The 72,089-nt window shown below is 39.4% G+C and overlaps 3 protein-coding genes and 1 non-coding gene across 4 annotated transcripts; all 4 read right to left on the bottom strand.

The window, feature by feature from the left end:
* Positions 1 to 31,790: 31,790 nt before the first annotated feature.
* Positions 31,791 to 31,945, bottom strand: LOC120296511. Its single transcript, XR_005553463.1, has one exon. It is a non-coding gene; the product is annotated as a 5.8S ribosomal RNA (ribosomal RNA).
* Positions 31,946 to 46,032: 14,087 nt separating this feature from the next.
* LOC104455613 lies at positions 46,033 to 46,461 on the bottom strand. Its single transcript, XM_010070377.2, has one exon. The coding sequence runs from the start codon at positions 46,459 to 46,461 to the stop codon at positions 46,033 to 46,035; it is 429 nt and encodes a 142-aa protein (XP_010068679.2).
* Positions 46,462 to 58,954: 12,493 nt separating this feature from the next.
* LOC120286137 lies at positions 58,955 to 59,311 on the bottom strand. The gene has a single exon (XM_039317836.1). It carries the CDS (start codon positions 59,309 to 59,311, stop codon positions 58,955 to 58,957), a length of 357 nt encoding a protein of 118 aa, XP_039173770.1.
* Positions 59,312 to 68,279: 8,968 nt separating this feature from the next.
* On the bottom strand, positions 68,280 to 70,518 carry LOC104453617 (non-specific lipid transfer protein GPI-anchored 19). The gene is made up of 2 exons (XM_039316362.1): positions 70,245 to 70,518; positions 68,280 to 68,954 (listed from the first exon to the last, which is right to left on the bottom strand). The coding sequence occupies exons 1-2, from the start codon at positions 70,374 to 70,376 to the stop codon at positions 68,547 to 68,549; spliced, it is 540 nt and encodes a 179-aa protein (XP_039172296.1). The 5' UTR covers positions 70,377 to 70,518; the 3' UTR covers positions 68,280 to 68,546.
* Between the last annotated feature and the right edge of the window lie 1,571 nt (positions 70,519 to 72,089).

The following is a 72,089-nucleotide window of genomic DNA, read 5'->3' as shown; positions in this document are numbered from 1 at the left end:
GCAGTATTAGATCGGCTATGGGAGGTCAACGTGGTCCCGGATTATAGGAATCTAGTGGATGCTTTTGTAAGAGAGTACTATAGGATTGAATTGGCCAAAACTTCAACCCTTAGATTGAGCGCCACATGGTGCAGAGTAAATGTGCATTGGTGGCGACATGAAAGCTCTCCAAAAGTTTTTCCATGGTTAGCAAATGTGCCTTCGATTTTCTCGGATGTTTTGACTAATAGATTAGAAGGGACATTCCCTAATTATTTCTTAGATTAATTGTGAGATTTTTATGGATGTAAATATCCCTTTCCATGTTGATATTTTTCTTTGTATATATTGCTTAGTGTAATGTATAGTTGTATTATGTGAAAGCACTTCATTATTCTATTGGATGTTAGATAATATTTGTTTTCTCATTGCTGCACGATTCTTGTGGGTAGTTAGTCAGGTAGTTATAAAAGTTTTTGTAACTTCATAGAATTGATTTTGCATATGACAATCATATTAATGATAGTTTTAAGTTAGGATTTTTGGAGGATGATTGGAAACGTAGTGACCTTTTTGATTCTGAAGCCTTACTTAAAATTATTCATTAATATGATGGGTCTATGTAAAAGTGGATGCATAAATGATAGGCATTAATAATTCGTGCATGTATGTCCGATGTGTTCAAATCGATGTTTTCAAGCAACTAAGAACGTTATTGCCGATATGAACGGCAACAATTGTGAAATATTGAATATGAAGATTCAATATGTGCTGGAAAAGCAAGAAGCACTAGAAGCTCTTGACCATATTATGGAAGATCTTAAGGGTGTCGTGCGCCACCTTGAGCTAGTAGAAGACCGCCTAACGGCATTTGAGCCGAAAACAGACATTTGCAATGCTGGTTCTAGCTCAGAAAGGGCTTTGAGCTCTAAGCGCAAGCGTATTGATTCGTTCAATATGTGGGAATGCAAAGGATCAAGTCCTTATTGCAAGAGATCAATAGTTAACCAACACAAGAGAGGAAAACGTCCTCAAGTGAAGAAAATGTCAAGGGTGAGATGTTACAACTGTGACAAGAAGGGTCACTATGCTCGCGACTATCGTGAGCCAAAGTAGCTAAACACCTCTTGCACATTTGAGAACTTTGCTTATGTGTCGAGTTCTGCATCATTGGCTTAATCCAATCCTTTTGGACTGTAGATTCAGGAACGACAGACCATGTAGCGAAGGATAGAGGATCCTTCGTGGAATTCCGACGAGAACTAAATGGAACTAAGTGGATCTATGTGGGAAACAACTCCAGAGATGAAGTTAAAGGGATTGGCACCTGCCAATTGAACATGCGTGGTGGACGCAACTTGTTCCTACATGATGCTCTATATGCTCCGGAGATTCGTCGAAATTTTGTGTCTATTTTGGCGTTGGTTAAGCTTGGTTTTTAGTATGAACTTCCATAATAGATGTGTAGATTTGTATTTGGATACAAACTACTATGATTTTGGTCACTTTCTGGATGGTTTTATTGTACTAAATGTTGACTGTGGTGATGTCAATATGTTATTCCCTTGTTTCACGTCTTCTACTTTATATGATAATGATGTGAATATGGTGGCATGCTAGACTTGGTCATATGGGCCAACAACATATGAAAAGACTAGCCAAAGAGGGCTTGTTGGGCAATATTGAAAAGACGATTTGCTTATATGTAAGCATTGCCTAGAAGGGAAAACGACAAGGAAACCATTTGGAAAAGGTAAAAGAGCTGAATTTCCTCCGCATTTAATCCATTCTGATGTCTGTGGTTCAATGAATGTGAGAGGAAGGCATAGGGCTGTTTATTTCATCACTTTTATAGATGATTATACTCGATTCGGATATGTCTATTTGATTTCTCATAAATCTGAAGCAATAAGTTGTTTTCAAAAGGTTTATGAACTTGGTAGAAAATCAATTAGATAAGAAAATAAAAGCATTAAGATCCGATCAAGGTCGAGAATATTTATCTGATGAGTTCAGAAAATTATGTGGTGAAAAGGAATAGAAATACAGTTGTCTATTCCATATACTCATCAACAAGATGGTGTTGCAGAGAGAAGAAACAGAACCCTACTGGAAATGGTTAGGCCCATGATGGCACATGCTAACTTACATATTACTTTTTGGAGTGATGCGTTGTTAACTGCTGCCTATATACTTAACCGGGTGCCTTCCAAATCAGTTAGTTCCACTCCATATGAGTCATGGACAGGTAGAAAATCGGACTTAAGTTTACTTAAGCCATGGGGTTATGCTGCCTATACTCATGAATCCTCTCACAAGTTTGGGAAATTGAGTCCCAGATAAAGGAATAGCATTTTAATGAGATACTTCGAACACTCGAAAGGGTATGTGTTCGTAGGTGAGCAGGAAAGTGGGAGTATAACTGAATATGAATCACGGGATGTCACATTCTTAGTGAATGAATTTCCTAAGAAGGGCGAAATATGAGAAGATTACTCCCTATTTGAGACCTTGGATCAGGATAATGATGTTAGTGGAGTTCATCCAAGTGGGAGTAATATGAGAAGTGATGAATTGAATTCAACTCATTCTCAATTGCAATCACATGATGAGACGACATCATCATTACCTAATCCAAGTGGGAGCATGATGGGAAATGATGTGCAAAGTGTTCAATCTCCCATACGACGAACAAGTTGCCAAAGTATTCCCCGTCGACATTTTGACATTGAAGGGGAAACTTTTATGGTTGCTCCACAAGATGAGGATGAGCCAAGAAATATTAATGAGGCTCTGAATAGCCCTAATAAGAAAAAAATGGATTCATGCAATAGAAGAGGAAATGGAGTCAATGAAATCAAACCAAGTTTGAGAACTGGTTGATCTTCCAAAAAGGACGCAAAACTATAGGGAACAAGTGGGTTCTCAAAATAAACCGAAAGGCTGATGGCTCGATAGAAAGGCATAAGGCTCACCTTGTGGCGAAGGGGTATAATCAACAGGAAGGAATTGATTATGAAAGTACATTTTCTCTTGTAGTGTGATTTACCTTGATTCGCATAATTCTGGCAATAGTGGTTAGTATGGATCTTGAGTTACATCAAATGGATGTAAAGACTGCTTTCCTCAATGGAGAATTAGAGGAAGAAATATATATGGAACAACCTGCTGGTTTCATAGTGAAAGGCCAAGAAGAAAAGGTATGTCGACTTTGGGGTCGATATATGGCCTTAAGCAAATCGTCAAGACAATGGTATATACGTTTTCATAATGCCATAATGGCATATGATTTTACAATGATTGATGAGGATCATTGTGTATATATCAAAAGATCCAATGATCAATTTGTGATCATATCATTATATGTTGATGATATACTAATTATTGGAAGTAATATGGAGTTTGTTAATACTGTGAAGAATTCGTTGTCTTCCAACTTTGATATAAAAGGCATGGGTGATGTTGCATACATTCTTGGAGTTAAGATTTCAATATTGTAAACCCATAGATACTCCTATTGCAAAAAGGTAAAGGATTGAGCTATAGGCTGTGTCCAAGGACTCCACAAGAGAAGGAACAAATGAAACATGTTCCTTATGCTAGTGCTGTTGGAAGCTTTATGTACGCTATGATATGTACAAGACCTGACATATGTTTTGTAGTTGGAATGGTGAGTAAATACCAATCCAATCCAGGTCAAGCACATTGGAAAGCCGTTAAGAGTATAATGAGGTATCTAAAGGGGACTGCTGATTATATGCTGAGTCATTGAGGAAAGGATATGCGACTCTAAGGCTATTATGATGCTGATTGGGGAGGAGATTTAGATAAAAGGAAATCTGCCTCTGGGTTTGTTTTCTTACCAAATAATGGCACCATGTGTTGGAGCAGTAAGAAACAAAAGTATATAGCCTTGTCCACGATGGGAATTGAGTTCGTGGCATTATCAGCAGTAGTATAAGAAGATGTTTGGCTTAAAAGATTTTTTGGATCATTTAGGTGTTATTGGAAGTGCTGCAGATTAATTGTTGGTTAATTATGATAGCCAAGCAGTAAAAGCGTACACCAAAGATCCAAAATATCATGGCAAGACCAAACATATAGATACCAAGTATAATTTTGTCATGGATATGATTGCACAAAAAGATGTGAACTTAGAGTACATACTACGCATAGAATGGTAGCAGATCCTATGACAAAGCCAGTACCTAGAGATGTGTTTTGTGGCCATATAAAATCTCTAGGACTGCGTAGAGGCTAATGTACTGAATATTATAATTTTCCTAAGTGTTCACATATGATGAATTTATGTTTTTCATCATTAATGCCTATGAATCTTTGTTTGATCTTTATGCATCTTAATGCTCGCGCATTACTTTAAGTTAGGAAAGTATGTCGAACAGATATGAGATTAGCCCACTCACACGGGTAATCGCCTCTATTTACTGTGTGATAAATAGAGATGAGATTGTTTTTAAGCTTATTATCTAGGTGATAATCGAGAGCTCAAGCTTAAAACACGTATGTCGCCTTAACTGGGTGTTAAGATGAGGACATAATACTTACTATGTCCGAGAGTAAAATACCCCACATATTTTACTTTATCTGTCTATGATGCCAGATGTGAGTTCTGATAAATTTAGTGAATGAGTAGATACGTGAACTCAAGTTAGACATTGGGTATGTCCGAACTATCATCCGTACGGTATTGAAAGGTGTAGACATACGCTCCATGGGAAAGGAGTTGATACCGTAATACGTATTTCATACTACGTATGCATGAGACGACCAATAAGAGTGGTAAAAGTTTGATCTCAACCTTTTTATGTCGTGTGAGACTCTTGAGGAAAAGAGTTCCTCAATTTTTTAGTCCCCTCATGACTCTTCCTTATTCTCAAGATTTCTATTTAGTGTTTGCTATCTTAGGATGTTGCGAATGGTCATGAGTTTGATTCGATCTAATGGGGCATTTCTAGAAAAGCAAGCTGAACTGAAATTGAGAGTTTGAAGGAAAGAGGAAGATCGATTTTGGAGAATCACATTGTAGTTTTGTATTCACCGGTTAACCAATTATGACTGTCTTTGGGATATCATAATTGTGAATACAATATATATATCATTGTTTGAAAGAGATCAAGAGAGATATAAATGTGATCGATCGATCTAGGGTACTGCATACTAAATCTACTCAGGATGTGATGCCCATTATGAGCTGCTATATATTCCTAACAGATGTATAGCAACGAGCTCTCAAAGTATGCCGGTCGCACGGATTATTCACCGGTATGAATGTTGAAGAGAGGAAAAGAGGATTCTGTTCGGCCCATCATGTTAAGTGAGAGTCTATGATGGATTTTTCTCTGATGGGGATGAGTAGGGCCTATCCGCCCATGTTGGTTTTGGACCACCATGTGCGAGTGGGAGATGATGGATTTATGAGATGGGCTTAAGGCCCGTCCACCCAAGTTGGGCCCAAAAAGCCCGGCCCACGGGAATAAGGCCCGTGGATGGGGGAAGGTATAAAAGGGAGGAGAGAGAGAGAGAAGACACCCTTTGGCATAAGAACGTACGCACGTTCCTCTCCCTCTCTCCCTCCAAGAAAAAGAAGAAAAACGCTTACGGCGACACGGTCTTCCCTTCAAGACAAATTGGCATTCATCGGATCAGAATTTCTTCCTCTATCTTCGACATTGGTGTTTAATCTGTGGCTAACAAGGTACGCTCGACTCCGTGGTGTGCTTTACGATCAGTGATACGTGTTTTCCCGGGTTTCGTCTTCCGCATTGATTTAGAAGTTCGATTTAGTGTCGAATCCGGTTTTCGGAGATCCGTTATTCCCAACAGACCCAAAAACCACCAACGCCAGCAGTCGCCACTACCTAAGTCGATGTTACCACTGTCAGTAGTACTTAGTCCTGCCGATGTGAACAAATCGAGCCTTACCACCACCAACCACACTGCCTCACCATCACAACAAGAAGAAACGAAGAAACGAAAACAAAATGCGAAAGAAATTTCAATGTGTTGAGTTGGAAAAATTGAATGACATGACCGTCCACATCATCAGCTTGACCTAATTAGTCAGTCCACCTCAGCAAAAATCAAGTAACATGCGCTTCAGAAGCCTAACATTAGCCTAATTTTGAAAGTTGAGGTACTTAGTTGAATAAAGTTAAAACTTAAGTTCTTGATTATACAAAGATGAAAAGTTTAGGCCCTCATAGGATCATACACGTACATAATATAATTATATTCCACTTTCCAAACACCAATCACATATCATAGAAATTTAAGCATTGCAATTCATTCGTGTAACAAGTACCCTTTTAGCACTTTTTAACAAAACCTACATCTTTTCCCGGGAGGTATTTGAAAATTTGGGCTCAACTAAACCCAAGGTTGTACATAAATCACCTTGATCATGTGTATCACATATGGGTTATCGTGATGGAGTGGCTTTTAAGTTATTCTGGATGAAAGCCACTATACTTTAAATATAAAATCTCTCGTGTCCAAATCAAGCACTTAACACTTAACCACATGAAGTAACAAGATCCACAATCATAAGAAAATCCCAAGAAAAAGTGTCGGAAAAATTCTAAACCCATTGTATTGGCAGGAACCCAAATGTGTGCCTGGGTTATATGAATTCCTTTTATAAATTACAGTTCCCCACATAAATTTAGGACTTCGATTTTACACCCAGCAATGGACTAGAGCCCGTTCGTGTTTATATGAATTCCTTCTACTTATATGAATTCCTTCTATCAATAAAATAATTAGATAACTAATTTTTTCTTCTTCTTTTTTCATGTATACATACAAAAACTATTGTGCTTGCTGTTATTGGGCTCTCATATAAGAATGCATTTAAGGAAAAACAGCTCTTGTCATCTTGGTGGTATTGGCCGCAATATGCGACCTGATTTCCTTGAATTTTCAGAAGGTAAGATCGGTTTCATGGGATCAAATATGACACTCAAATTCAAGATTTTCCCCTCGAGTCTCCTTTCCCAGTGCCTTCTTGAAGAGTGTTGCGACATCCCAAAGCCCTACATCTGGGCACACAAGCTAATGACTTGCTAAGATCACAAATGATAATCATTCTGGCCAAAAACAAATATTTTTATTTCTATTTATGGATGAGTTTATGAACAAAATTACACGTTTCATTACAATACAGAATTTCCGTACCTTGAATAAAAATTCTCTTTTTAGCGACATAAAATTTCTTCCTTCCGATAGTGGCAAATGGAGACGGACGGTGACCGGTGGCGAATGGCAACGGACGGTGACCAGGGCGAATGGCAACGGACGGTGACCAGTGGCAAACAACGGCAAATAACAATAGATAGCTGCGGTGGTGGTCGAAGACCAACAAAGTGGCAAACGACGGGTAGTGGCGAGTGGGCGGTCGGCTAATAGCAAGGATGAGTGATAATAAGAATTTTTATTTTTCATTTATGTTTTAAAAATAGAGAAGTAGAAATTTTTATTTCTCATTTATGTTTCAAATATATTTTTGGACTAAAAATTTATTCCATAAATAGAAAAAAATGAAATTACATTATCAAATGGATTTTTGTTTTAGAAACAAGTCTGAAACAGAAAAATAATTCAGAAACAGAAACAAAACGTTTATCATGCGTGACCTAAGTCTAAACTTAGTTTGGTTTCTCCCAAGCTCATCAATTTGTGACTTAAAGTCCAAGTTTTTAACCTACAAGTTATTTTCATTTAACAATCACCACTAATTGCTTTGTGGTAAGTTCATTAGGTACCCAAGTAAATATTGGAAGAAAATTTTTACTTCTACGGATCAAGGACATCGAAAACTTGATTACATTAGTTAATTGGCTAATGCCATTTTGGTACTTAATCTTTCAAACATCAAGCAAAGAATTTATGTAACATTTTTGATCCAATCACGAGTCATAAGTATGTAATTGAAATAAAGGAATGTGTGGATATCAATCCGATATTTTCTTTCTTAAACACAATTGTTTTTTTTTTTTCTTCTAAAGATTTTATCATTCTTTAAGGAAAAGCACCTAGGGCGCATTTGATAACATTTCTGTTTAAAATTTGTTCTAGAGAACGAAATAGAAAAAATGTTTCATTCCGAGAAACAATTTTTGAATAAAAACGCATTTAGTAAACTTGTTCCAAGAATAAAAAAATGAACAAAAACACGTTTGATAAATTTATGTTATTTTTTTGTTTCTTTTAATTTTTTAATATTTTTCTTTTATTTTTCTTTTTATTTTTCTTTTTTCTTTTTCTTTTTTTCTTCTTTTGGCCGATCATCGTTCGGCCGACGAGGGCCGACGGCCTTGTCGAGGGCCGACGCTCCGGCGAGGTCGCCGCCCTCGATGGCCGGTCGCCGGCTATGGCCAAGGCCGGTTGCCAAAAGAAAAAAGAAAAAGAAAAGAAGAAAAGAAAAAAAGAGAAGAAAAAGAGAGGAAAGAGAAAATTTGTTCTTAAAAATTGTTCCAGAAATAAGAAACACATTTTTCTTGTTTCTTGTTTCTTGTTCCAAATGTGTTCCTAGGAACAAAAAATAGATTTAAACAAAGACGCAAACAAACGCATTTCTATTCTTTTTTTTGTTCCCCTGAACAAAAAACAGAAATTTTATTCATAAACAAAAAGAACATTAACAAACAGGCCCCTAAAGACTATTTTTAAGCTTTTTCTCATTTTTTTTGGAAAATATGAAGTGTTTTCGGATTTTTTATCATGTATAATTTTAAATAATTTTTATTCCGAAATTAGGATTCGGGCTGGGCCTTTTAGCCCAGTCCAAATGTGGGCTGTCCGGCCTTAGGGTTGGACCAAGGCTACAAAGACAAATGGGCTCCACAGTAGGTAAGTTTTAACTAAAACGAATTAGGTTCAACCATATAATTTAGCCCAATCCTTTCTAGGATTTGATCAAAGCCCACCTTAATGGACCAGATTCAGCCTAAACCTGATATAATAGCCAGAGCAAGCCTAAGCCGACGTCCCAAATATTGAACCAAAAATCACACGAGTTCATTGCAACTTCGGCCACCGAACACCTGAACACCAAAACGCGGCCCCCGCGGACAACCAGGACGAGCGGCCGCTAACCGTGCCTCTAACCACCCCCTCGACCCTCTCATCCACATTGTCACCTCTCGGGTGACCTAATCAATGTTGGAGGTTTGTTTGTTAAAACAAATAGAATGTTTTTTCTTTATCCCACATAAGAAAAGTGGGAGGGAGTATGCTAATTTAAACGTGCGGATTTTTCTTTATTTACTTAAATAATGATTGGGTGGGGTTAGACCTCACCATACCCGCGTGCGGGTGCGCGATTATTTGACGCACTTAGCGCGCCCGCGGTTTAATTAACAAGAATCCATTTATTATTTATTCTAATTTTTATTTCTTTGTTATTAATTTTTTAGTAAATTCAAAGGTTGTCTTTTATTTTGAGAATTTCGAAAATAAAATATACAAAATGAAAATTCGAAATTCTATTTTAAAAAAATTATTATTATTCCGAATTTTGTTTGTGTATTTTCAAGACAACATTTGAAAATTACTTATTCGGTTTCTTTCGAAAAACGCAATCAATTTTTCATCTCTTTCCAAAATACTTTGCAGCCAATTTTTCAATTGTTTCTTATAGAGACCCTAAAGAAATACTTGAATTCTATCCAAAAGATTCTCATCCGAGATTTTATTATATCTTGGAGGATTTTTCTTTGGTGACCATTAGCAAGGCAAATAATTCTTTAAAAAAGTAATATCACGCCTTAAAATCCGATTTTACTCGATCCGATTTCATTGTTCTACCCATTCGAAATCATATTTTCCAACAACAACACCGGTCATGAGTCACCCTCTCCGGCCACCAACAAACGCGGCCTGGGCAAAACGAAGGCGAAGCAAAGATGCAAGCCCGACCGGTACCCAGAACAACGACGGCCATGAAATTCCATAAAGAAATATGCGTAACGACTTGCGAATGCCCAGATCAAACCAAAAGTCAAAAACCAAGAAAACCAATGCAAATATAGTTTGGGCATTCCATCAAACATATGGGGTGCATCGGCGGTGGGGGAAACATCAGCTCATTCAGGACCAAATTAGCACTTGGGTTTGCAACAATTAACTAGCCAAGACCAGGAAGAACCGACCACAGATCAGGCGTGGCGAAATCACGTGAGCCGGATAAAGACGAATCTCGGTCCGGCGAGCCCAAGACGGGATAAAACAGAGCAACGAAAGGGGGAGGTGGTCCGAAACAGGTTTGTTCGGTCGTGGTCCCTACCAGGCTCGGCGGCATCGGACGGCAGACGAACTCGATAGATCGGGCTACGTCCGCCCGCCTCGCGCATCTGCGAGCTCGGATCCTCAGGAAATCGACCCAAACCGACGCCAAAGCGGGATGAACCCGAACGGAGGACGACGGGGTCTTACCGTGTACTAGTCGAGGGGAGAGGAGAAACGCCGACCACCTTCTCACTCTCGGATCTCTTACCCGAACCTCTCTCTCGCACCGGGTCTCTCTCTCTCTCTATCTCCGATTTCCCTCTTCCCTCGGATCTCTCTTCTCTCCCTTTTTCTCCTTTTTTGTGTATCCCGAAACGTTCTCACGGCCCTGGTATCCAATCGAGGAGGCCGGTCGACGGAGGAGCTTCGGCCGCCGGTTCTTGGCGCACCGACCGGCCTCCCCTTGGCCGAACCGGCATCCAATCGGCCACCCCATCCGCGGTAGGTCAGGCCCTACCTTGGCCAGGCCTGCTCTGCGCCGTTCGGCGGCATTGATGGCGCCTGCGAGACGTCCCATCCGTCGCCGGCTACCGACTCTGCCTCGGCAGCAGCCTTTGCGCGTGAGGGTTGAAGGAAGGAAGGAAGAAGAGGAAGGAGAAAGAGGGAGAGGGGGCCGGGCCGAGGGGGAGAGCTGGGGCGAGCTGGGCCCGAGCCCGCCCGGGGGGGGGTGAAAAAGAGAAGGGGCTGGCCCGGCTGGAGCAAAAGCCCAGCCCCTGAGCTCCCTTTTTATATTAAAATAATATTTTTATTTTTTTAATGTCTATTTATCCGAAATAAAGGAAAATGAAATAAAAAAATAAAAAAGTTAATATTAACACCTATGTGCTGTGCTATTTAATGAAAATGTTTTTGTTAGGGCCAAATAGATCTTTAATTTTCGGTGTGATCAAGTCATTTTGCCACCTACTATTACTATCATAAAGAACATGTAAATTTGGTATTGCTTATGTGACAAAACTTTTATATGCATTATTGACATGGTACCCGAAGCTATATCAGTAAAATAACATAAATTGAGCGTGTTTGTATCTTGAAAAATCAAAACTTTGGAGATGTTTTTTATGAGAATTATTTGTGTCACTTAAAAAAATTAGTCAATAGAAAATTTCATCAACAGCAACATTCAATCCCTAAATGTATCCATTATTGAGTTAAAAATATTTTTTTGTTAATTCACTCTTATGCATAATATAAGCGGTTATTTTAAAAGATGTTTTCTAGATCATTACTTTTTCGTGAAATAAACACATCCATAAGTCACAGAAAACTTTTGTGTATGTTAGAAAGAGATATTTAGGTTGCCATGCAATCTTTTTCCTTTTCTTTTTCTTTTTTGCTAAATGTGACAGCATCTCGATAAAACTAAGGTTAAAATGGTAATATGACTTGATCTTAGTCCTCTATTATTTGGTTGCCTATATGTTGATCATTTGAGGAAAATGAGATTAAGCTATAAATTAACCCCTTAATCACTCAAATCCTCGTTATTTTGATTTTTATTTTCAATCTCGATCTCCTTTCTTCATTCCAAAAAAAGAAAAAAAAAATCAAGAATCTTATTATGTACAATTACTATTTTGAAAATCAGAATTATCTTAAATTAAATATATCCGATAAGTGTCACACCAAGATACATTCAAAATAAAAATTTGGGAGCAGCAAAGAAATTCATAGTAAGTTCTCGCTCATAGTGGCTTCAGACATCAATTTTATCGATGTTAGGTTCAGGCCGGTCCTCGATACGGACATATCGTGTTGACTATCGTTGGATTCTCTTGGCGTGTCACGGCCCGATCTCGATCCAACGGTCTTTTGTTAATCATTTGCGAGTTACATGCTTATATATGCTTTGAAGGTGAATCTGGACTGTATGTTTCTAAATTGCATTCTTTTTTTTTCTTTCTTTCTTTTTTGTGTCAGAAAGTGCGTTTTAATGATGAGTATGTAAGTTTTTGGATGCATGTCTTCGTTTTAAACATTGTTCAGTGATTTTTTTTTTTTAATAGCTCTCTTTAGTCAGACGTAAATTTTACTTTGATTTGGAATTTAGCTCACGGGGGTTCGTAATTCGAGGTTCAATAATGTGGTTTTGTATATCTTTTACTTGACTAGTATTGGATTTACTTTCTCGTATAGTCGTACTATACCTCCAACTTGCATAAATTGTGATTGTTTACTTTCTCAGCTTTGTATATTCTTTACTCAAATTAAAGGACCCCCGTCACTCCATACTTGGACGCAAAATATGTGAATGAGGCTTAGATGGAGTGATGAATCTATGAATCCAAGTTCGAAGAAATGTAAATGATATGAAATTAAAGAGTATTGGAACACAACTTCCCCAGTTATTTTTCAGGCTATAAATTCATTGCCTCGACCTCGACTTAATCCCCCATTCACTTTCCTTCGGTTCATCCTAGCTTTGCATTTTTTAAGTGCAACCTTGCTTTGCTTCTTCTTTGATTTATTGCACTTTAATATAAAGTTGTGAGTTATATAAAAAATGCATATAATAAATTTTACTCACATTTATGTTAAACACGGGAAAAGTATTAAAAAAATTAAAAAAAAAACTATTGTACCAATGCCAATTCATTTTAATAAATCTTTAAATTGGGTCAAATAAGTTTTAAATATATTTACATTGGTACTAATTTAATCCATCCGGTCAATTTAGGCCAAAAACCATTAATGTAGATGCAAGCCATCTTAAATAGCACAAATGGCACTAATGTGGATATTTTTTGATAATTATTTTAATTTTTTTGGTTTTTTATTTTCTTTTATTTTTATTGTTTTTCTTTCTTTCTATTTTTTTCCTTCACTTTGTCCGACAAGGGCTAGCAAACCCTCCTAGCCCTCACTGAGCGTTGGCAAGGGTCACCTTGGCCTTACTACTTGTAGGTGAGGTTGCGAAGGCCTTCACCGATTTGGGTGAGGGCCGCCTTGCTAGTGGTGGCAAAGGCAACTAGCAAGAGTTTGCTGGCCCTTGCTAGTGAGGGCTTGTTAGCTTTTGCCCAGTGGCTGACAAGGGTCGCTAACCAAGACCAAAATGAAGGGGGCAAATAATAATAATAATAATAATAATAATAATAATAATAATAATAATAATAATAATAAACAAAAATGATAAAAATTCAAAAATTACTAAAATATTATTAAAAAAATATCTACGTCAATGTTGGCTACACCACATAGGACAATTGGAGTTTATGTCAATGGTTTCCAGCCTAAATTAACCAAATGGACTGAATCGCATTTATGTTAAAAGATTTATAACTATATTGACCAAATTGAAAAGTTTTAGACTGAGCAATGGGCGACGGTGGCAAACATCAGCGGATGACAAAGGCGGCGAGGAAGAAGAAGAAGAAGAAGAAGAAAAGAAAAGAAGAAAAGAAAGAAAATGATGTATTTCTAGAAATTAAAACCTAAGAACAAGAAGGTAGTTTTTTCTACTTTTTGTTTTAATTTCAAATCTATTTCTTGGCCACTTTTTTATTATGGAGAATAAAAAAAAAATAACTAGTGTTATTGAAAGGATTTTATGTTATTTTTCTATTCCGAGGAGTAAAAGAACTTATATATATATATATATATATATATATGTTACCATGCGGAGCCCTAATTGATGATTTGCTTGATCATCACCTTAGTTTTTTCTAGATTTTAGTCAAGTAAATGATACATATTGCACCTTCATCGCAAAGTTCACGGCTCACTTTTATTAAAAATAGGATAAAGTAACGTACAACATACGACTAATAATCTACTTATAAATTAAAATTTCATGGTAAATATGATTTGACTCGGCTTCACGATGGAAACCTCCTATGGATAATTTTACCCATATAAACATGCTTAGCCGGAGCTATTGTAGTGTTGGCTCCATTTTTTTTTCTTTTTTCTTTTTTTTGGTGCTGGAGGAACCGTCTCAGCCGGTAGCCGAAGCATAAACCCCCAAGTGCTACGTAAGCGGAAGGACCCACCACCCCCGGCAGCACACTTAAGTCACCAAGCAACTCCCCCAGAACCCCCATTAGGGGTTTCGAACTCCTCACCTTCCTCGCAAAGGTTCATTGGAGCCTACCTAGCTAAGCCACCACGGCCGATGGTTAGTGTTGGCTCCATTGAGTGGTCCTAGATAGTAGATTTCGCATAACCTTTATATGTCTGGTTGAAGATGCCTGGAAGAGAGAAATAAACACACTAGTAAGGCTGGGTAAGTCTTTTTAAATAAATAAATTATAGATTTTTTCTTAACTAAAATTGTTCAAAACAAAATGAAACTATATTTTTCAAATAGTAAAAAAAATTAATTGAAAAAAACTAATCAAAACTTTTCACTAGACTAAACCAAATTGAAATACAAGTTTAACTTCACATAATTAAAAGAAATTATTCGTAAGGTGCTCTGATAATGATTACACAAAAACTGCACTAAAAGAGAATGTCCAATAAATTTGATATCTTCGGTCCCATGTCCCTTATATGGACTTGGACGATACAATGTCATTGTTGTCCTCTTGTTCGTGTTGAGAACGTTCCCCTCGAGTCAATTATTAGAAAAAAAAATCATGTCCTATGACAGCCCTTTCTAAATGTTTGGCAGAAGTTGGATCTATTGTCCGCCCAAATTCATTGGCTAGTACTGAACATGGAATTTGATGGTATCATAAACACTTATAGGCTCATTAAGTCAAAATTCATGGTGGAAAGAATAGGAAAATTGGTGGCTCCCCTTTCTTATTATTTTAGAACGTCAACCCCGTTGTCTCCGCCAACTTTATTTATTTGAAGTAGTCTATTTCCAAGCACGCATCCAACTCATTAGTAGATGAAAATGAAGACTATCAAAAGATTGTGGGGTATTCTTTTTATTACGAAACAAAGACCATATAGGTTGTCGTCCATGAGAATGGAACTCATGGCAGTGAATCGACTGGCATATATCCCAGACCAACTCATTGCCATCGCCAATATATTTTCCACTTGGACCTCCTCATCCAGTCCTAGCTTCATAACGTGGAACAAGGAGAGTTTCCCACCCCTCCAACTGGAATCTCATATACAAAACAGGGGATTTCTAAGAAACAGAAAATTGTCTTCTTTATATATATTGAGGAATTTCGCCTTTATAGCTGCTACTAGTCTGATACCGGTGCTACTTGGATAGCATATATTTTCTTAGCTATTCTCTTCGTTATGTGGTCAATGACAGTCAGTTGCCCATTTAGTTGATATATTTGAATGCACATGCCTAAGCATATCTCTATTATATGTGAGGCAAATTCAATGGGGAATTTCAACAATAACCTTTTGCACAAGAATCTCAAGAACACCAATGCTCTCTGTATGTCTTTTAATAGATATTATTACATTAGCGACAAAATTTTTGAATTGAATATATCAAGATAATTTACGTGCAATCTATATAGTCTTCACATTCCAAATTAATATATCATTAATATTTTACGTCCAGTAATAATTTCTATTTAATTCTCTAGTTGTCTTGCTTACGGCAATGATCAAGAGTAAATCTTCTTTTATTCTATTACGTTAATTAATCATTTTTTTACTTTCTGGACTGAATCTGGCATTTGTCCAACATCTCAGACTTTAGAGTTGATAGTGGTTCCAAACAAGGTGGGAGGATAGAGATTTCTTCGGTTCTTTTTGGTCTTTTCTATTATACTTTAAGGGAAAGATCAAACCGGGACTCGATGAACTATATTGGTTAGATTATTCTCTTCCCTTGCTTTATAGTTATATGAACGAACAGTTTCTGATTTGAAATTTCACTAAAGTACGCGTAAGATAAAAAAAAAAAATTACAAATAGAACATATTGATTATACTAAAGTACATATCGTATGCACATTACATGGTGTCGTGTTTTTCTAACATATCGTAAACATCATTCACCTCATTCCTGACATCACATACAGTTGCCAAAAGTGCATATTTACATCTCATGACCCTACTTCGAGGCAACACAATAGCTAATGTAATATGGTTGGTCTTCCACGTTCTCATCCTCCGACGAACTGATTTTGATGGCCCGGTTTCTCCGAAGTTTGCCATACATAGCTTGTAAGTTTCAGTCAGCAGTAAGACGATGAAAGTTGTCTCGGTACAGTTGCATTTCACTGTAATTGACATCATAAATGGCAACACCTTACTGCCATTTCAGTTGCTCAACACCATTTTAGCCGCTTCTTTAGCTTCTGATTTTTTTTTCCCGTAAGCTAGATAACCTAGAGGGGGATAATTGCATAATCATCATTAGGACATTTGATTTGTGAAAAAACATGGAGCTTTACTAGCATAATAGTCTTTGGGTTATTGTGAAAATAACAATTTTTTGTAAACTATAAATTCTTAAAAGAGTGAGCCCTGCAACTATTTATAATTTTTTTATCGTTTCATTTTTTTGTGATTTAGAGTAGACTTTTATTCTAACAGTAGATTAAACTTTCATGTAATCATTTTTCAGAAAATGATACCATTCATCTTCGAGATGTTAGTCATATAAGGGCTATGGTAAATTAAGCTTTTTGGTAATTTTTTTTCAGAGTTTGTTAAAATCAACTTCAATCACTGTCACTTCATTGCTCATCTCTGGAAGCAAGAAAAATAAATCGTTAACATGCCATATAGTTTATAGTAAATAGCCCTTGTTTATAAGTGAGATAACTTATCTTTACATAAGATGCTAATTTTGATAGATATTAGCAACTCAGAGACGTATTTTGAATTTGCGGAAGTGACTTAGTAGGAAAAACAGGACGCCTTAAAGTATGCATTAGTTTCCTGGGAAGAGAACTGACTAGAAGCAGCTTCAACGTTTTTTTTTTTTTTTTTTTTTTAATAAGTAGAAGCAGCTTAAATTTGCATCTGAAAGTTCTATGTATAGCTGATTATTAATAAGGAAACGCATAATTTCATTTGCTGTGAAATTTGTTGGGTGGGAACTTTTTAACATCTTTAGTCTCTTAGAAGACAATACAGCATACTTCTCAATGATTGCTGAAAATTTTTGGCTATTTTCATTCACCCTTTTGTTGGCATTGTTGCAAATGTAAATTTTTTAAGGTCATCATCTTTTAATAATATTCAAAATTGATTAGGGTTATTAACTTCTCCGTTGTTTGAAGAAGTACGTAATTAGATTTTTTTAGATAGAGCAAAGGAATATTTGTGTTCTTCACGTCTAGTTTTCCATGCAATGCGCCATGTAGATTCTACAGCATCTTTTGCACCTATCAAAATGGCTTTTCTTCTTTTATAATTTCCCCAACGTGAATGCCTCCACGTGCTTCTCATAGTCTCTCGTGAGACCTTCGCCAATTATCATGTAGGCTTCTAAATTTGTGGCCTCGTCCTCGGCTTACTCCTCTGTTTTCACTTTCCTTTGTGTTCGACCTATCTTTGCCATTTTTAAGTGCAACTTTGCTTTGCTCCATCTTTGATTTATTGTACTTTAATATAAAGTCATGAGTTATATAAAAATAATAATATATCAAATGTTACTCTCATTTAAAATGAACGCCTCTTAAAACTACATTTGATAAAAATGGATATTGACACTCTTATGAAATTGTAGTTCCTCCTTTCTTCTTGATGATGGAAGATTGGTACTGAAGCTTCAAGTAATAAAGAAGTTGTGCTCGTTAATCTCCCACTTTTTTTTTCATAGTTTTTATTTGGTTATCAAAAAAAAAAAAAAATTTCTCTTGCTCTTCTCCCTTTCATTAACGCCAGTAAATTTTGTGGATCACCTCTTCCATCATTTTAGAACGTTAACATTATTTTGGCTAACTCTATCAATGTATTTGGAATAATCTGTTGCCAGATATTCGTCCAACTCATTGTTAGATGAAGATGAAGATCTATAGAAAGGGCAGAGTCTTCTTATTCTTATGAAATAAAGACCAAATATGCTTCTAGACACTACTCGATGAAGGCGTGATCTCTGTCCGTTGGTAAAACTCATGGTATCGAATCGACCAACGGGTGACACATACATATTCCGAAGCCAACTCATCACCATTGCCAACATCTACTCCACTTCGACCTCCTCACCCAGTCTCAGATTTTCTTAATGTGGAATAAGGAGAGTTTTGAGCCTCTCCCACTTGAACCTCAAATCCAACACAATGGACGTTAAAAGAACAGGCGGAATAGTCTATCAATATTTGATGAATTTCATCTTCATGGCCACTATTGCTGTGACACCAGTGCTACTTGCGTAACATATATTTTCTGCTGTTCTTTATGTTACATGATAAATGACAGTCAATTGGCCTTTTAATTACTTACATATGTGTATTTTAAGCAAAGATGTGACTTTAATTTACTAACAGAGACTTAAAGTAGTTATATAAACTAAAAATAGAGAAGTTGGAATCATTTTCTTCCGCAATGAACTGAATAAATTAGCCAACCCACTAGGATAGTTTTTACATTATACTTAAGGGACAGGATTTACGGAAGTAAAGGCATTATATATGATTCAATGGAGTTACTATTTACGGATGACTATTATCGTGAAAATTACATTGTCGTTAACAGATGTGATGAAACTATAGGTTATGGTGTGAATTATATTATTTAAATGGTCTCTGGTTATCAGAACTAATGTGGAAGGAGTAAGGAATGCTTGGGTGTTTGTTGCAGTAAAAATGATTTTGTATTAGTACATTGATATAGGGAACTTTCCGAGGCCTATTCACTTCCAAAGGCTTTCTTTCTTGTTGGAAAGAATCTCCAACGTATTAACTAAATAATCTTGTCACCATCCAGGTTAGAATTTTTTGAAGTCTCGAAGTAAGTTTCCCTAATAAATTCATATGATGCTCCTAACCATTTAATTAATCAATGGTTTGCTTGATCATTACGTTAATATTTCCAGCCTTTTACTCCAGTAAATGAAACATGTCGCCCCTCCATCATGAAGTTCACGGCTCTCTTTCATTGAAAATAGAATAAATTACGTGCAACGTACAACTAATAATCTACTTATAAAGTAATGATTCATGGTAGATATGATTTGATTTAGGTTCATGATCAAAACCTCCTATAGATAATTTTACCCATATGAACATCCTTGGTCAGAACTGCCGTAGTATTGGCGCCGTTGAGCAGTCCTAAAATTCGCATAAGCTTTATAAATCTTGAAGACGCTTCCTACTTATGATTCATTTATGAAAAGATAAAATTGGAAGAGAGAGAAATAAACATACTAGTAAGGCTGGGTAAGTCTTTTTAAATAAATTAATTATAAATTTTTCTTAACTAGAATTATTCAAAACAAAATGAAAATATATTTTCCAAATATAAAATAATAAAACGAAATTAATCAAGGAAAATTAATGAAAAATTCTCATTAAACTAAACCAAATCCAAATATGAGTATAACTTCACATAATTATATATATATATATATATATATATATATATATATATATTCATAATGGTGCTCTAATAATGATTATACAAAAACTACACTAAAAGAGATGTCTAATAAATTTGGTATCTTCCGTGCCCTGTCCCTTATCATGATTCAGATGATACGATGTCATCATTGTCCTCTTATTCGTGTTGAGAACGTTCTTTAAAGTCAATTCTTTTTTCTTTTCAAAGTCAATAATGTCCTATGACAGCCATTTCTAAATTTTTGCAGAAGTTGGCTCTATTGTCTTTCCAAATTCATTGGCTAGTATTGAACATGGAATTTTGATGTTACCACAAACGCTTATAGGGTCAATAGGTCAAAAGCGGTGGTCGAAAGAATGGGAAAATTGGTGGCTTTCTTCTCCCATTATTTTAGGACGTCAACCCTGTTGTCTTCGTCAACTTTATTAATGTATTTGTAGCAGTCTATTTCCAAGCACGCCTCCTACTTATTGGTAGATGAAGATAACGACCTAGCAAAAGATTGCGGATGTTCTTTTTCTTACAAAACAAAGACCACATAGGTCGCCGTTCGTGGGAATGGAACTCATCGCATCGAATCAACTAGCATATTCCCCAAAGCCAACTCATTGCCATCGTCAATAGACGGAGCTCCTCCTAGCTTTCATCATATGGAACAAGGAGAGTTTCCAACCCCTCTAACTTAAACCTCAGATACAAAACAGTGGATGTCTAAAAAACAGAAAGTTGTTCTTTTGTTTTTACATATGAGGAATTTCGCCTTTATAGCCACTACTAGTGTGATACCAATGCTACTTGTATAGCGTATATTTTCTTAGCTATTTTGTTTGTTACGTGGTCAATGACAATAAGTTACCCTTTTGGTTAACATATTTGAATGGCCCGTGCCTAAACTTATTTCTGTTATACGTGAGGTCATATTAATGGGAAATTTCAGCAACATACTTTTGCACAATAATCTCATGAATACCAATGCTTTCTATATGTATTTTAATAAATATTTTTACATTACCGACAAAACCTTTTGAATTGAAAGTGTCAAGATAATTTACGTGCAATCCATATAGTCTTCACAATCCAAATTCATTTATAATTAACATTTTACGTCCAGTAATAATTTCAATTAATTCTTTAGTTGTCGTGCTTGTGTCAACAATCAAGAATACATCTTCTTTTATTCTATTACATAAATTAATCATTTTTGTTACTTGCTGGACCGAATCTGGCATTTGTCCAACATTTCAGACTTTAGAGTTGATAGTGGGAGGATAGAAATTTCTCCGGTTCTTCCCAACGGACTGTAGGTCTTTCTCTATTATACTTTAAGGATAAGATCAAAGCGGGACTTAATGAACTATATTGATTAGATTGTTCTCTTCCCTTTTTTTAGCTATATAAAGGAACAGTTTCATTTAAAATTTCCTTAAAATTCGAATAAGAACATCATAATTGCAAATAGAACATGTTGATCATACCAAAGTACATGTCGTGAACATCATCTACCTCATTCCCGACATCACCCACAGTTGCCAAAAGTGCATATTTACATCTCATGACCCCCTTCAGAAAAACAACATTGCTATTGTGACATGTTTTGTCTTCCACGTTCTCATCCTCCGACGAACTGATTTTGATGGCCTGTTTTCTCTAAGTTCGTCCCCCATAGCTTGAAGTTTCAGTCAGCAGTAAGACGACGAAAATTGTCTCGTTGTAGTTGCATTTCACTATGATTGACGTCATATATGCCAACACCATACTTACCATTTCAGTTGCTCAACACCATATTTAGTCGCCTCTTTAGCGTCTGATTTCTTTTCCTTTTTTTCTCCGTAAGCAAGATAACTCCAGGGGTGGATGGCATATTCGTGATTAGGACATAGGACTTGTAAAAAGCATGATACTTGCCATCTTTGAGACGGTAGTCATATGGAGGCTGTGGTAAATTGAGCTTTCTGGTAATTTTCTTCAGAGTTTCTTAAAATCAACTTAAATCACTTTCACTTCACTGCTCATCGCAGGAAGCAAGGAAACTAAATCGTTAGGAGCCCTAACTAGTTTATAGTAATAGCCCTTAAACTTTATAAGTGAGATAAATTATATTTTATATAATATGCTAAGTTTGATGGAAATTAGCAACTGAGAGACTTATTTTGAGTTTGCCGAATTGACTTTAGTAGGACAAACAAGACGCCTTAAAGTGTGCATTAATTTCCTGGGAACATAATTGATTAAAGCAGCTTCAAGGTACTTTTTTTTCTAATAAGTAGAAGCAGATTCAATTTGCATCTGAAAGTTCTGTGCAATAGTTGATTATAAATAAGATAACACACAATTTCATTTGCTGTGAAATTAGTTGGTTATTTTCATTCACCCTTTTGTTGGCATTGTTGCAATTGTTAATTCATGAAGGTCATCATCTTTAACAATATTCAAATTTTTTGGGGGTTATTAACTTCTCTATTGTTTGAAGAAGTAGTAATTAAATTTCTTAGATAGAGCGAAGCAGTATTTGTGTGCTTCACGTCTAGCTTTATATTAATCTATTGAATGTTATATGTTCTACATTAGATGGAATATAATTAAATTTGAATATGACATTTACTCCTATACTTTTTTAACAATTTCCATAATAAAGCAAATAAAAGAATTGGTTTTTCTCCATAGCATTTCCTTTCTAAACGAGCAAACATGAAGCATCAAAAAAAAAAAAAAAAAAAAAAGAGCTAACGTGAAGAAAAAGAAGGTTATAAAACCAACTTCATAAACAATCTATTCGCAACAGAAATATGCGAAATATGACATGGTATATATGAAGATAGTAAGAAAGTAACACACTTGCACACTCTGATTTTCTTGGTTTCATTTTAACGTTCAGTGACTCTAGATGTCCTGCAAAGTGGAGACAATGACAGGTCGACTGCAATTGGAGCCGTAAAAAGGAAGGGCCGTTGAAAAGAGAATATTAGAGGGAGGAAGAAGAATGGGTATTTAAACCCATTGTCACGGTAAGTAGAAATGATTAATGTCCTTTTCTTGGTGATAATCAATCAAGCCTATCCATCTCACTGTCAAACCATGGAAGTAAATTTGCATTTACACTGGCCTTGTGCTCCCAAGGTGATGGATTATTGGTTACAGTTGATGTCCTTGACCATTTGATTACGGGTCTTGCAAGGCATGGCTAGAAATTTTGAGCCACTTTAGGAGGCCAGCGATCAGGACTTTGAATAGATGTTAATGTCCTCTTTTTTGTTTTTTGTTTTTTGGTTTTTTGGTTTTTTGGTTTTTTTGGTTTTTTTTTTTTTTTTTTTTTGTGAATCAAGGTCAGAGTTCGTATAACAAAAATATTTAAAAAAAAAATTGCAACTTCCTTAAGGAATAGTATTTTTTTCCAGCCATTATATAAACGGAAGTTCTCATGTTGATTTTTAACAACAATGGCATCCTATTTCTACATTAGCTTCATGCCCCTACTTTTGTGTGCACTCTTTGTCATTCAAGCCTTGGAGTTGATTCATTCCAAAGTCTTAACGAATGTAACCTGCATTGGCTCTGAGAGGGAAGCTCTTCTCAAGTTCAAGCAGGATCTCACCGATCCTTCCAAACGTCTTTGGTCGTGGACTGGTGAGGATTGTTGCAAGTGGGAAGGAGTCACATGCAACGAGAAGACCGCTCACGTCTCAAAGCTCAATCTTCGTAATCCTTGTGATGACTTAGAGAAGTGCAGTCTAGGAGGTAAGATACATATTGATCTAAACAAACTAGAGCATTTGAAGTATCTAGACCTCAGCTTCAATAATTTTTCAACCCAAAAAATTCCAGAATCTTTAGCTTCTCTTAAAAAATTGGAGTATCTTAACCTCTCAAATGGAGGTTTCCATGGAGATATTCCTCATCAGCTGAGTAACCTTTCCAAGTTACAATACTTGGATCTTCGTAGTGGGTGGTGGTTGCATTCCTTAAAAATAGGGAATCCTCAATGGCTATCCACACTTTCCAACTTGAAGTACTTGGACCTCTCTGGTACTCACGGTCTTGATACCAAAGAATGGCTAAGCCCTATCAACATGCTTTCCTCCCTAGATTTTTTAATATTGAGTCAATGTGATTTGAAAGATGTTCCAGCCTCTCTACATGTCAATTTCACTTCTCTTAGATTCCTTGATCTGAGTTACAACTCCTTGAATTCATCTATTCCTCCATGGTTTCAAAACTTCAGCAAACTCGAACATCTTGATTTAAGAGATAATGATCTCCAACATATATTCCCTACTATCATCCTTGAAAACAATCCATGGCTTAGATTCCTTGATGTCTCTAAAAATGAGTTGGAAGGTGAGCTCTTGCAAAACTTAAGCATGTTCTGCAATCTACAAGTACTAAGCTTGTGTATTAACAAATTTACTTGGGGGATTTTTGACATCAAAGAAGGTGCTTTGATTTGTGAACAAAATAACTTGAAGATCGTCGATGTTTCCAGCAACAATTTTAGTGGTCACTTGCCCAATCAATTTGAGAATTTCAAAGATCTTGAATTCCTTGATCTTTCTTGGAACTCAATTTCAGGTCCTATTCCAAAAAGTATTGGGCAACTATCCAATCTAGAGGTAATGGACATTGCTGACAATCAATTGGATGGAGTTGTCAATGAACTTCACTTTGCAAATCTCACCAACTTGACCAAGTTGTATTTTTCAAGGAACAAGCTTATTATAAATCTTAGCACATCTTGGGTTCCTCCTTTTCAAATTCAAGAAGCTTTCATGGCAAGTTGCAAAATGGGACCGGAATTCCCAAACTGGCTTCAAACACAAAGGAAAATACAGGCGTTAGACTTGTCGAATGCTAGCATCTCAGATGAAGTTCCCTATTGGCTATCTGACATTTTATCTAACATTGAAGTGTTGGATCTCTCAAGCAATATGCTCAGAGGAAACATTTCCCAAATTATAGGAAAAAAGATGCCATTTTTAATGCAAATGTCACTTTCTGGAAGTAACCTTACTGGTGGCATTCCAAATTCATTATGCATGTCAGATTTTTTGTCTTTTCTTGATCTCTCTAATAACCAACTATCTGAGAAACTTCCGCGGTGTTGGAGGAAGTCGCAAGCATATTTAAATTGGATTTTATTGGGAGGCAACAAGTTAAAAGGTCGGATTCCAAACTCTCTATGCTATCTAAAGGAACTAGGAGTTCTAAGCCTCCATGAAAATGGCTTGAATGGAGTGATTCCAAAATGTTTATCAAAGCTACATTTGGAAATCCTTGATCTTAGTGACAATCAATTTACTGGTAGGATACCTTCTTTTGGACAACACTCTCAATCAATTAGGATAATTGATCTTGAGAAAAATTACTTCATTGGGGACATTCCTTTGCAACTATGCCATCTTGCTAATCTTCAATACTTAAGCCTAGCACATAACAACCTTTCTGGAGGCATTCCTCATTGTTTCAACAATTTCTCACAAATGTGGGCTAGTTCCACTTTTGACTTGTATGGGGGATTCATGTCGGGGGTTTCTATTATGGCTACTATGAAAGGAGAAATCCTAGAATTCACCAAGACGCTCCTATATTTATTTTTCATTGACCTTTCATGCAACGCATTAGACGGACAAATACCAGAAGGGTTGACTAAGCTTGTTCGACTTCAGAATTTGAACCTCTCCCAAAATAAGTTGATTGGAAAAATCGCTCCGGATATTGGCAACTTGAGATATTTGGAATCACTTGATCTATCCAATAACATGCTATCAGGTGAAATCCCTCCTAGCATATCCAATTTAGACTTTCTAAGTTGCTTGGATCTTTCCTTCAACAATTTGTCAGGTCATGTTCCATCCGGCAATCACCTAAGAACTTTGGGCGATCAATCCATTTATCGCGGCAATGATGGACTTTGTGGAGCTCCTCTTTTGAAAGTTTGTCCAGGAGATGAGCATAATAATATGGATAGACCATATGGTCACAACTCAAGTGAAGATGAATCTAATGAAGGTGACTCTGTTGTTAATTGGTTTTACTCAGGATTGGGATTGGGTTTTGCAGTGGCATTGATAGGATTCTGTGGCATATTACATGTCAATCAGTCTTGGAGGACCTCCTATTTTCAGATAGTGGATAGGGTTGTCGAAAAATTGTCGATCGGGAGGATGATGATCATGATCTGGTTCAAGAGAGCTTTTCCATTTCAGCATCTCAAAGAAGAGGTTATTTAGTGAGTAAATTCAATCTCTCTCCCTCCCTCCCTCCCTCTCTCTCTCGCTCATGTGATTAATAGCTTCTTTTTCTCGTACTCAATTATTTTGTTGATAGATTTTGCTAATTGTTTCTACCATTTGTCCTCGTATTAATGATGCAGGGGGCACCCTGCATGAAAGTGCAAAATGATTGTCCAATTACAAACGTGCACCATTGCAACTGCCGTGGAGCTCATAGTTCCTTTCTTCATGATGGAAGATTGCTGTTGAAGTTTCAAGTTATAAAAAAGTTGTGCTCATTATTCTCCAGCATTTGTCTCTTTCTTTCCATTTGGTGATTAAAAAAACGTCTTGCTTTTGTCCTATAATATAATGTAAATGTTTAATGTTAAATGAACGGACTATGTAGAATTGGACAAGTCTACTATTCCATAATTAAAAACTCGAGCGACGTTTCGTGCTGGTAACATGTGTTAAGCATTGATAACAATCAAAACATGTTAGCGACAAATTTTTAATTTGTAACTTGTTAAAATCTAAATTTTCATAAAAAAATCAAGCATATTTTTTTGTAAGAAGAAAAAAAGTATAAAAAAAGTAGGGAAAAAAAAGAAAAGAAAGAATGAAAAGAACACAAAATCAGAAAATTGAACAAATCCAAAAAAGAAAAAGAAAAGTTAAACTATAAGTAAGGTGTTTGCCAATGCGTCAAATATAGAGGATTGAAGTAAGCGTACATCGGTATATACTTAAACTATTTTCTTACGTCAAAAACATTTGCACTTACATTTCATACTTGTCAACAAAATTCAAGCATCTTTTAACTTCGAAATGAGAGATTTCTTCCAAAGAGTAGATAGCTATTGATACCTAAATTTTTGCCCGACAAAACTTGGGCGGCCCATACCACTCAGGCCCAAATAGTTTGAGCTTTGTATTCATTCAAATGGACTTAGTCCGTTTGGTCCAAAATAATAGCTCAATTGAGTCCACAGCCTATTTGAACTCTTGACTTGGAAAAGGCCCATCCAATTGATAAACAAAGAAAGCCCATTTATCACACACAGTAACCCAATCTTTCCCTGGCTCGTTCTGTCTCGCTCTCTCGGCGCCGGGGGAGACGAACGACGACGTCGACGCCCTCCAAGATTGAGCGAGGCCATTCGAGAAAAGGGGATCTCAGCCCCCAGAACGGCTCGACGAATGAGGAGAAGAGAGAGGTGTCCGCTTTGGGCAAAGGGATCGTTCGTTTAGTGGGCAGAGGAGGTGATGACATAAAGGGGATTTTGGGGGCTCATTTTCTTCATGCACGTCAAAAAAGGTACCTAAAAATCTCCCGAGTTGCCTGGAGGCCTCTAGATCCATTATTCTCAGTTGCCATAAACGCCGTTTTGCAAGAGCTTCCTTTTGTGACTTCATTGCCATGTCAGTACAGCTCTCTTAGACTTTGTTTTTTCAATCCAAGAAGTCTGAATAGCTTGGATTTTCGCTTGAAACTTCTTCGCTGTTGTTGACCGAGAGCAACGACATTTCCGAGATCTTGTAATTACAGGCTTAATGTAGGCTTGACACGGTTAGAAGGAAAAGGGCTCAGTGTAATTAGTTTCAACAAGTTGGGGATGAGTTTTCAATTTGAGGTGGGCTTGTTTTAAGCAAGACCAATCGTGTCCATGGCCCAAACCCGTAAGACTATGTCAACCCATTATCCAGGCCGGGCCCACGGGACAAGCCCGATCCCCCACTTTCGGAATTAAAAAAACTTAATTAATGAAAAAAAATCAAATTTTCAAAAAAAAATTAAAATTTGCAGAATGGCAAGAAACAGAGACCTCTTGATTGGGTTGTTAAAGTTTTAGCGCTAGATTTAGCTTAGTTTCATATAGTTATAGTTTATGGATTTTACCAAGTACCTTTGATATAGTTTAGACTTAGTAGATTAGTCTTTTTGAAGAAAAATGGGAATCATATTAAACTTAGCTTGTGGGGTTTACTATCCTGGAGTTTAATAATAATGCCATGTTATATTTTTGCCTGACTGTATTGAGTTACTTTATCTTTTATCCAATATTTTATTACCATTCTTATTTTCTTGGTTATGATTCACTTTGCAGTATGGGGAAAGTGAATATCAGCAGTCTAATCAACCGATGAAGTGAAGATAAGACGAACAGTGCTCCGAAGTGCATAATATCGAATGACATGATAATCTATTTCAATGTACCTATGAAAAACATCCTTATGTGTTATTTAAATAACACTCTATTTGTTGCAGTAAATAACTATTCTACTATTATAGTAGACTTTCATGTCTTCCTCTTTTTCTAATTTTACCAATGCTCATGGGAATTTCTACGGCTTTAGAGTTCTCGGTCTCATACTTCCTGAGAAGTTCTTTGACATTCTAGGATTGATGAATAAGAATATCTTCTTTGTTTGTTTGATTTGTAAACCAAGAAAGTAGTTGAGTTCTCGTATTATGTTCATTTCAAATTCATTTTACATAATTTTAGCAAATTCTTCACACGTGGACTCTTTGGTAGAACAAAAAATTATGTCTATCTCCATATATTTGTACAATCGACATATCGCTATTTTTGCGTTTGACAAAGAGAGAAGTATCAACCTTCCTTGAGTAAAAACATTTTGAATGAGAAAAGAGATTAGACTGTCATACTAAACCTGGGATGTTTGTTTCAAATCATAAAGTGCCTTTTCAAGCTTGAAAATATGATTAGGAAAATTTGGAATCTCAAACTCGAGAGGTTCAACATAAACCTCTTCTTGAATACAATCATTCAAAAATACACTTTTATTATCTATTTGGTAAAATTTATAATTTTTAAAACATTCAAAACCACGCAACAAGGGAATAGCTTTAATTCTCTTGTCAAAATCAATTCCATCTTCTTGAAAGTATACCTTGGTAACTAACCCAGCCTTGTTTCTGATCACATTGCCATAATCATGTAGTTTGTTCTTATTAACCCGTTTAGATCTAACAAGACGATTTGTAGGTCTAGCAACCAATTTTCATAATTCTTTCTCTCAAATTGAAGCAGTCCTTCTTGCATGGCCATAATCCACGCATCACCAACATCTAGGGCTTCACTAACAGTTTTAGATTCTATTTCTGAAATAAAAACAATTACTGACAAACATTGAAGTAGTTACCCTATTTGATGGATCTTTTGTATGTATTTCGCATACCTCCAATCTTTAGGCAAATCTCTTGATGTAAATGGGGAATCCTTAGAGCCATGTTCCAAAAGATCTAATCATGCTTTTGTTAAATAGAAATAGATTTATCGAATATAACATTAATATATTCCTCAACAACTGAAGTTCTTTATTATGTTGCAATATGCAAAGAATAACCAAAGTACATCTCTTCATCGCTCTTCATCAAACTTGCAAAGTTTTTTCCTCATTGTTAAGAAAAAAGCAGCTACGAGTAAAAGCATGAAAATAAGCAACATCAACTTTCTTTTCTTTAAAGAGTGCATAGGGGTCTCCACAAAACAGGTCTAACTAAAACACGATCCAAAACATAACAAGCGGTGTTTACATCTTTGGGTCAAAACAATTTGGCAAAGACTTTCACAAAATATTGTCCTAAAAATTTCTTGAAGAGCGTGATTTTCCTTCTCACTACTACATTTTGTTGAGGAGTTCTAGGGGCTGAAAATTGTGATCAAGACCATGTTCTTTGCAAATATCCTACAAAAGTTGGTTTTTAAATTGACTGCCATGGTCACTTCAAATAGAAATAAATGAGATATTTTCTCTTTATGAACCTTGTTGATATGGGGCAGATTCATGAAAAGCTTCACTTTCATCAGCAAGAAAGAAAACTCGTGTATATAGAGAAATCATTTATAATAAAAGATAATAATTTTTACCATCATGATTTAAGGATTTTGATGGACCAAATAAGTCCATATGAAGCAAATGCAAAGGTCTAGAAGTGCTAACACGCTTATTTGATAACAAGGTGCAGAAAGCGAGACATCCCTTTTCTCTCTCCTTTCTTCCACAAATACGTTTCTTGATAATCTCCCTTCATGTACGGGTTCGGGAATTTTAACCCGATTCCATGTCGAAGCTCGCGCACGAGGCGCTATCGACGAGCTTCCCTGTCTCTTAGGATTGACTAACCCATGTACAAGTGCCGTTCACATGGAACCTTTCCCCTCTTCGGTCTTCAGAGTTCTCATTTGAATATTTGCTACTATCACCAAGATCTGCACTGACGGCCGCTTAGCCCGGGCTCACGCCCCAGGTTTTGCAGCGACCGCCGCGCCCTCCTACTCATCAAGGCCTGGCACTTGCCTTGACGGCCGAGTATAGGTCGCGCGCTTCAGCGCCATCCATTTTCGGGGCTAGTTGATTCGGTAGGTGAGTTGTTACACACTCCTTAGCGGATTTCGACTTCCATGACCACCGTCCTGCTGTCTTAATCGACCAACACCCTTTGTGGGTTCTAGGTTAGCGCGCAGTTGGGCACTGTAACTCGACTTCCGGTTCATCTCGCATCGCCAATTCTGCTTACCAAAAATGGCCTACTTGGAGCTCTCGATTCCGTGGCGTGGCTCAACGAAGCAGCCGCGCCGTCCTACCTATTTAAAGTTTGAGAATATGTCGAGGGTGTTGCGCCCCCGATGCCTCTAATCATTGGCTTTACCCGATAGAACTCGTTCTTGAGCTCCGGCTATCCCGAGGGAAACTTCGGAGGGAACTAGCTACTAGATGGTTCGATTAGTCTTTCGCCCTATACCCAAGTCGACGAACGATTTGCACGTCGGTATCGCCGCGGGCCTCCACCGAGTTTCCTCGGCGCTTCGCTCCGCTCGGCATAGTTCACCATCTTTCGTCCCGACAGCATGCTCTCACTCGAACCCTTCTCAAAAGATCAAGGTTGGTCGGCAAAGTGCACCCAAAGGGATCCCACCAATCAGCTTCCTTACGCCTTACGGGCTTGCCACCCATTGACTCGCACACATGTCGACTCCTTGGTCCGTGTTTCAAGACGGGCCGAATGGGAGCCCACTAGCCGATGCCTGGAGCACGCAGATGCCAAAGCACGCCGTGAGGCGCGTGCTGCATTCCACAATCGCAGTGGTGACGTTTCCACGGATGTATCGAAGGCCCGGGCTTGGGCCACCACTGCAATCCGCATCGGTCCATGCCTCGAGTCGATCCGACTGAGGCACATCGCCGGCCCCCATCCGCTTCCCTCCCGACAATTTCAAGCACTCTTTGACTCTCTTTTCAAAGTCATTTTCATCTTTCCCTCGCTGTACTTGTTTGCTATCAGTCTCTCGCCCATATTTAGCCTTGGACGGAATTTACCGCCCGATTAAGGCTGCATTCCCAAACAACCCGACTCGCCGACAGTGCCTCGTGGTGCGACAAGGTCCGGACACGTCGGGGCTCTCACCCTCTCTGGCGCCCCCTTCCAGGGAACTTGGGCCCGATCCGTCGCTGAGGACGCTTCTCCAGACTACAATTCGAACGCCGAGAGCGATCGATTCTCATGCTGGGCTCTTCTCGGTTCGCTCGCCGTTACTAGGGGAATCCTTGTTAGTTTCTTTTCCTTCGCTTATTAATATGCTTAAACTCAGCGGGTAGCCCCGCTTGACCTGGGGTCGCGTTGGTAAGGAGTAGATTCGCGAAGCGTGCGATGAGTGGCACACGCGACATTGATCATTGGGGTCTAATCAACCACCGAATGTCGTGGTGCTGATCACTCCGACGCTCAATTTTGGGCCAATCAGGACATGGTCGTCGCGGGAGGCCATCGTACGCGCCCAAGTCCCGCTCGCCCAGTTTAAAGGACGGAGGGGATTAGGGGCAACGCCATGTGTGACACCCAGGCAAACGTGCCATCGACCAAAGGTTTCGGTCGCAACTTGCGTTCAAAGACTCGATGGTTCACGGGATTCTGCAATTCACACCAAGTATCGCAGTTCGCTACGTTCTTCATCGATGCGAGAGCCAAGATATCTGTTGCCGAGAGTCATTATGAGTAATATGAGATTGCATGGCATCCCGCGCGCGCACCGTGTATGGGGCGGCGGGAGCATCGCACTCTTGTTAAAGTTCCTTGGTGCATTCCGCGCCGAGGTTCGTTGTGCCGTCGAGGACAAAGGCCGAGCGCCCTGAGGTGCCCGAGCCTTGATCCTCGGCGTCGAGAGGGACGTCGGGCTGAGCTCGCCGTCCCTATTGAGTTTGTTACCAATTCTCTGGTCATTCTGCTGGGCAGGATTCGACAATGATCCTTCCACAGGTTCACCTACGGAAACCTTGTTACGACTTCTCCTTTCTCTAAATGATAAGGTTCAGTGGACTTCTTGCGACGTCATCGGCGGCAAACCGCCCACGTCGCCGCGATCCAAACACTTCACCAGACCATTCAATCGGTAAGAGCGACGGGCGGTGTGTACAAAGGGCATGGACGTAGTCAACGCGAGCTGATGACTCGCACTTACTAGGAATTCCTCGTTGAAGACCAACAATTGCAATGATCTATCCCCATCACGATGAAATTTCAAAGATTACCCAGGCCTGTCAGCTAAGGCTATAGACTCGTTGAATACATCAGTGTAGCACGCATGCGGCCCAGAACATCTAAGGGCATCACAGACCTGTTGTTGCCTCAAACTTCCTTGGCCTAAGCGGCCATAGTCCCTCTAAGAAGCTGGCCGTGGAGATGTACATCCACATAGCTAGTTAGCAGGCTGAGGTCTCGTTCGTTATCGGAATTAACCAGACAAATCGCTCCACCAACTAAGAACGGCCATGCACCACCACCCATAGAATCAAGAAAGAGCTCTCAGTCTGTCAATCCTTACTATGTCTGGACCTGGTAAGTTTCCCCGTGTTGAGTCAAATTAAGCCGCAGGCTCCACTCCTGGTGGTGCCCTTCCGTCAATTCCTTTAAGTTTCAGCCTTGCGACCATACTCCCCCCGGAACCCAAAAACTTTGATTTCTCATAAGGTGCCGGCGGAGTCCTAAAAGCAACATCCGCCGATCCCTAGTCGGCATCATTTATGGTTGAGACTAGGACAAGATTCGATTGTCCGGAAAAGTGCCAAAAAGTCCTAAACCTTTTGTCATTATGCCGATTTAGTCCTAAACTTTTTTTTGGTGCCGATTTAGTCTTAAACCTTTTTATGTTGTGCCAATTCAGTCATTTCCGGCCAATTTTGGCCGGATTTTGCTATCGGACGCCGGCCGCCTAATGTGGCCTAATCGGCGCCGACGTGGACAATTTTTAAATAATATTTTAATATTTTAATATTTTTTATTTTTTATTTTTATTATTTAATTTAATTTTAATTTTTTTTATTCTGCTCTTCTTCCTTCAGCCGGTTCGGACCTTGGCGACCGGCCACCTCGCAAAGGGGCCGGGGCGGCGCGGCGGGCTCGACCTCGCCCGGATCCGGCGAGGGAGAGCCCGCCGCCCTCGAGGCCGCCCTCGAGGCCTGGGCGGCGAGGCTTGCCCCCGTCGGATCCGGCGAGGTCGAGCCTCGCCCATGGCCGGCGAGGCGAGCCCCGCCGCCTTGCCGGATCTCGGCGAGTGAGGGGTTCGAGCGGGGGGAGAGAGTCGGAGGGGGTAGGCCGCCACCACCCACCCGAGCCATGGCCGTCGGCCTACGGTCGCGCCTAGTTTCAAGCGCCAAAGCTCCGGTAGGCCTCGGTCCTTTTTGTGCCTTGCGTTGGTCGACTAGGCCGGAGCTCGCGATCTTCAAGGATTCGGTTCGAGATCCGAGGGCGTTTGATCCGGGCGGGACCCGAGAGAGAGAGAGAGAGAGAGAGTCCTCTCCGGCCAAGCCGAGGAAACCCTGGCCACGTGAGACCACCGTCGCAATCTTTGCTGCCCGATGCCGTCCCATCGCTGCTCGCCGACCCGCCGCCATATCCGGCGGCCGGCGCGGCTCGCCCTCGCCACCTAGGCCTCGAGGGTGGCCTCGCACGGGCGAGCGAGCTCGACCTCGCAAGATCCGGCGAGGTGAGCCTCGCCCGCCCCGCGCCACTAGTGAGGTGGCTAGCGAGGTCAACCTCGACCTCGTCGGCCATCGCTTACGGCCGGTCGCCGAAGTCCGGAGACCCTGGAGGAATAAAATAAAATAAAAATAAAAATAAAAATAAAAATAAAAATAGTAAAATATTATTAAAAAGTTGTTCACGTCAGCCGGCCGGCGTCTAGTCGAGCAAAGTCCGGCAAATTGGCCGGAAAGGACTGAATTGGCACAACTTAAAAATATTTAGGACTAAATCGGCACCAAAAAAAGGTTTAGGACTAAATCGGCACAATGACAAAAGGTTTAAGACTTTTTTGGCACTTTTCCCCTTTCATTTTGCTACAACTTAATGCGCAAGCTTGTTTCCATGCACAAAATGTACTCTGCAAGCTTGTTTCCACTATCGTTTAGCTTGTGGCTAGGGAAGGTTGTGAATGAAGGATAAAGGCATGACTACATCAAATAGTAAGTAGAGAAATTGATGAGTAGCTTGTGTTATAATGAGGGAAAGAAAGTGCCAAGAGATTCAAACATTGATTGAACTTCATATTGTTTTGCAAAATGATCGTGCACCTTATTAATAAATGTCTTTTTTTAATGTATGAATGTCGTATATTCCATAAGGGTGAGCATCGGTCCAGGGTCAACCCTAGACCGACCTTGGACCAGCCTAACCCTATTAGTCCTAGTCTGGTTCCTAGGGTGATTGGGTTAGTTTTTGGTCCTAAAATTCCTGAACCAACATTGTACGGGTTGGTCCTCGGTCCTAAGAGTTCCGAGTTGGTCCAACCCGAGCCAACCCTGACTATATATAATATTTCTTATAATTTTTTTATACAAATAAAACCTTAAAATAAACAGCGTTAACAATATTAAATAGCTATTTGTGAGGAGTTCAAGTAATTTTATATTGTTATTTAATAACTTAGATTTTTAATGTCTTTTACGTCATTAATAGTCATAACTTAGGAATGAGGAAAATGTTTTTGTGAGAAGTCCTCACGGCATCCAAAAAGGCATATATAGCTCTTTATGGCATCATCTTCTAGTATTCGTTTTCTTCTGTCTTATTTGTCTTCTTAGTCTTCAATTTGTCAAAATCGAAAGAAATAATTTCTCCGCTCACCACTTGACACTCGCCTTGCTTGCTTTGGGTCACTCGTTCCGCTCACCACTCGATGCTCGCTTGACTTGTTGCTTCCTGCTCAACATTCGATGCTCATTCTGTTTGATACTCACCCCACTTGACCCTCACTGCTTACCTTTCTTAGCTGACCTCACTCATTATCGAACCCATTGGGTTGGCATGATCCTCGATTACCCTTTTAAGGAGTACAAAAAATGAAATAAAAAATTATTGGTTGGTATTGGGTTGACCCTGAAATCGGACCGAACCCATTGGGTCAGTTCGGTCCTCAATCGCTTTTTTAAGGAGTACAAAAAAATGAAATACAAAATTATTGGTTGGTCATAGGTTGACCTTAAAACCAAACCGAACCCATTGGGTCAGTTCGGTCATCAATCTTTTTTAAGGATTACAAAAAATGAAATAAAAAATTATCGATTAGTCTCGGGTTGACCCTAGAATCGGACTAAATCCATTAGGTCAGTCCGGTCCTCAATCCCAAGCTCAATAGGGTTGGTCCTCGGTTTCAAAAGTTGATGACCAGTACTGTGCGAGTTGGTCATAGGGTTAGGGGGCAGACTGGCCCAACCCAAACCATTCTCACCCCTAATATTCCTTATGTGATTTTCCCATTTACTTGTTTGAAAAGTTGTGCATTTTAAAAGATCTTACAGATACCCAAAGTTTATATGATTATTTTTTATCCATATAATTAACAAGGGCAATAACCTAAGGGTCTTCAGCCAAAATGGTGATAATACTAATGATGACCTAAGTGAGTCCAATGACAAATGAATTAACTTTTTATCCATATAATTAGTGAGGGCAACCTAATTGGGTCCACACACATAATTCCTAATTCCCCCCATTCCCAAAATGACCCCACATTTTTCATGGAACCGCCCTTGTCGATTTGTGGGTTATTATTCTTAAATCTCAATCCCACAGGCTATATCGAGAAACATAATCAAATCATCTCCCTCATCCTTTAATAATATCCCTGGTCTCTTTCTACATTGTTGCATTTCGATTTCAAAAAGGCATATAAAAGGAGTTGATTGCCTTTAGGCTTTACATGTGAAGTGGAAACTCATTCCATTCTCAGTTTTTTACCTTTGCTCTCTGTCTTACTACCGTCGCTCTCTCTGTCTTTCTCTTTCTTTTTCTTCCCTCGTACTTTAATGATATCCTTGGTCTCTTTCTACATTGTTGCATTTCGCTTTCAAAAGAGCATATAAAAGGAGTTGATTGCCTTTAAGCCTTACATGTAAAGTAGAAACTCATTCCATTCTTAGTTTTTCTTTCTTTAGCTTCGCTCTCATTCTACATTGTTGCATTTCGCTTTCAAAAGGGCATATAAAAGGAGTTGATTGCCTTTAAGCCTTACATGTAAAGTAGAAACTCATTCCATCTGTCTCTCTTCTCTTAGCCCTCCTCCTGCTCCTTTTTCTTCTTCTTCTTTTTCAAATTTGTACTCATATATATATTTAACCACTATTCGAGGTCACAAGGTCCTCCACTGCACTCAATGGCAGTTTCGAACTTTAGCAGCGACTATACCTCAGGGAGACTAGCACAAAACCCCAACACCATGGTCATTTACTTACAACGCATTAGTAAGCGTGGGTTTTGAACTCTCGACCTCAATGATGAATGAGAGACTCTCAGCGAACGCAGCTGCCCGCGGTTGTGACACCAAAAACCTAAAACTTATGCTTATGTCACATATTTACTTGAAATTATTTTTTTGTGAAACATAAAACCCTAAACGTATACTCATGTGAGACATTTACCCCAAACATATTATGTTTCTTTGGCCAACATCAATATGGCAACAGCTCCCATATTCTTCAAATTTGTCCACTCAATGTTATATTCGATAGAGCATCTCATTCCTCACAAATTCTTTCACAAATTGTCATCTGTTTTAATGCAATGGCATTGAGTTCAACTTGGGAAATCACACATATACCACATGTTTTTCTTCTTTGGCCAAGATCAATATGGCAACGGCTTCCGTATTCTTCAAATTTGTCAAGGTCCACTCAATTATATGTTCGACAGAGAATCTCATTCCTCACAAATTCTCATTTCTCGCAAATTGCCACCTACTTTAACTGCAATGGCATTGAGTGGACCTCGATAAATTGGATGGACTAAGTGGTCATTGGGCTTGTTTAATGAAATCAATTTGGTCTTTTGGCACTTGACATGACGATCCAAGTCGGTCATGCGTGCGACTCACATTTGCAAATAAAGCTTCAGATGTGGTCGGACACGTCTTTGCCCGCATCACTAAAACTTATAAAAAAAAAAAGAAAAAGAAAAAGCAAATAAAGCAAAAGCAGCAAATAAGAGGTATAAGACGTAAAAAAAAAAAGAGAGTATGCACATTGCACGGGTTCCCGAGAAAGGCTGTCGGGAGCCACCCTAGCTTCGTCGACAAGCCCCCTCACCAAGAGCAAACAATGGAACGCCCATGATGATGTGTGAAGCGACCCTCGTGAGGGTCAATCAAGCGAGGGCCACGGCATTCATTGGCGGACTTTCGAGGGACAGAATTGATTTCAGAAGACTAAATTTGATGCCATTAAAAGAGAACGAGGATGTAATTGGCCAGATTCAAAGCTTAAGGACACTATTTTTGACATTGTCCCTAAATATTTATTCCTAAACTAGTTCCAATCTATATACATTTATTTTCTATCCAAGTATTTAAGACAAAATTTTCTCTCTCTGTTTTTTTTTTTTTTTTTGCCCATACAATTATACGCACGCTCTTTGACTAGCACTAACTTCATATTTGTAATATATTATGTCTTGATCTCAATTAAACCTTTTCTTTAAATTCCCTTCGAAATTTAGGAGATGACATGCGAATTGGAAATGTTCACTAGGAGTTAGGAAATCCCATGATTGGATATTTAGTCAAATAATTAGATAGGAGGTTGTATGCGTATTAATTTTTCAACGAAGGGGCAATAATTGGATGAAAAGTAAAATGAGCCAATTCATGGCCAACCTATGTAAAAAGTAACTATATCTAAAGGGGCGTAAACACTTTGCTTGCTAGGGGATGAAATCTTAAGTAATTTTGTGTATACAAGAAGATTTTTCAATAAAAAAAACATACAAACAAAATAAATAAAAAATGAGTACTCATTACTACACAAAACGGAAAAGCAAATTCTTGGTCAAAAAAAGGAAAGAGCATACTTGCTATCGATGGGGAACCGGGAAATGGAATATCATGCGAAATGACTTTTATTAAGAGATAACGAAATAGCTGACTGCTCCACAAAAATATTTAAATGTTAATCGCCGTAGATAAAGCCGTAATGCGCCAATCAAACGGAGAAGGACCCTTTACATAGGCAACTTTCATTTAGCAAAACCCCAACATTCTCAAGCCGTCACTTTGATCAAAATCCTCCTCGTATGTTGGTGGTCGGCAAGTGGGCACCATTTGTCGCTCCGGGCACAGTGTATCCTGCAGCTAAAAATCGACAAAGTCTTGTCTGCTGAAAGATGAGAAGAGGGATCGCCTGGCCATGCAAGTGCGCTATTTTGTACTAGTACAACCCACCTGTCGTGGGGGCAACCCAACTCTTTTGAGATTCGAACGGATTCGCACGCTTCCATAGCCAGTTAATCATTCCTTTTCTCATCTTTTTAGCAGACGAGACATTGTCATTTATTAGGAAAGGAGCGATGGCCCCGACCACAGGTGGTGGGCGGCACCACCTTTAAGAGACCGCTTTGGCCGCCCCCATAAGTGGGTCGATCACGGTCTAGCAAGACATGACTTAAAATTTTTGAGTCGTTTCGTGAGGCCAGCGATTAGGAAAAAAAAAAGGACTATGAACAGATGTTAATATCCTCTTTTTTGTTTATTTCTTGTTTTTTGTGAAACAAGATCAAAGTTCGTATAACTAAAACTAAAGCAGATTTGTCTCTTGCTTTATGTTTTTGGGCTCAGCTGCAATACCCTAAAGGGGTGGCCTGCATGACGATAAAAGCGTTAGGGTTAAGAGTGATACTGCTTTGCCGGGGAAAGGTAAAAGGGTTAGGGTCGTGAAATGACGATTAAGGTGGGTTGTAATGAGACAAATGATGCCCAACACCAACATAGGAAGAGAAGGTTAATCAAAATGATGGCTTGAGAAATTTGGGGTTTTGCTTCATAAAAAGTGCAAAGTAAAAGGGTCGTTCTCCGTTTGATTACGGCATTATCTAAGGCAATTAACAACTGTGCATTTTGGTGGAGCTGTTGGCCCATTTTATTATCTCTTAATAAAGGTCGTTTCGCATGATATTTCTTCCCTTGGTTCCCCATCGATGTCATGTATGCTCTTTCCTTTCTTTGACCAAGAATATGCTCTTTCATTTGCGCAATAATAATTGCTCATCTTTTTTTATTTTTTTGGTTTAACTTTTCAAGAGAAATCTTTTTATTCATACCAAATTACTTAAGATTCCATCCCCTAGAAAGCGAACTGCTTACACCCCATTTAGAGATAGTTACTTTTTACATAGGTTAGCCATGAATTGGCTCATTTTACTTTTCATCCAATCGTAGTCCCTTTGCCGAAAAATTAGTATGCATACAACTTCCTATCTAATTATTTGACTAAGTAGCTAATCATGAGATTTCCTAACTCCGGGTAAATATTTCCTTTGCATGTACCTGGTGATTTTTGAAGGGAGATTAAAGAGAAGATTTTTTTAGATCAAGACATAATATATTACAACTATGAAGTTGGTATTAGTCAAAGAGCAAGCGTATATTTGGGTAGAAAAAAAAACAAGAAAAATTCGTCTTAAATACTTGGATAGAAAATAAATGCATGTAGATTGGAACTAGCTTAGGAATAAATATTTAGGGACAATGTCAAACAATAGTCCCTATACTCCTATCCAATATTCAATTTGATCCTTTAAGCTGTGCCTCTGGCCAATTCTATCCTCGTTCTCTGGCAATGGCACCAACTTTAGTCTTTTGAAATCAATTCTATCCCTCGAAAGGCCTCCAATGAATGCCTTGGCCCTTGCTTGATCGACCCTCGCGAGGGTCGGTGGGTTCACCATGTAGGGCGTTCCATCGTTTGCTCTTGGTGAGGGGGCTTGTTAGCGAAGCTGAGGTGGCTCCCTACGGCCTTTCTCGGAAACCCGTGCAATGTGCATGCTCTCATATTTTTTCATGTCTTGTACCTCTTGTTCACTGCTTTTGCTTTTATTATTATTATTATTATTATTATTATTATTATTATTATTATTATTATTATTATTATTATTATTATTATTATTATTATTATTATTATTATTATTATTATCATCATTATCATCATTATCATTATTTGCAATTTTTAGTGGTGCGGGCAAAGAAGGGTATGGCCCCATCTGCAAATGTGAGACGCACGCATGAACGACTTGGATCGTCATGTCAAGGGCCAATTAGACCAAATTGACTTCAAGCACTAATTGAATTCTTTAAACGAGCCCAATGACGAATTAGTCCATCCTATTTGTCAAGGTCCCTCAATGCCATTGCAGTAAAATAGGTGACAATTTGTGGGGAATGAGATGCTCTATCAAATATAACATTGAGTGGACCTTGACAAATTTGAAGTATGCGGAGGGCTTCTCGAGTGTTCTTTCAAGTCCAATCAAAGTACCGGTGTTTAAATCCTATTAAATTCTTGTGATTAGAATTTGTGTAATTTTTCTGTGAGATTAAAAAATTAGTTCATGATAAATTGTGGGGCCTAAAAAATGTTTGGGTTTTCAGGTGTAATTGAGGGTTTGGAAACAGTAAGAGTGTTTGAGTAAGTTGAGCTTGATTGGAATCTCCATTATGTTGCTTGATTTATAGCGGAATTTTGTGCTACTCTCTGTGTGGGCGTAAGTCACACCGACCAGATCACTTAAATCTATGCCCAATTTATTTCTCATTCTATTTATTTTTGGTCAATCGCTTGCGTTCTCACGACACCAATGATGGCGGACCCAAGACAAGTTGCAGATGCAAAGTCTAAATACACGCTAGGCGCCCTCCGTCCAGCATACCTGCAATGTGGTCAGCGGGCATTTAACGTTTTCATCAGACCAAATGCCTGCTGTCCATGGCCTGGACAGCGGCATGCATCATGAAAAAATGGACGTAACCACGCAAAAGCACCTCAATCCATGCGGTGCAAGTCAACATTATTTAAACAAAAAGGATCGGTGGCCAGATCATGCGAGCAGATTAAATATATGTTAAACTGTTTAGTGTTGTGCACATGTAAAAGATACATCCCTCTCTAATATATTTAATTGAGTTGAACATGGTTCTTTACTATTGTTAATTATATCTTGGTTTTATTAGTGGATCTCGCGTCGCACTTAGTCACGTGAAAAGTTTGGTTTTGTCTTTCCTTTTTCCTTTTTGTGCTTTTGACCAAAAGCGCACTTGAGTGAAGAACATTACTTTGTAATAAACTCAAAGAGGGAGTGCTATTTGCGTGGATGGGCTTAGTCTGGACCGAATACACATAAATAGGTCGCCCCATGCCAACATGAAGAGGAAAGAGTACGTGGAATCTGCAAGAGAATAATACCCTCTCGAGAATACGAATCTACTACATAAACGTGCCTCGTGTTCATATTGGCCATATTAGCGAATGCCTACTGAGGTCTTGATCCGTGGCTAAAAAGAAAGGACCAGATAATTTGAGACGAGTCACTTATCTCACTCCCAACCATCTTACATGGTTCTGGTTAGCGTGGGGGTGGAGAGATAGTTCAAATCAGAGTTTGAACATGCAGGGTTTTGGTTTCTTGAAGCTTCTAAGTCAACTTTTGATTATACCAATGCTTTCGATTTCCAAAAAAAAAGGTGAAGTTAAATTAAATATCTAGTGGAAAGCTAAACGGATGAAAAAAAAAAGTACTTGCAGAAAAGAGGTGGTGGCAAAACCACATCAATCTCATAGGATCTTTGTTCTTTTATTTCCAGATAATTACATGAGATTGAAAAGTGGAAAGTGAAATCTTTAATAATTGAGGATGAGGACGAGGACCAAAATGTCGATATCTTAGAAATTTGACCTTGAAATGAAGACTGTGAAGTAGATGGCGCTTTTTTTTTCTTTTTTTTTTAACCATGGAACGGATTTACAGAAACTTCCCTTGACATGTGTGTTTACAGGAACTTTGTGTGATCTTTTAAGACCTTACCAACTTCTCTTTTCCATGTGTTAATAGGAATTCTTCGACCACGAGGATTTAATTCAAAGATGCATTTATGATTTTCTTTGAGCTTACAATCAATATTACAGGGTAAAACAACCACAGGTTTTACACTTTTAGCCGTCACTTGGCAAATGGCATTAAAAAATGTGGCAGGTTGAAGGAAATGCCTCTACAGCTGTCCATCCATGACAATATGGAAATGTCGCCCCGCATCAGTAACATTTTTCGAATGACATGACACCTCAAAATCACCATCAGTCTTATTTGTGACGATTCAGAAGCGTCGTTGAAGTAATTCATCTTGTGACGTTTTTCAAATTGTCACGGCAAGGTCGCTAATGAGCGTTCTCGGCATTTTCTAAGCTGTCACTCCAAAGGAGTGCCGCCATAGCCTTTTGCGGCGTTGAAAAGAAAATGAGGACAACGATTTTACTTTCTGGTAAGTCGCATTTTAAGTCCGGGGGCGCCATCTGGCGGATAATTGGAGAGGGGAAGGAAAACCACAAGGAGAAAAGGCAACTTCTTCTAGACGAAATATGGTCTTGGAATCTTAGAGTTCTCCCTTCGGTCTATGTTATCCGCAAAAATAGGAATAAAGGAAATGCCGACACAGAGAGAGAGAGAGAGAGAGAGAGAGAGAGAGAGAGAGAGAGAGGCAACGGTTGATAGCTGCAGCAACAATGATGGTGGTGCCGTTGGACGGAGGCGCGGATCAAAGACGAACGGATGAAGAAAAAGGATGGGAACAAAAGGAGAAAAAAAGGGATGAAAGGAAAAGGCGAAAGTAATAAATATGCGTTAAAGTTTGGAAAAGTTAAATGACTTGACTGTCCACGACATCAGTTTGATCTTATTAGGTGGACTACCTCCGTAAAAATCAAGCAACATGCATTGAATTTCCGAGAGCCCAACATCGAGCCTAATATTAAAAGTTAAGATACTCTCAATTGAACATGTTCAAAATAAAAATAAAAATAAATTTTCAACTACACAAAGTTGAAAAGTAATATCATTAACCTTATTGAATAAAAACATATTTGATTTTCTAAACATTGATCACATACTTTAAGAACTTTGAATCTTTGTAATTCATTCACTTAACAAATATTCTTATAGAATCTTTCTTCTCAATCTGTTAATTAATTTAAGTTTTTAGGTGATTTATTTCTCATTGTTAAACATTTAAATTCTATTATTTAATCTGTGTTTGTATATGTGACTGCTCCCCACGATACCGTGCCCGATTATGGAGAAGATAAGAGAATATATTGGAGGAGAGACCTCCATGGAATATCTTGGTGATCATATTATAATATCCCTAAGCCTAAGATTTACCACTTTAAATGCTATAGAAAAAGTATTACCGTATCATATTGTGAATATTATGTATTTACTTCTCTTCTATGCAGTATATAGAAACTAGGAAAAAAGCTCGACAAGTTGAAGCGTGCACCAATCAATCGCAACCAAATCCCACGACTTTACCAAATAATTTGAACGCAGATGGCTCAGGTAAGTCAATTTTTCCTTTATCTATTTTTGACCGATAAGCTGAATTAAGAAATTAGAGATCGTGGTTGAGTTGGATTAGATCATTTAATAGTCATTAATCTAAAAAGCATCGTATGTTTCCAATTTGAATCTAAATCTTTCTCTTTATTTATTTCCTAAGCTGGTTCTAATCTAGATGCTTTTATTTTTCTCCACGTATTTAGAACAATCTTTTTCCTTTTTCTTTTACACAAATATATTATGTATAGTCGGCACATAATTTTCGTTCATGAATTATCCATGCATCTCATAAGAAAGCCAGAGATCGGATTTGTTGAAAACAATAGAATTTAACACCTAACCAAAAAAAATCATTATTGCATAAACCCGCATTCGCTTTTCTTATTTTTGTTACCTCTCATCATCCAATTTTTAAAATTTGTTCAGCCTTGTGACCGCCCTCCAATCACCCACTCTTTCCAAATTTACACATCATTAACTCTTTTAAATTTGCCCCCATGTATTCATGATAAAATAAGGAAAGAATGGAAAAGCAAATAAGGCGATTTTGGGGTGTCCTAGGTTCAGTTGGCGAATAAAGCTGTAGGGAGCCGCCCCAGCTTCGCCGACAAGCCCCCACACCAAGAACAAACAATGGAACGCCCCCGATGGTATGTCAAGCGACCCCCGTGAGGGTCAATCAAGCGACGGCCACGGCGTTCATTGGTGGCCTTTCGATGGACAGAATTGATTTCAAAAGACCAAAATTGATGCCATCAAAGGAGAACGAAAATTAATTGGCTAGATTCAAAGCTTAAGGACACTATTTTTGACATTGTCTCTAAATATTTATTCCTAAACTAGTTCCAATCTACATACATTTATTTTCTATCCATGTATTTAAGACAAAATTTTCTTTTCTTTTTTCCTATACAAATATAGGCGTGCTCTTTGACTAGTACTAACTTCATATTTCTAATATATTATGTCTTGATCTCAAGTAAATCTTTTTTTTAAACTCCGTTCGAAATTCAGCAGATGACATGCGAAATTGGAAATGTTTACTCTGATTTAGGAAATCTCATGGTTATCTATTTAGTCAAATAAATAGATAGGAAGTTGTATATATCCTAATTTTCAACAAAGGGACCATCATTGGATGAAAAGTAAAATGAGCCAATTCATGGCCAACCTATGTAAAAGCTGTCTCTAAAGGGGCGTAAGCACTTCACTTGCTCGGAGATGGAATTTGAAGTAATTTTTTATACATAAAAAGATTTATCTTGAAAAGTTATATGAAAAAAATATATGCTGTACAATTTCTCTTGGAATTCCAATTTGTATCATCGCCATTTTGGATGCTTTTTGTCGGAGTTTATTTTGGGAAGTGCTTCTTTTGCATATTCTTGGTCAAAATGGCGTAGTGGAATGTGGACTTGAATTTTGCTTGCATTATGAGGGACCTGAGAAGGGTGTTTTGGCTCAATGACATGTCCATGATGGTGCAGCAAAAATTTTGCATAAGTTTTTCGTTTGTTACTTTATGCAGTGCTTCTTTTGCATATTCTTGGTCAAAATGGCGAAAAGAGCATCCATTTTGGCCAAGGTTGATATCTCATGAATACTGGATCACATACTCTAAAAGAAGTGGAAAGAAGATGAAAGGATAAATCAAAAGTTTGCTTCTTCAAGCAACTCCATTCATTCTTTCATCTTCTAAAGTGTGCTGCTTTTTGTCTCTCGAACTTATTTCTAAGTTCTTCTCTTTGCTAAAAATGAAGGAATGAACTCAGAACTTAATCTACAAGCAAAGAACTTAGAACTTAATCTACAAGCAACTCCATTCATTTCTTCATCTTCTAAAGTCTGCTGCTTTTGAGATGAAATGTGATGTGAAAGGACTTTTATTAAGAGATAGCGCAATGAGGCAACTGCTCCACCATAACACATAACTGTTGATTACCGTAGATAATTCCGGCCAAACAAACAAAGAACGACTCTTTTGCATTGTCCAATTTTATCTAGGAAAACCCCAACATTCTCAAGGCATCACTTTGATTAACGTCATCCTCCTGTGTTGGTGCTGGGCATCATTTGTCACTCTGGGGACAGTGTATCCTGCAGCTAATAAATGAAGGGAAAAAAAGAAGAAAGCAAAAACATTATCGATTTAGGATGACGTCCTATTATTATAAGTAGCTAATAATATGTAAAGAGTAGTTGTACTCACTTATGCATTCCTTCTGGCAGGCCTGTTCCTAATGTTGCACCTCTTGGGGATTGACATTGCCGCGGCCGGAACGATCCCAGCAAACTTTGCTGCAGGAGAATGAAAAACAGTGTTGAGGCAGCGAGGATTGGTCCGAATGAGCGTGTTGACTCTATCACAGCAGAGGGGTGGGACCTTAGCCCGGGGGTCTCTAGCTGCCACCATGCAAGGACTCAGGCTGGCGAACGCCACCCTGATTGGGATCCTCCCACACTCTCCGGCAGCGCTCGCTTCCCAGATGAAGCCATTCAAAGTTACCCACATTACGATGCACAATTGTGGAAACTTGGCTCCTTGAGACTTGCGAACCATGCTTTTATTTGGAGATTGTAGGAGAGAATTTCCAGCACTCTCGGACATTGCCTTGTGTGAAGAGAAATCACGGACCATGAGTCTATACATATACTTCCGAATCAGAATAAAGAAGGAAGAACAAGAGGATGGGTAGCTGACAAATAACGGGGAACAAACAGAGGGTCGGAAAATGAGGGAGATGCTGCAAGAATGTTAATATTGATCAAATATCTGTCCCTGGCCAAAACTCCGGAACGGATATCTTCTTTCTGCCCCCAAGCAAGGACTCAGGCTGGCATCTCTTCTTCGTTCCTGGGCAAAAATATTGCAAAGAATATTTTTGACATAGAGCATCATTCTCAGAAGGGGATGCATGCAAACTTTTCATACACCGCTGCCCCCACCGTCGAGAGATGACCAAGGACAACAACGGTGGGTCGTACCGTGCTAAAAAATGATTAGTCAAAGAGGCAAGCTAATAATCATTTGGGTATCTTCTGATTATGAAAATGATTAGCTTAGCCAATGTCTCGATTTTGGAATTCTAGGGTTTTTGCCCCCCTCCCCCCCTCTCTACCTTTTCTCTTTTTAGCGTGGTCCCCCTCTCCCCCTCCCTCCCTCCCTCCCTCCCCTCTCTCTAACAACAACACGAGACACGAGCACAGTCAACACAGAAACAATGAAAGGCAGCGACGCACTCCGATGCAAGTTGGGGCGCATTTCTATTCTTTCTGAGGAGAGAATTAATACGAACAGAAAGGAGGCAAAATAAAAAATGAAAGGAACATACGGGGGAGCAGGCGAGCCGTCTCTTCATCGACCTGGGAACAATCGGAAGGGAATTTCACAGGAAGCGTCGTTTATGCCCATCCCGGCATCTCTCTCCCGATTCCAAAATCCACGCGCACACACCAATCAAGCAAAAACCTACTTCAGAAAGCTAGCCGCACCGGGACGAAAGTTAAGAGGCACCAGAAAGGGAAGTACAGCCGATCTCTCTCTCTCTCTTTCTCTCTCTGTGTAGAGAAAGAAATCGTGGGCGCACGATATACATCTAACCGCTATCCACGAAAGGGAATAGAGAAGCCTTTGTTTTTCCTTTCTTGTAGAGCACTCAATAAGTCCGAAACCATTCGAATACATCGAGTGCAGTTGGGGCAACCGCCTCTTGGATAAATTAGCCATTTCCCGAACTACACGTGGCAAGTCTTTTCTCCATCGTTCCTTTCTTCTTCTATTTTGGCATTCTGCTGGGGCCACGGCCGATGCCGGATTACACCGTGTTAAATAGGAAAAAGGACTTTCTCGGGAGACAAGTGCTGAATTTTTATTGTTGTGGCTGCATTTGGAATACGCTTTGAGAAGGAACTTTGGGCTTCCAAGGATCTTTAGGCCAAATATTGGGTGTTTGGTTTAATTTTTGAAACCCATCTTAAGGCAAAGTTTGCCTTGAAAATGCTGAAAACCCAAGGCACTGCCTTGGGTTTTCAGCATTTTCGGAAGCCCCATGGTCTACTGTTCATCTTCATCTTCAATGGCATGTGGCTGGTTAGCAACGAGTTTCAGAGAGGCCAATGAGGTCGTTGTTCTAAAATTATAAACATAAGTGAACGTGTCAAATAAGTAATATAATGATATGAAATAATATCATCCCATGGAAATTGATGATTAATAAACTAATTAAATACTAAAATAAGTTAATTCTAAAATTTATTTAACAGATCAAACCTACTCAGTTTATTAATCAACTATATCTCTATGTGAATTAAAATAAACATGAGTGCATTAAAAATTATGAATATTCCCGGCTTACAATAAGCCTTTAAATCACTTTATCACTAAAAGCTACACAAATAACATGGTATATCTCTATGTACGTTTAATTCATGGTTATATATTATAATGAGCAATTACATATTATCACTTCTTAGTCTCAAACATGCACATCAAATCATTCAAGTGGTGGCCAGTCACTCAAAAGCATTATACACAATAATATATAACTCACATGAATGAAATCAATTGTAAAATATAAAAATCATGAAATTCACATCATCATGCCCCAACAAAAGAAAATTAGAACATAGCAGAAGAAGAAATAAAAATATAAATCAAACCCAACATCTTGAATCAAAGAACAAGAATTTTGTCACCACTTTTATCTTATCTTCAAAATACTTGAAAAACTCTCAGAATAATGAAAAACGATCTAACAAAAACCTAGCCACTCTCTCTGGCTCTCAATGTTCTCCTATTCATAGGATATATCTAAAATCCTTATTTCCAAACAATTGCACATAAAATTAGGGAGTAAATCAGATGATCTTTGATTTGATATTTATCTCTCAACGCTTACAGATAACATTAGGGAACAAAATCAAGGATTCCCTGATTTGATATCCATCATCCACTGCTTTTTGATTTGAATTCCTCAGTTTTGCCATTATTTTCCTTATCTTCTCCATATTTCATTATTCTGCATAAACAAGGAAAATTCAAATAATCAGAAGGAAATCCAAATATTTTCTCATAAATATTGCATTAATTGTTACATAAAATAGGTAAAATACCTCTATTTTTATAGAGTTATCAAACCCCAAAACTTAACATTTTGCTAGTCCTCGAGCAAAATCAAGACATAACACATACTCAAGCTAACAACCTCCTCCATGACATCTTTCCATAATTGCACAAATTCACAATTCAAAGAAAAACACAAATTTCATCCAAACATTAAAATTGATTTATAAGTTAAGACCAATTCTAACTATGTGATCCAAGTGTGTGTGTGAGAGTCCTCATCTTTTTCGAATTATATGCAATTCAAATACATTCACATTGACATGTAACCTTTCAAAAATTCTCAATAATTATGACAAAATCTCATAGGTTTGCTTTTTCATTCCTCTCTCCGCTAATGTAAGCTAATTATCCAACAAAAAATTAATAGGACTTTTCTCAGTTTGTAATGTAAGGATGGGCTAAAGGTGAGATAACGGTAATTTTAAGCTCAAATTACCCATCAACACGTTGATTTCTAGGATCTAATTAGAGCTAATGTGACTGTCCAATTTCACTTATTCAAGATAATTTTTCTGTCACCATATATTATCATTCATTCTTTTTTTTTTCTTTTTTTTAATTGCTTTATGGTGAAATCTCTCCCAAAGTCCCTCCAAATATAATATGAACATTTCCAACCTATTGAGTATCCAAAAGGCTCACTCAATTGAAAGTTGGATAGGAAACTATTAAAGCAATTTTAATTTTTTTGATAATACACCCCCAAACAACCATAGCAATCACCTTTTTTTTTGTTTTTTTTTTCATACTCCATCCTTCCTCCAAAATTTCTATTAAGCTCAAATAATTTTTTATCCAAAAAAAAAAAAAAAAATCAACATGTCCATAAGGCATAGGACAATGATATAATTTGATAATGGCTAGGCGAATAAAGCTGTAGGGAGCCGCCCCAGCTTCGCCGACAAGCCCCTTCACCAAGAACAAACAATGGAACGCCCCTAATGGTGTGTCAAGGGAGCCACATGAGGGTGAATCAAGCGACGGCCACGGCATTCATTGGGGACCTTTCAATGGACAGAATTGATTTCGAAAGACCAAAATTGATGCCATTAAAGGAGAACGAAAATTAATTGGCTAGATTCAAAGCTTAAGCACGCTATTTTTGACAATGTCCCTAAATATAGGCATGCTCTTTGACTAGTACTAACTTCATATTTGTAATATATCATGTCTTGATCTCAAGTAAATCTTTTCTTTAAACTCCGTTTGAAATCAACAGATGACATGCGAAATTGGAAATGTTTACTCGGATTTAGGAAATCTCATGGTTAGCTATTTAGTCAAATAAATAGATAGGAAGTTGTATACATCCTAATTTTTCAACAAAGGGACCATCATTGGATGAAAAGTAAAATGAGCCAATTCATGGCCAACCTATGTAAAAGCTGTCTCTAAAGGGGCATAAGCACTTCACTCGCTAAGAGATGGAATTTGAAGTAATTTCGTAAATATAAAAAGATTTATCTTGAAAAGTTATATAAAAAAATATATGCTGGACAATTTCCCTTGGAATTCCAATTTGTATCATCGCCATTTTTGGATGCTTTTGTCGGAGTTTATGTTGGGAAGTGCTTCTTTTGCATACTCTTGGTCAAAATGGCGAATTGGAATATGGACCTGAATTTTCCTTGCATTGTGAGGGACCTGATGAGGGTGTTTTGGCTCAATGACATGATCATGGTGGCGCAGGAAAATTTTTGCAAAAGCTCTTCGTCTGTTACTTTATGCAGTGCTTCTTTTGCATATTCTTGGTCAAAATGGCGAAAAGAGCATCCATTTTGGCCAAAGTTGATATCTCATGCTTACTAGATCACATATTCTATAAAAAAAAAAATGGAAAGAAAATGAAAGAAGAAATCAAGAACAGCAGTTCTTTCTTCAAGCAACTCCATTCATTCCTTCATCTTCCAAAGTTTGCTACTTTTTGTCTCTTGAACTTATTCCTAAGTTCTTCTCTTTGCTAAAATTGAAGGAATGGAGAAATTAGAACTTAATCTAGAGGCAACTCCATGAATTTCTTCATCTTCTAAAGTTTGTTGCTTTTTGTCTCTTGCTAAAAAGAGACTATAATTGGAAGAAAAGTAAAATGAGCCAATTCATGGCCAACCTATAATTGGATGAAAAGTAAAAAGAACTATATGCAATCGATAGGGAACCAAGAGATGAAATATCATTTGAAATGGATTTTATTAAGAGATTGAAATGAGGCAACTACTCTACCAAAATACATAACTGTTTTTTTTTTTTTTTGGTAAAGGGTAATAATATAATGAGCTAACCAACAAATTTACAAGCTCGGGCACCACAGAACTTGCACTCAACAAGACACAAAACGTCTAATCGAGTGAAAGGGCGCCAGAGACAAAAGTGCACCGCAAAGCGGTCAAAGCAAACAGGGGCAAACAAGCAGCCCAAAAGAGACGACCACGCAGGGCCGGGACACCCAACCAAACAAAACAACCAAACTAACCAACGGAAAGGCCACGCAGGACCAGGAAGACGAAGCTACCAAACAACAACCAGAACTAAGAGAAGAGAAAACACCGGGAAAGCGATGAAGGCGAGGGATGGCCCCACATGGCGGGACGAGGAGTACTAGGCGATCGCCATAGGAGCACTGAAAATAGACGGGTCAAGGTCACAGTTTCGATGTAACCTCCTATTTCTCGGACAATCTTCCACGTTTCTGAAGGTTAAGCTTTATCCTTAACAACTTTAATGAGATGCTTCTTGACAGCTGTAACCACGACCGGATGCTCTCTAAAGAGAATGTCGTTTCTATACTTCCAAATAAGATGGCATAGAGCACTAAAAGAGAAGCGCCCAATGGAATGATAGAAATCCTTACCTGAGAGGAATTTCATAGCCCACTGGAGATTTTCCATCCAAGTCTTGTTCCTCCAAGGAAGGTTACACTTGGCCGCCCAAAAGTAAGCTATACTAGCCGTGATACAGCATCCAAAGAAGAGGTGGTCAATAGAATCCGGTGTGAGCTTGCAAAAGGCACAAACTTCTCTCCCAATTCTCCCATAAGACATAAGAAAAACTTGGGTAGAAAGACGGTTCTTTATGATCAGCCAGAGATTAAATTGGTATCTCGGAGTGATGGCCTTACTCCAAATAAAGGAAGACCAATCAGCCTTTGCTTTCCTTCTTCTGAAGCTCTGCCAAGCTGAGGCGATTGTAAAGAGACCGGACGGATTGTCCCTCCAAACGAATCTATCCGGGACCTCGGAGAGAAGAGGGAGTGAATGGTTCCAAGAATCTAACACTGTTTTGAAAGCCTGACCCGCCGGAGAGAATAGGTCTGCAATAGTAGCACACCTAGGAAGCCCGGAATCTAAGATAGTCTGCTCAGAACAAATAGTCTCCAGCGGACCTCTCTGATGCCAGTGGTCAAACCAAAGGGAGACCCTTCGCCCATCACCAATCCTCCAGTAGAAGGTGAGTCGAAACTCGGATCTCAGTTGGAGGATCTTCTTCCATGCCCATGAACAATAAGTCGGCACCTTGACCACCCAGAAATTCCTCCCACCCTTTAGAAAAGTAGAGTGGATCCACTTGCACCATAAGGATTCCTTATCCGTGAAGAGGGTCCAAATGTGCTTAAGCATCGCGGCCTTATTGTACTCTCGCAGACTGCGAATTCCAAGACCTCCTTCATCCCTAGGGAGACACACATCCTCCCAAGACACTTTTGCTCCTCCCTTCCCAAGGGAAGGTCCCTTCCACAGGAATTGTCTAAGGATCTGCTCAATACGATCTAAGACTACCATAGGAATAACGAAGACACTAACCCAATAAGCTTGTATAGCATGGAGCACTGACCTTATAAGCTGAACTCTCCCGACAAAGGAAAGAAAGCAATGAGTCCAGGATTGCACCCTCGTTGTAATACGATCGACTAAGGACACACAGTCCGCCTTGCCGAGCCTCGAGGAGATGATGGGAGCTCCTAGATAACGCACCGGCAGTTTTCCTTCCACGAATCCAAAGGTGTCCTTAATTTGATACCTCAATTCATCCGAGCCCCCTGAAAGAAACACTTCACTTTTGCTATTGTTCGGCTTCAATCCACTCCAAGCCGCGAAGGTATCCAGCCCATCCTTCAGAAGCAAGGTGGAGGCCATATCCGCGCGGCAAAAGAGAAAGACATCATCCGCAAAGAAAAGGTGTGATAATCGTGTGGCCTTGCACCTCCAGGAGAATTTAAAACCCGGCCGCTCCGCACGAGAAGATAGGATCCCTGAGAAGACTTCCATAACCAAGGTGAAAAGATAAGGAGACATTGGGTCACCCTGTCGAAGGCCTCGGCTACTCGGGAAGAATCCATGGAGGTCCTCGTTCAATGAGATAAAAAACATAGGTGTGCGCACACGTACCATGATAAGACGAATAAGATGGTCCGGGAAGCGAAAAGCATGCAGAACCAACTCAAGGAAGTCCCAGTCTACCGTATCGTAAGCTTTCTAAAAATCCACCTTCACCGCACATTTGGGAACGAATGGCTGAAGATGGAACCCATCAAATAGCTCCTGAGCTAGGATAATATTATCCCTAATCCGTCAACCATTGACAAATGCATTCTGAGAATGGCTGATGGTGTCCTAAAGCACTGCGGCTATGCGGTTGGCTAAGACCTTGGTAATACATTTATAGATCGTGTTGCAACAAGCAATGGACCTATAATCATTTACCAATGTAGCATTAGGCACCTTGGGAATCAACACCAAGATGGTGGAATTAATCTCTCTTAGAAGTCTCCCCGTAACAAAGAAATCCTTTGCTGCTTCAATGACCAACGGTCCAACAAGGTCCCAGTTACTCTTGAAGAATTCGACACCAAACCCATCCGACCCCAGGGCCTTCCCACAGGCTAGAGAGAACATAGTGTCCTTGATTTCCTTCTCCGAAAAGGGGCAAGCGAGAGAAGCGATCTGATCCTCTGTGAGCGGATAGCGAATAGCTTGCTGCACCTCTCCCAAAGCCGGCCTAAGCGGAAGATTGTGCGGCGCAAATAGCTCTTTGAAGCGAGTGACAAACGTGTCCTGAACAAGGTTCGGCTCAGAGACAAGATTCCCATTCCTATCAAGAACTGATATGATCCTATTCCTCAGATGCCTTGAAGTCATTGAATGATGAAAGTATTTAGTGTTCTTATCACCATTCTTGAGCCAACGGATTCTGGACTTATGTCTAAAGAATGCCTCCTCCTGATTTCTCAAATCTATAAAGGTCCTACGGTGACTCTTTTCCAACTCCGCCAAGAGGATGTTGGTCGGATCCTGCTGCAAGTCCACTTGTGCTAACCTAAGAGCATTTCTGGATTGAGCAACCCTCTCGGACAGATTAGAGAAGGAATCCCTATTCAGCTGTTTGAGACGACCCTTAAGAGCTTTCAGCTTGGTAACCAGTCTATACATGGGAACACCACCTCCCGGTGCCTCCCATACTTGACGAACAGTGTCCTGAAATGGCGGATGCTCCATCCAGAAGTTAAAGAATTTGAAGGCCTTCCTTCTCAACACTGGATTGGTTACCTTGACTATCATCAGGGAGTGGTCGGAAATACTTGGAGTCAGAAAAGACGCTTCTGAATAAGAGAAGTGCAGGCTCCATAACGCGTTTACTAATACTCGATCAATCTTCCTCGTTTTCCGATTAGCCCTCGAAGACGTCGACCACGTGAACCGAAGTCCCACATATCTCAAATCTTCAAGCTCCACCTGATGCAGACACTGATTAAACTCATCAAAAGAGGGAGGCCAAGCATTAGAACCGCCAAACCGATCAGATGGATCTCTTAAGGCGTTGAAATCTCCTGCCACCATCCAAGGAAGGTCGTAGATGCAAGAACTCATTCTGATCAAGTCCGCCCAAAGAGGCCTCCTGGAAACAAAAGAGTGCTGGCCATAGATGACCGAAGTGCAACAACAAAGGCCCGACGAAACATGCTTGACTCTACCATGTATGGCCTGATCATTGGAGGAGATCACTTCAAAATTAACCAACGAAGGGTCCCAACCAACCCAAATTCTGCCTCCCGGAGTAGAATCATAATTGGCAATCCAAGTCCATCCAGGCATAAGACCCGACGACAGGGGGCCAAAGAGGTAATCCGGGACTTTAGTCTCCAATAGACCGACCAAACAGAGGCCGTTAACCGAGCCAATTTACGAACCTCGCTCTCCTCAAAGGATCCATTAGACCTCTAAGGGTGCGTTTGGTAATGTTTCGTTTAAAAATTGTTTCGGGAAATAAAAAAAAAAAAAAGTGTTTCTATTCCGTGGAACAATTTTTGAACAAAAAACGCGTTTGGTAACTGCTCAAAAATATAAAAAGAATAGAAATATGTTTGGTAAGTTTGTATAATTTTTTTATTTCTTTTAATTTTTTAATATTTTTATTTTTATTTTTATTTTCTTTCTTATTTTTCTTATTTATTTTTCCTTTTTCCTTTTTTTTTTTTTTTTTTTCCTTTTTCTTTTTTTCATTCTTTTGGCCGGTCGCCGCCTCGCCATGGCCGCGACCGGCCGACGAAGGCCGGCGGCTCGCCCAGCCACGGCGAGGCTCGCCGCCCTCGGCGAGGCTCGGCATCGCCAGCCGGGTGAGCTCGGCCTCCGCCGCCGGGCGAGCTCGGCTCGCCGGATCCGGGCGAGATCGAGCTCGCCCGGCCAGCGCGAGGTCGGCTCGCGCGCGCCGGGCCGATGGTGACCCGAGCCACACCATCGTCTCCTCCACCGCACGGCGACCACCCCTCCGCCTCACGCCCAATCGACGCATCGCAGTCTCGAGCCTCGTTCGCCACCGCCGCATCGATCTCACCGCTCCGTGACCCATGACTTCGAGATCCGCTCGATCGTCGACCCCCGCGTCGCCCACGACTCGACCGGCCATCCCGCGCTCCGCTCCTAGACGTCCGCCGCTCGAGACCCCACGGCCGAGCCCCGCACCGCAGCCGCCACCGCCGCCGCCGACCCGCGACCTGGCCCGTCACCCGCTCGCAGTGGAGACGCCGCAGCAGCCTGTCGGCGCCGGAGAGGACGACGGTGGAGAAGCCGGATGGTCTCGAGACAGAGGTGGCTGTCGACGCCGGAGAGTGGGAGGCGCCGGAGAAGACGACCGTGGAGATGCTTGCAGGAGGAGAGGCTCGCAGAGGAGAACACAATTTTGTTTCTTTTTTATTCCTCAAATGTGTTTCAGAAATAAGAAACAAGAATTTATTGTTTCTTATTTCTGTTCCCTTTTTGTTTCTGGGAACAAAAAAACAAAAAAGGAACAGAAACGCACCCAAATGCGTTTGTTTTTGTTCCTGTGAACAAAAACAGAAATTTTTGTTCCCGGGAACAAACACGGTGCAAACAAACGCGCCCTAATATTCCGTAAAACCGAAATACATACATATATGTATATATATATATATATATATATATATATATATATATATACAGGAAGCTCTACCTCTACACAAAGAAAGACAAAGGAGGCAAGGCCTACCTTGGTTTCTAGGACTTGCGGCGAGAGGCTCCCGACGCTTCAACAATCCCCGCCGGCTCCGGATCAGGGGCTAGAGCAAGCAGCCTCTCTTGGATGGTCTCTACACTTGTCGCGGCCGAGGTCGAAGGCTGAAACGGCGAATCAGGGGAGGAAATGTCTTCCTCATCCGCGGAGGAGTCCGAGGCCTCCTCTTCCGAATCCCGTCCATGATCAACTTTTGGAGGGGGAATAGGGGGCGGCCGGGAGCCAGCCGTGAGTGAGAGGACGACCTCGATCTTCGAGGGTGCACTGGATCCCCTAACAGCCTTTCGAGCAGGGGCGGAAGGAGGAATAGCCGCAGCAGCCGGATTATCCCTCGAGTGCTGGTCCGCGCTCGTAAAAGAAGAGGGGAGGGATTCACCTGACTTGGAGCTCTTCTTTTTCTTTTTCTTTTTCTTCGCCTTTTTCCCAGTTTGATCCTGAGCAGGCAGAGGAGTTGGGCTGACACTGTCTTCTGCTGGAACGGTCTGCACCGAAACCGGGGGAGGCTGACGCCGAATAGGTTCTGCCTCAATCTGAGGCGGGATAGGGATGTCAGCAACTGTATGAAGCGAAGCAGGGGCAGGCGAGATAGGGCTGTCTGCAGCTGTATGAGGCAGAGCAGGAGTAGTCTCTGTCCTTCGCTGTTCCACCATCTCATCTACCGGAGGAGGGGATGCCGCCCTTTGAGAATTCGGAGCAGCCATACCCGGCGGAGCAGGAGCGGCTGGTGGAGCAGGAGCGACCGAGGGCTGTCTGGTCGGACGGTGACCAGCCTGCCTTGGATTCGGCGTTCGCCCAGCGGTGTTCTGTTCCCAAAGAGGAGCACGGCAATTGTGGCCAAAAGCGTTGCAGTCCAAGCAAGCCGCCGGGAGCCATTCATATTCAATGCTAATGAACCGAGAGACTCCTTTCAAGGTGACCTTGGCCGTCTTGACTCTTGGCTGATTAGCCGCGATCTCCACACAAATTCTTGCGAATGAAACCATCTTCATTTCATCGGTCCTTTGATCAACGTATAGCAGTTTCCCCGCTGCACTCGCTATCACGCTCATCGCCGGCACCATCCAACACTCAAGCAGCAAATTCCGCAATCGAATCCAAACGGGGATGGCGGATTGGTCTTCTTTCTTGAGGTCCATGAGCGGCTTCTATTGCCGAAGTATTAGAGGTACTCTAGCAATTGTTACCGGCCCATCTTCGAGGATTTTCCTCCTAAACCCAGGATCCGGGATTTGGAGGAAGAGAAATCCTTGATCGTCGGCGAAGATTTCCCCAATTTTGGAGCCCCACGCCTTTCTCAACGATTGCTCCATCAATCCGAATGGAAGTTTTCTTCTCCCTACTAGATATCCGACCAAACAATCATGCCATTTCGGGTCCATGGCATCGAGGGCATCATCCGGGAGATTCACAATAGCCTCTCCATCCACAAATGTGGGTGGAATAAAGGTTAAATCGGATCCTTTCACCGCCATTCGAGCTACATTTGCCCAAGTACGCGCCGGGGCATCATGGTGGCCAATCGGAGGGTGAACAGGTCGCTTAGAGGCTGATCGTCTGTGGCTTCTTCCTTTGGATTGGTGTGGCCTTGAGGACGAGCTCTGCGGGCCCTTTAGCTTGGTCTTCGGATCAGATGGTCCAGATGAGGAAGCCCCCGCCAAACCAGGTGGATTCGATGGAGACGCAGCTCCAAGGGAGGGGGGCGGACGCCCCATAGCAGAGTCAGCCGACGGCCTGGCTGAGGGGTCGAAAACAGCCATAGCAGTAGCTGTAGACATTATCACAAACACCTAGCGAGCGTCCCGAGTACCACCAAGAAGAACATCGAGCAGGGGAAACCGAATCTCCTTCACCTCCAATACAGATCCCCAAACTACCCAGCTGACCACAGTAGAAATCTCTCCCACCGAAACCCAGCAGATAGGAAACGCAGAGCAGAATCGAGAAAAGCAAGCAGTCGGACAAAGAAAAAGCCAGTTCGATGAGAAGGAACTGCTAACCTGGATGAGCGGCAACAGGGGAGGTCGAATGAGGGTTATACGACCTGACCCCCAGCAGAAGACGAGCTCTTCAGCTGAGCTTTCTACAGCCGCGAACCAAAGATGGACCAGAAACGCTTGCACGCCGAGCTACATGGAGATCTCTCGACTCAGGCCGACCCAATCGGATTCCTTCGAGCGAGAGGAAGGTATAGGTGATGGGAGACTCTCCTCAAAAATACATAACTGTTGATTACCAATTAAGCAGAGAACGATTTACATTGGCAAGTTTTCTCTAGGAAAATCCCAACATTCTCAAGCCATTACTTTGATTACCATCCTCCTCCTATGTTGTTGCTGGGCATCATTCGTCGCTCAGGGAACGATGTATCCAGCAGCTAATAAATGAAGGGAAAAAAAGAAGACAAAAACATAGTCGATTTGGATGATGTTCTATTATTATATGGAGCTACTTAGTAGAATATTATGTAAAGGGTAGTTATACTCACTTAAGCATTCCTTCTGGCGGGCCCGTTCCTAATGTTGCACCTCTTGGGGATCGACATAGCCGCGGCTGGAACGATCCCGGCAAACCTCGCTGCAGGAGAGTGAAAGACAACGTCGAGGCAGCGAGGATTGATCTGCATGAGCGATTTGACTCTATCACAGCAGGCGGGTGGGACTTTAGCCTGGGCGTTTCTACCTGCCACCATGCAAGGACTCAGGCCAGCGAACGCGGTATTGATCGGGATCCTCCCACACTCTCCGTCAGCGCTCCCTTCCCAAATGAAGCAACTCAAAGTCACTCCTAACATCATCATGACGAACAAGCGCGCAAACTTGGCGTCTCGAGACTTGCGAACCATGCTTTTATTTGGAGATTGTAGGCGAGAATTTCCAGCACTCTAGAACATTGCCTTGTGTGAAGAGAAATCACGGACCATGAGTCTCTATCCATATACTTCCGAATCAAGAGAATAAAGAAGGAAGAGCAAGAGGATGTATGCAAATTTTTCACACACCACCACCACCACCACCATCGAGAAGTGACTAAGGACAACAACGTGGGTTGTACCGTGCTGAAAAATGATTAGTCAAAGATGCTAAGCTAATGATCATTTGGGTATTTTCTGATTATGAAATGATTAGCTTAGTTTATGTCACATTAAGGTTCGACTATTGAATTCTAGGGTTTTGTGCGCAGAGAGAAATAGAGAAAGAGGGGAATGGGAGAGCACGCTCCACACGAAAGCGTGTTGCCGCCCTCTCTCTGCGTATTCTCCCTCGTTGTCTCTTTCCTCCCCCTTTCATTGGCAAAAATATTTGCATCCATCGCCTTCTGAGAATGATGCTCTATGTCCCCATGAAGGAAGAAGAGATGCCAAAGAGGCTAAGCTAATAATCATTTGTGTATATCTTCTGATTACGAAATCAGCTTAGCCTATGTCTCGATTGTGTGAATTCTAGGGTTTTTCCGCTCCCTCTCTCTGCGTGTTCCCTCTGTCTCTTTCCCTTCACGGGCAAAAATATTTGCATAAAATGATGCTTTACGTCCCCATGAAGGAATCAGAGATGCGAAAGAGGCTAAGCTATAATCATTTGCGTATCTTCTCACTATGAAAATGATTAGCTTAGCCTATGTCTCGAATTTAGAATTCTAGGGTTTTTGCGCCGCCCCTCTCCCTCCCTTCTTTAGCGTTTCCCCCTCCCTCCCCTCTCTCTAAGAACAACACGAGCACAGTCAACACAGAAACATTGAAAGGCAGCGACGCACTCCGATGCAAGTTCGGGCGCATTTCTATTCTTTCTGAGGAGAGAATTAGTGCAAACAGTAAGGAGGCAAAAAAAAATGAAAGGAACATACGGGGGAGCAGGCGAGCCGTCTCTTCATCGACCTGGCAACAAAATCGGAAGAGGATTTCACAGGAAGCGTCGTTTATGGACATCCGGGCATCTTTCTGGAGTAGGTTTTTACTTGATTGATGTGTGCGCGTGGATTTTTGGAATAGCCGCGCCGGGACGAAAGTTAAGAGGCACCAGAAATGGGCATATCAGCCTTTCAATGTTTAGAGAGAGAAATCGTGCGCGCACGACATATATCCATCCGCTATCAGCGCAAGGAAATAGAGAAGCCTTTGTTTTGTTTTGTTTTTTCTTAATTATTGTTTTTCCTTTTCTAGAGCACTCAATAAATGCGAAACCATCAGCTAGTGCCCCGGGTACCAAAAAGAAAAAAGAAAAAAGTCCGAAGCCATGCGAATACATCGAACCCAGTTGCAGCAACCGCCTCTTGGATGCGTTAGCCATTCCGCGAATTACGCGTCGCAAGTCCATCTTTTCTCCACCGTTCCTTGCTTCTTTTATTTCGGCATTCTGCTGGGGCCACGGGCGATGCCGGATTACACCGTGTTGAATAGGAAAAAGGACTTTCTCGGGAGACGCAAGTGCTGAATTTTTATAGTTGCAGTGGGGTCACCGGCGCGGCGACAACTGTTCTTCGAATTTAACCCGCGGTTGCACTCCAGGCCTCTGCCCTTCCCAACGGTTCGAAGGTCGAACCTTTTTACCGCAACATCACACCGGAGCTGACCCGGGTAGATCTCATGCTTGAAACCACTTAGCCTAGATGTCCCATGCCTGCACCGTGAGGATTTGCCCAGATCCCGTGATCCTAAGAGCCTTGCTTTCCGCTTCTATTTTAGATCTTTATTTTATATTATTTTTGTGCCTTTTTCCTCTTCTGAAATAATAAAAGGTCCATGCAAATTTCTCAATATTTAATAGGGTTACAAAGGCAAAAAAATAAAAAAACCATTTTCCTATCCATTCGTCACTAATGTACCAATTTGTAATTTTTCGTTGTGTTAATTTAACGGAAACTAACGGATGTAAATAATTTCACTACAAATTTAATCTTTCCCTAAGCATTTTTGTTATCCATAAAAATGTTTTTCATTGATTCAATTATATAAGTGATATAAGTGATTGGTTTTAAACGTCATGGTATCTCGATAAATTACATATGACTTAATCTCGGTCCTCTAAATCAACTCCTTAACGCTAAATTTGGTAGGTCCGATATAATAAATAAATAAAAAACTGGATTCAATTAATCACAAGAGAGAGCAAAAGAAATAAAAGGAGGGATTAAGTTATAAATTTGGAAGCTAGTAAAAGAGAAAAAAGGAATGAACAATAACACATCACGAAATAACTGTCCCTTATTATAAATTTATTTTGAATAAAATAAAGGGATTAGTGAAAAAGCATAATCGACTGTTTGATAAAAATCAAATCCCTCCCGATAGCTTTTTTTCCCTCTCCGTCTCCTTTCCTCGAAGAAAATCAAGAATCTAATTTCTTTTTTCTCATTCCCAAAAAAGGAAAAGAAAATAAAAATCTTAATACCTTTTTCCTAAAAGTGAAGATAAACTTGACAACTCAAAATGTTCAAAGAAATTTCAAATGAGTATAAGGGTCGCTATCGTAACTTTGGAGCTTGATGCCCAATAAATGAATATCCTAAGGGCTATTCTTAAGGTTAACTATCATGTCACGGTAATTATTTTAAAAAGTGAGAATTATCTTTAAAATTAAATATATTTTATAAGCGTTGCGTTACAATATTTCTAAAAACAAAATCGCAGCGTCAGAGAAATTCACGATAAATATAAATTCTCTCTCGTAATTGCTTCGGACGTTGGAATTACCAACTTCGGAAAAGGAAATACCCACGAAGTCATCAGAATTAAAAATCCGATCTTGAAAAAAAGCGCGGCGCGACCTACTCTCCTCATTACAGTGACACAACAGATCCTCTTTCCCAGCCCCTCTCCTCGTCGCCGATCGCGCAGCTTGACGGGTCAAAATTTGCCATTGCGATTCGCTAATAATTCGGTCGCAGACGTCGGCCGCGTCAGGCAAGGAAATGTGAAATCCTTTCCTCTGTCCATACTACATTCGTTCGTTTATATCGTCCCGACGCAAGGAGCATTACATTGAGCGGAACGGTAAATGGATTACGAAAGTGACTCGGAGAAAAGAGGCGTAGGCAAGGAAAAAGATTGATAGAATATTAGCAGAAAAAGTTGGTGAATCAACGTTGGGTAAATATGCTATAAGGGCTAGCACATTTTCTTCTGTTTCTTAAAGACGAAGCTTTAGGTAAAATTCAGATCGCGAAGGGGGCCACTAACCTCACGAGCTAGGTAATGCACAAGTCAATTTCGAGTAATAAGTAGTTCAGCATAGATACTGTGCACTTGGTGATGAGTGAAATTGAACTTGAGCCTTCAATGGGGAAATTATCAAGAAAGCTTTAAACATACTATTTTTTTTTGGTAAGGTTTAAACATATAATATTTGTGTTAATTTAACTCTAAACTTTTCCATTTGACTGATTGAATTACTAAGGTGGACCTTACCTGTCCTGCATGGTACAAACGGCATTAACATTAACAATTTTCATAATTTTTTTTAATAAAAAAAAAAAATCATTAAAATATTATCACATATTATCTATGTTAGCACCAGTGTTCTATATGATATAGTCAATATCTATGTTAGTAATTTCCAATCAAAATTGGCCAAATGGACTCAATTGACAAAAAATGAAAATGTTTTGGATTTAACTAATAAGATTGAAGAGTTTAAAACTGAATTAGTACATGTATTTAGGACTTTTTGCATAATTTTCCTGTCCACAAACCACCAACACCCATCAGTTGTCAGCGCCACTACCACTACCACTCCCTAAGTCAGCCTCACTATCGCCAGTGGTACTTAGTTGTTAGTCCCGCCAATATGAACAAATCCAGCCTCACCGCCTCTAACCATATTTGGCTTCACCATCACAAACCACAAACCACAATGATTCAAAAAACACACACTCCCTCTCTCACTCTCTCCTCCCCCCGCCCCCCAACTCTGTCCATCTCTCTCTCTCTCAAGGCCGTGATGAGGCGGCAAGGCACAAGGTCGATAGCCTCGGTGACGATGATGACGACACCGATGGACGGAGGCTCAAGTCAGAGACAAACAGAAAAAGAAGAAGAATGAAAACAAAAGAAAGAGTAAAGGAACGAAAACAAAAGGGCGGAAGTAATTTCTATGTGCGGAGTTCAAAAAAGTGAATGACGTGACTGGCCTAAGCCTAATATCCAACCTAATTTTCAGATTATAAATGATGAAAAGTTTAGGCCCTTATAGTATCACCATTCCTAATACATTAAAACATATTCAACTTTTCCGAGCATTGATCACATATCGTGAGAATAATGAGTATTGTAACTTATTCATTTAAAAATTATCTTAAGAGTACTCACTACTTTTCAATAAATCCTACGCCTGTTCTCAACATGGAGTACTCAAACATTTAGATTTACTAAGCCCTAAGGGCATACATAAATCATCTCGTTCATATGTATCAAGCATGTGTTATGGTGACGAGTTTGGGTTTCAACGTCATTCCGAATGAAGAACGCTAAAATACTTAATATAAGATCTACCGCATCCAAATCAAGCACTTAAAACTTAACCACCTAGCTTTGCATAATCTGTTGCCAAATATTCGTCCAACTCATTGTTAGATGAAGATGAAGATCTACAGAAAGGGCAGAGTCTTCTTATTCTTATGAAATAAAGACCAAATATGCTTCTAGACACTACTCGATGAAGGCGTGATCTCTGTCCGTTGGTGAAACTCATGGTATCGAATCGAACAACGTGTGAAACATACACATTCCGAAGCCAATTCATCACCATTGCCAACATCTACTCCACTTCGACCTCCTCACCCAGTCTCAGATTTTCTTAATATGGAATGAGGAGAGTTTTGAGCCTCTCCCACTTGAACCTCAAATCCAAAACAATGGACGTTAAAAGAACAGGCGGAGTAGTCCATCGATATTTGATGACTTTCATCTTCATGGACACTATTGCTGTGACACCAGTGCTACTTGCGTAACATATATTTTCTGCTGTTCTTTATGTTCATGATAAAAGACAGTCAATTGGCCTTTTAATTACTTACATATGTGTATTTTAAGCAAAGGTGTGACTTTAAATTACTAACAGAGGCTTAAAGCAGTTATATAAACTAAAAATAGAGAAGTTGGAATCATTTTCTTCCACAATGAACTGAATAAATTAGCCAACCCACTAGGATACATTATACTTAAGGGACGGGATTTACGGAAGTAAAGGCAGTATATATGAATGGAGTTAATATTTACGGATGACTATTATCGTCAAAATTACATTATCGTTAACAGATGTGATGAAACTATAGGTTATGGTGTGAATTATATTATTTAAATGGTCTCTGGTTATCAGAACTAATGTGGAAGGAGTAAGGAATGCTTAAATGTTTGTTGCAGTAAAAATGATTTTGTATTAGTCAATTGATATAGGGAACTTTCAAGACGTATTCACTTCCAAAAGCTTTCTTTCTTGTTGGAAAGAATCTCCAACGTATTAACTAAATAATCTTGTCACCTTCCAGGTTAGAATTTTTTGAAGTCTCGAAGTCTCCCTAATAAATTCATATGACACTCCTAACCATTTAATTAATCAATGATTTGCTTGATCATTGCGTTAATATTTCCAGCTTTTTACTCAAGTAAATGAAACATGTCGCCCCTCCATCGTGAAGTTCATGGCTCTCTTTCATTGAAAATAGAATAAATCACGTGCAACGTACAACTAATAATCTACTTATAAAGTAATAATTCATGGTACATATGATTTCTCCTATAGATAATTTTACCCATACGAACATCCTTGGTCAGAACTGCCGTGGTATTGGCATCATCGAGTAGTCCTAAATTTCGCATAAGCTTTATATATCTTGAAGACGCTTCCTACTTATGAATCATTTATGAAAAGATAAAATTGGAAGAGAGAGAAATAAACACACTAGTAAGGCTGGGTAAGTCTTTTTTAAATAAATTAATTATAAATTTTTCTTAACTAGAATTAGTCAAAACAAAATGAAAATATTTTTTCCAAATATAAAAATAATAAAACAAAATTAATCAAGGAAAATTAATGAAAAACTCTCATTAAACTAAACCAAATCCAAATACGAGTATAACTACACAAAGTTGAAAAGTAATATCATTAACCTTATTGAATAAAAACATATTTGATTTTCTAAACATTGATCACATACTTTAAGAACTTTGAATCTTTGTAATTCATTCACTTAACAAATATTCTTATAGAATCTTTCTTCTCAATCTGTTAATAAATTTTGGTTTTAGGTGATTTATTTCTTATTGTTGAACATTTAAATTCTATTATTTAATTTGTGTTTGTATATGTGACTGCTCCCCACGATACCATGCCCAATTATGGAGAAGATAAGAGAATATATTGGAGGAGAGACCTCCATGGAATATCTTGGTGATCATATTATAATATCCCTAAGCCTAAGATTTACCACTTTAAATGCTATAGAAAAAGTATTACCGTATCATATCGTGAATATTATGTATTTACTTCTCTTCTATGTAGTATATAGAAACTAGGAAAAAGGCTCGACAAGTTGAAGCGCGCACCAATCAATCGCAACCAAATCCCACGACTCCACCAAATAATTTGAACGCAGATGGCGCAGGCAAGTCGATTTTCCCTTTATCTATTTTTGACCGATAAGCTGAATTAAGAAATTAGAGATCGTGGTTGAGTTGGATTAGATCATTTTGTTTTGTAAGGTAAGAATTGTAGTAACTTTCAACCAAAATGCTGTACAACAACAGTAACAAGGCACCAACATGAACTCAATATGACAAACAAGTCAAAAGAGTGAAAGGGTGCTGAGCTAAAAGGAACGAGAAAAGGGAAAACTACAAAGCAGCAACCCTCAACACAGAAAAAAACAAAGGCCACACCCTCGGCAAAGGTAAATAAAACAGAAGCAAAAGCATTGCTCAATCTGAGAAAATAGACGGGCTGAGACTCCAATTTGAATGGATTAGATCATTTAATAGTCATTAATGTAAAAAGCATCGTATGTTTCCAATTTGAATATAAATCTTCTTTTATTTATTTCCTAAACTGGTTCTAATCTAGATGTTTTTATTTTTCTCCACGTATTTAGAACAATCTTTTTCCTTTTTCTTTTACACAAATATATTATGTATAGTCGGCACATAATTTTCGTTCATGGATTATCCATGCATCCCATAAGAAAGCCAGAGACTGATTTGTTGAAAACAATAGAATTTAACACCTAACCGAAAAAATCATTATTGCATAAACCCGCATTCGCTTTTCTTATTTTTGTTCCCTCTCATCATCCAATTTTTGAAATTTGTTCAGCCTTGTGACCGCCCTCCAATCACCCACTCTTTTCCAAATTTTCAAATCATTAACTCTTTTAAATTTGCCCCCATGTATTGATGATAAAATAAGGAAAGAATGGAAAAAACAAATAAGGCTCTTTTGGGGTGTCCTAGGTTCAGTTGGCGAATGGAACGCCCCCGATGGTGTGTCAAGGGAGCCACGTGAGGGTCAATCAAGCGACGGCCACGGCGTTCATTGGGGGCCTTTCGATGGACAGAATTGATTTCAAAAAATTGATGCCATTAAAGGAGAACGAAAATTAATTGGCTAGATTCAAAGCTTAAGGACACTATTTTTGACATTGTCCCTAAATATTTATTCCTAAACTAGTTCCAATCTACGTACATTTATTTTCTATCCATGTAATTAAGACAAAATTTTCTTTTTTTTTCCTATACAAATGTAGGCATGCTCTTTGACTAGTACTAACTTCATATTTGTAATATATTATGTCTTGATCTCAAGTAAATCTTTTCTTTAAACTCCGTTCGAAATTTAGCAGATGACATGCGAAATTGGAAATGTTTACTGGGACTTAAGAAATCTCATGGTTAGCTATTTAGTCAAATAGACAGATAGCAAGTTGTATACATCTTAATTTTTCAACAAAGGGACTATTATTGGATGAAAAGTAAAATGAGCCATTTCATGGCCAACCTATGTAAAAACTATCTCTAAAGGGGCATAAGCACTTCACTCGCTAGGAGATGGAATTTGAAGTAATTTCGTACATATAAAAAGATTTATCTTGAAAAGTTATAAAAAAAAAATATATGCTGTACAATTTCCCTTGGAATTCCATGGAATTCCAATTTGTATCATCGCCATTTTTGGATGCTTTTTGTCGGAGTTTATGTTTTTTTTTTTTGGACAAATTGTCGGAGTTTATGTTGGGAAGTGCTTCTTTTGCATATTCTTGGTCAAAATGGCGAATTGGAATATGGACCTGAATTTTCCTTGCATTTTGAGGGACCTGATGAGGGTGTTTTGGCTCAATGACATGTCCATGGTGGCGCAAGAAAATTTTTGCAGTGCTTTATGCAGTGCTTCTTTTGCATATTCTTGGTCAAAATGGCGAAAAGAGCATCCATTTTGGCCAAAGTTGATATCTCATGCGTTCTAGATCACATATTCTATAAAAAGTGGAAAGAAGATGAAAGAAGAAATCAAGAACAGAAGTTCTTTCTTCAAGCAACTCCATTCATTCCTTCATCTTCTCTTTGCTAAAATTGAAGGAATGGAGAAATTAGAACTTAATCTAGAAGCAACTCCATGAATTTCTTCATCTTCTAAAGTTTGTTCCTTTTTGTCTCTTGCTAAAAAGAGACTATAATTGGAAGAAAAGTAAAATGAGCCAATTCATGGCCAACCTATAATTGGATGAAAAGTAAAAAGAACTATATGCTATCGATAGGGAACCAAGAGATGAAATATCATGTGAAACGAATTTTATTGAGAGATATCGAAATGAGGCAACTACTCCACCGAAATACATAACTGTTGATTACCTGTACAGAGAACGATTTATTGGCAAGTTTTATCTAGGAAAATCCCAACATTCTCAAGCCATCACTTTGATTAACATCCTCCTCCTATGTTGTTGCTGGGCATCATTTGTCGCTCAGGGGACAGTGTATCCAGGAGCTAATAAATGAAGGGAAATAAAGAAGACAAAAACATTGTCGATTTGGATGGCGTTCTATTATTATATGTAGCTACATAGTAGAATATAATGTAAAGGGTAGTGCTACTCACTTAAACATTCCTTCTGGCGGAAATGTTCCCAATGTTGCACCTCTTGGGGATCGACATAGCCACGGCCGGAACGACCCCAACAAACCTCGCTTCAGGCGAGTGAAAGACAGCGTAGAGGCAGCGAGGATTGCTCTGCATGAGCGATTTGACCCTTTCACAGCAGGTGTGTGAAACCTTAGCCTTGGCGTCTCTAGCTGCCACCATGCAAGGATTCAGGTTAATGAACGCGGTACGGATCAGGGTACTCCCACACTCTCCGTCAGCGCTCCCTTCCCAAATGAAGCCACTCAGAGTCACTCCTAACATCATCATGACGAACAAGTGCGCAAACTTGGCTCCTCGAGACTTGCGAGCCATGCTTTTATTTGGAGATTGAAGGCGAGAATTTCCAGCACTCTTGAACATTGCCTTGTGTGAAGAGAAATCACGGACCATGAGTCTCTTTACATATACTTCCAAATCAAGAGAATATAGAAGGAAGGACAAGAGGATGTATGCAAACTTTTCATACGCCACCACCACCATCGAGAAGTGACAAAGGACGACAAAGGTGGGTTGTACCGTGCTGAAAAGTGATTAGCCAAAGAGGCTAAGCTAATAATCATTTGGGAATTTTCTGATTATAAAAATGATTAGCTTAGCCTATGTCACATTAAAGTACGACTATCTGAATTTTAGGGTTTTTGCACAGAGAGAGAGAGAGAGAGAGGTACACGAAAGCAATGGTTTTTGCACACACAGAGAGAGAAGGGGGTGTAGAACACGAACGAAAGCAATGGTTTTTGCACAGAGAGAGAGAAGGGGGACACAAAAGCAATGGTTTTTGAAGAGAGAGAAGGGGGGGCGGGGGTGGAGAACGCGAAAGCAATAATTGACACAGAGAGGGAGAGAGAGAGAGATGTGAGCCTAGAATAGTTTTGCAAATGAGCCTTTATTCTAAACCATGCTGGGATTAATCGTAAATTGGTGGGTAGCTCTTTTTTTTTTTTTTTTTTTGGTCTAATTAATTGGTGGGTAGTTCATAGATAACTGGGATTTTGGATGGACAACAATACGAGCATAGACAAACACGAAAACGAAAGGAATGGTTTTTGCCGATAGAGAGAGAGAGAGAGAGAGAGAGAAAGCAACAACAAAACAGAAGCAATGGTTTTCGCAGAGAAAGAGAGAGAGAGAGAAAGCTTCTCCCTCCCCCCTCTCTCTCAACACGAACACAAAAGCAATAGCTTTTGCAGAGAGAGCTCTCCCTCCCTTTTCTCTCTCTCTCTGTAACAATCAACACGAAAGGAATGGTTTTTGCACAGGTAGAGGGAGAGAGAGAGAGGGAGAGGGAGCAAAAAGAAGCAGATCTATTCTATATCCGCTAAGAGAAAAGCAAATTAGAGACGTAGAGGGAGAGAGAGAGAAGCAACTTATTGAAGCAATGGTTTTTTTTTTTTTTTTTTTTTTTTTTGGTAAAGCTGAAGCAATGGTTTTTGTTTCTCTCTCTTTCAACAAAAACACGAAAGCAATGGTTTTTCTCTTGCAGAACACGAAAGAAATGGTTTTTTTTTTTTTTGCACAGAGAGAGATAGAGAAACAAAAACCATTGCTTTCGTGTTCGTGTTGAGGGAGAGAGAAGCAAATTATTGAAGCCCTCTCCCTCTCTCTCTATGTGCAAAAACCATTTGCTGAAACAAAAAAATCAAAGGAACATACAGGCGAGCTGGCGAGCCGTCTCTTCATCGACCTGGCAACAAAATCGGAAGGGGATTTGCACTTGCAGGAAGCTCGCTTCTGCACATCTGAGCGTCTCTCTCGCTGATCCAAGATTCCACGCGCCCACATCATCTCATCATCTCATCATCGAACCGAGATCTCTCTCTTTCTCTCTCTCTCTCTCTTTCTCTTTCTCTGTCTGAGCAGCAGGTCGCCTTCACCCCTCAAAAGGGCAAATGTTAAAAGGAAGTAGGAAAGGGCGCTTCGCGACGATCCCAAGAACGATCGACGCCACCTCTTTGGATGGCTATTCAGGGCCACTCCACCACGTGGGTAGGCCTAATCCTCCCTATAGTTTTGTTTTTTGGTGATGGTCAAAGGTTGGACCTTTTTACCACAACATCACAATAGATCTTTATTTTATTTTATACTTTTTTTTTCTTTGATTCTGAAATAATAAAAAGGTCCACGCAAATTTCTCAAACATTTAATAGGGTTACAAAGGCAATAAGATAAAACATTTTAGGATTGTATCCTCCGTTCTCACGATGTATCGATTTATGATTTTTCATGATGTTAATCTAACGAAAATTAACATAAGATAAATTTATCATAAATACATCATTTCAAGTTTTTTTATGGTAAAAAAAATTAGTTTAAAGTAAATTTATCGCAAATATATCAATTTGGATATGTTCTATGGTAACAAAAAATAATTTTTTGTAGATTTATTATAAATGTACAATTTAGAGTTTTTCATAGTATTAACCATATTATTTACCATCTTACCGGAAAAAAAAAAAACCATATTTTTACCATAATTTGGAATTGCCCCTTTTGTTGATAAGATTCAAGGAACAACCAATATTTCCTTTCTTTTTATAATGTTTCATTGTTTAATTAAAATGTAATAGATCTTAATCGTTCGATGGATCTTAATTTGAAAAATCTTCTTGATTCAACGACAAAACAAGAAACTTGAAAGTTGTGAGCGATAAGCATCGTAAAGCATTGAATTTGGAAAAGTCGCAAAGTCACATGATGGAGCCAAAAGCATCGTATCAAAATTAAAGTTGCAAGGTGATTGGTGAACAGGTCCACGTCGACATAGGTTTGGTGAGATAATGTCGAGATCTGTTGATACCAAAACAAACAGAGGTGACGTTTGCTGCAGAGAATATCATAATTGGATGCGAGCACGATCGAGTATATGCGGCTGATCTAATAATAAACTTTAGTTAAAGTGGGGAAATTATTAGTCAAATCAGAATGTGGACGGACATGACACTGATGTCTTGAGGCTTCTATATCTGCTCTTTTTAATGTAGTTTGAATTTTTTTTGTCCAAACTCGAAGTAAACAAAGCCTTAGGCGCTGTAAGGAATCCAATGGTATATTACCAAATCAATCTCACGGGGTATTTTACTTTTTAGTTAATGACCTGAGATCGGAATTAAAGAATAAAATCTCCCAAAATTGACGATGAAGACAAGGACAGTCACGTCCATGACTACTAGACACTGGACCTTGAAAAGAAGACTTCGAAGTAGATGGCCCTTTTGACATTTTGCCATGAAGAGGAATTCCAAACTTTGAGAACTTGCCTCAGATCTCCTTCTAAGACTTTACCAACTTGTCTTTTGACTTGTGTTTATAGGATTTATTTGACATGTGGATTTAGTTCAAAGCTTCATTCATGATTTGGTTTGAGCTCACAATCAATATTACAAGGTCAAAGAACCGCAAATTTCACATTTTTCTGGTTCAGGTTGTGAGGTTTCATGTTTGAGCCGTCACTTGGCAAATGGCACTAAAACAAACGTGGCAGGTTGAAGGAAATGCCTC

This window comes from Eucalyptus grandis, chromosome 7 (assembly GCF_016545825.1).
Source record: "Eucalyptus grandis isolate ANBG69807.140 chromosome 7, ASM1654582v1, whole genome shotgun sequence".
In the NCBI taxonomy this organism is placed as follows: Eukaryota; Viridiplantae; Streptophyta; class Magnoliopsida; order Myrtales; family Myrtaceae; genus Eucalyptus; species Eucalyptus grandis.
This window is presented reverse-complemented; position numbering and strand designations above follow the sequence as displayed.

What these genes read in the sequence shown, in the direction of transcription:
- LOC104455613 (XM_010070377.2), bottom strand. Translation starts at nt 46,461, where the DNA reads ATGGTCCGTGATTTCTCTTCACACAAGGCAATGTCCGAGAGTGCTGGA.
- LOC104453617 (XM_039316362.1), bottom strand. Translation starts at nt 70,376, where the DNA reads ATGATGTGGGCGCGTGGAATCTTGGATCAGCGAGAGAGACGCTCAGAT. An exon ending in GACGGCTCGCCAGCTCGCCT is followed by an intron (nt 68,955 to 70,244) that starts GTATGTTCCTTT and finishes TCTTCACACAAG; the next exon opens with GCAATGTTCAAGAGTGCTGG.
- LOC120286137 (XM_039317836.1), bottom strand. Translation starts at nt 59,311, where the DNA reads ATGGTTCGCAAGTCTCGAGACGCCAAGTTTGCGCGCTTGTTCGTCATG.